This window comes from Vitis riparia, chromosome 7 (assembly GCF_004353265.1).
Source record: "Vitis riparia cultivar Riparia Gloire de Montpellier isolate 1030 chromosome 7, EGFV_Vit.rip_1.0, whole genome shotgun sequence".
Taxonomy (NCBI): domain Eukaryota; kingdom Viridiplantae; phylum Streptophyta; class Magnoliopsida; order Vitales; family Vitaceae; genus Vitis; species Vitis riparia.
In genome coordinates, this window is record NC_048437.1 from 18,549,245 (window position 1) to 18,621,333 (window position 72,089).

Sequence of the window (72,089 nt, forward strand, 5' to 3'; positions counted from 1 at the left end):
CTCAATTAAAGTACAAACAACTGGATTGTTTCTCCATGTTGTCAAAAAGGATGTTGTCGGTGGAGTCTGACTTGAGGATGAAAGTGTAAACATGAGATAGTTGCTCTGTCTCATAAGGGACATCCTTTTTAATTAAGTCATCTGTTTCATCACGTGAAGAATGGCATGGACCTTTTTGGTGCTATAGCCACATATATCTGGTCCAAACATGATGTTGCAATCATGTTTTATACCAAATCAGCAACTTTGAAAAGGATAAGAAGTTTGGAGTCAAAGACAAAGGAAGTCCAAACAAACAGTAAGGAAAAATAACACGTACCATTGAGCAACTTCCTATAGCCACCACCACACTCAAGCTTCTATTTATGTTTAACAGAAAATTGAAAAACTAAGGTGGTATTTGTTTTTTTTGTTTTTTGCTTAAAGTGATTTATTTTTAGAATTTAGGTTGTTTGTTTTTTTACTTTTTCATGACTTATTATAAACTTTTTACTAAATGGAAAAACCAAAATATATAGTTTTTTTTAAATAGAAAAAATAACATATTGTTTTTTTTTTTTTTAAATTTAATAGTTAATAAAAGTAAAATATTACAAAAACAAACAACTTAATATTTAATACTATTAAGCATTAAGGTTCTATTTAGAATTAAGTAAAAAAACATTCACCACCTAAGTTTTATCTTTGTTGGCTCATATAGCATAGAAGCTATAATGAAGATCATATTCTCATTGTCGTCTTGTTTTCATAGTCGATTATATTCCTTGATTTGAAAGAAAAGAAATTAGCATTTTTCTTTGAAAAAAGAAAATCTCTAGATCCCACCACTTTACTGCCACTAGTCCACTAAAATGACGCCCAAATATCATATCTTTGGACGCCCCATCACCAATGATACCGCCATCACCAACACTTGTATTATTGCAGCAACCAATGCATAACCCAACACCATAACTACAACTAACATAAGCTCCATCAACAACCACAATGACATCAAATTCGTTGTGTATAAATCAAAATTAATAATTAATAAATTGTCTAAAAGGAAGTTAGTTTTTATTCACAACTGTGTAGATGAGACAATTATCCACATAAATCAAACAAATCCCAACCAACCAAATAGTGAAACCTTGAATAACAGAGTCATGCATAACCTTAGAATACAAACATAAATTAAAAAAAAAAAAAAAGATCAAAACTAAAAACAACCCATTATGCAATTCGAATATTCTAAAATGGGTATCATTTTTTCTTGATAATTGCACATAATTTCAACTACATTTCATACTAATCTACAAACGAATTGACACATGAATCAAACAAATATAGAGAGAGCTTTAAAATTTCAACTCCATGTCAACCAATGAATAGAAATCCAAATTCGGGTTGTGTACCCAGTAAATAGTTTGTAAAGAGAATCTGAAAAGCTAGCTAGAAGAACTATATGTATGATGTGCAGTAATGAAGGCAGATCATAACCATTGCATCATGATTTTGGAAAACCAAATAATTGGGGGAATAGGTTAAAAATTAATCACAAAATGTTAATTTGATGTGGGAGAATTAATTGAGATGATTGGGCGAAGCGCACTTGTAATCGTAGTAATCTACACAGAATATGGAGAGTTGAACCATTTTTGGCAGTTTTTTCGTAGTAAGAAAGATTCAGGTGACTCGAGAAATCGACTCGTTTTTCGGATTTGTCGCCATGATTTGGATGGTGCATGCTATTGGGCAATAAAATAAGGTGGGATACAAGCATAGGGGAGCCTCCTGCCGGTAGTTCCATCTCTGTTCTGGAGAAAGTCAGAGCTACGTTGTATTGGATGGGTTGTCATTTGAAGGAGCTAGGGTAACTTACTGGGCTTTGAATGCTTGTTGGGCTGGATGGGTAGCTATTAAGGTATGGTGGAAGCTTCTACTTGGGCTTGGGTGGGTTGTTATCATTTGAAAGACATTTGGGTTTGAAAATATTTGAACTTTCAAAATCGACGTGAGCTATAATAATATCAATTATATGTGCATGTATACCTAATTTTTTGAATAATTAGTTTGGATTTAAATAAGTTTTTCTGTTTGATATTATGAAATTTTGACATATTATATTAATTTAAGCATGCTATCATAAGCATCATTGAAATTTAAGCTCTCTCATACATAAATTTTTATTAGTAGCACTTTCATTAAAAATGCTTTTAAAGAGAATTATTTAATATCAGTTTGAATATTATTCTTAGTTTTTATTTTTAAATTAAAAAATGGTAGTAACTTTCGCATAATATATGATAACTCTTAAAAATTTCAATTAAAAAAATAATAGTAAAAATGATAAAAAACATTAGAGCATCAGAAAATTTCTATTACCCAAAAAGTGTTTTAATAGTATTTTTAACGGTGTATTATAAAATGAAAAAGCGATTTGTGAATATCACATACTTGAAATAATCAGAAAATTTCAAGTGCTTTACCGCCATTTTTAAAAGTTATTTTAAAAAATTTATTAACTAGCCTCTTAAAGCACCTTTCAAGTACCATTAAGAGACACTTTCAACCCCTTTGGCTTTAAGAATTACTACTAAATGACCCTTGGTTAATTAAGGGTATAAAGACCAGTAACTGCTTGCAACTTGTAATTCAAATTAATTAGGAAATAATTAAGGGTATCAAACAGTACCTCCCCCTGCATAAGCATATGTCGACCATTATTGTGAATCACAATTTAAATGAACTATGATTTTCTCCAAAATCTTAGCTGATTCCAACATGCAGACGCCACTGAACTTCTCATTCTCAAGGGATGTTCAGACCATACGCCGAGGGAATGAGAGATGGAGAAGAAATTGTCTAAAATATAAGCTATAGACTTTAAGCTAAAACCTAGTACAAATAAACAAACAACAACACCAACTAACAATGCCATCATCCCAGTTGATATCAATAAACACTGAGAAAAAGGGACAGTAATGACATGGTGGAGATAGAACAGGTGATCAATATGAAATACAAGGAAGCAAGGATTTTCTTTTTCAGTCAAGCTTGCCAGATTTTGGTTTGGCCTTGATCTAAAATTGATTAGTTGATACATATAAAGTCTACTCACCTTTGGCTTGAAAAAATTCAACTGCTAGCAATTGACTCTGGGGATGGTTTCAGCTAGTTGTCGTAGACTCTGAACCGCGTAATGTTGTCCTGAAAGCCTCTGATAGAAAAAGACATTTGGGATATGCTCAACTATATCATAATTTCTTCCTCTGTAGGGTAGCATACTTAGTTCAAATTCTTCCTGCATATCACGAAATGCAAGAGTTCTAAGTTTTCTGAGGTAGTAGATGCCATGGGGCACCTCTTCCAGCTGTGGACTAGGCCCAATTTCAAGCTCTTCAACCTGAGGCAATGCCCCATTCTCTATTTTCACTTTCTTGAGCTCTATCAAATCACAGATACGGAGGACCTTAAGTTTCTGAAATCCTATTGCTTCAAAACACAATTGCTCGACCGCATGCGTTTGGAGGAGCTCGAGCTCCAGCAGATTAGGCAGCTGGGCTCCAAGGACTCCCATTGGATCGTGGCTTAGTCTTGACTTCCATAAACCTAACTTCACTAGACTTTTAAGTTTAGAAATCCAGTCAGGTAGCTTGTCTAAACGTCCATACAACTCAAGACGTGAAAGGCATGGTGGAGGATCCGATACGTGCTGCAAATCAAGAATCTCATCTTCGGTTGATGAAGAGATTGACAAAGATTTAAGGTGGTTCATTTTCATAATGGAGGCACATAAAGGCTGCCCATTTTCTCTAGTGAGTTTTGTAATCCCCAGCTTTCTCAATTGCCTTAGCTTTCCAAGCTCTTTAATTACATCCGTCCCTTGATTCCCCTCCACAAAACACAGCTTCTGCAAGTCTTCCAAGCAGCTAATCCCTTCCTTTACATGAACTCCTTTAACAGAAACCGAGCTGAATTCAACATCAGAGTTATAGTTGTAGGCTAGAATGTGGCGCAGCTTTTGGAGCCTATTGATCTCAACAGGAAGCTCCTCTACGAGGGAATGTTTCAGATCCAAAGTCTGTAGGTTTTGTAGCTTACCTATAGACTTTGGAAGCATCTTGACTTTGGTCTTTCTCAGGCTTAAGTACTTCAAATGAAATAGATTTCCCAAATCTTCAGGAACACTCTCAAGAGGGGCATCTTTAAAATCCAATACCTTCACAAGCTTACATTTTGAACCCAATGTACTAGTGAAAATCATGTCACAATTGAAGAGAAAAATGGAGCGAACATGAGAGTTTTTATCAATGGTGTCTAGAATATTATTTGTGCTGTTATGGACTGATATTCGACGAGATTTTCCGTCAAAACTTGAGCCTTCTCCAGCCAAAACAAGACAAAAACTCATTTCCTCAGCCATTTTGAGAATCATCTCACGCATCAAGTCATGGATATGGCAGCTTCTAATTTTTCCTTCCAAATCTACGTCTGACACTTGAACTAAGCTCCTATTGATCAGCTCAGTCAAGAATTCCTCTGCAAGCTCTTCCATTGTCACACCCTTCTTAGCTTTTACAAACCCCTCAGCTATCCACAGCCAAGTCAGTTTGGTACATTTAATTGTGTAGTCCTCTGGAAAAATGGCCAAGTATAAGAAACAAGACTTAAGGTAGTAAGGTAGATCATGATAACTGAGGGAGAGGATTGTATTTATAGGTTGAAGACGGGAATTGCTTTCTAACTCGGACCCAAGGTTGTCACTAAAATTTTTCCACTCGGACACATTCTGTTTTCTTGACAAAAGACCACCTATTGCCACAATCGCTAGTGGCAATCCTCCACATCTTTTGACAATATCAAGAGACAGTTTCTCCAATTCTGGAGGACATCCACCCTGGAATGTCTTCTTGCAAAAGAGTTCCCAGGAACTCTTTGGGGACAGGGGTTGCAGCTTGTGGATGTAATCAAATGACGACTCTTTGCAAGAAGAGGCGACCTCATCATTACGTGTAGTGATTATTATCCTACTGCCCTTCCCATTTTCTGGTAAAACATATTTAATAAATCCCCAGAAATCTAGTTTCCATACATCATCAAAAACAACCACATACCTTTTATCTTGTAAATACTGCCTGATTAAGGCAATCAGTGACATCTCGTCTATCGTATCGATGCCCTCAGGAACTGCTTCCTTTCTTCCCTGATAGAATTTCTTTGTCATGTTCCGTAGTAGCTCCTCCATCTTGAATGATTGAGACACAGTGACCCAAGCATGGCAATCGAAGTGTCCCACCACTCTCTGGTTGTCGTAAACTTTTTTGGCGAAAGTCGTCTTGCCAAGTCCACCCATGCCGACCACGGAAATTACAGTTCGTTTAGGATTTCCCTCCAGCAGCCGGCTTATCAGTTCATTTCTCAGAGGTTCAATACCAACAATTTCAGTTTCGTCCATGAAAAGAGAAGTCACCCGCTGGTCATGCCATGGAGCACTTGCAGAACTACTGCTTGATCTTGGCTCAATAGAACTAATGAAGACGTAACTCGAACTTGTTTCCTTCAGTTTACCAACCTTTTTGTTGATATCCCGGATCTTGGAGGCGATCTCATGGCGTGGTTTCAGTTTTTGTATGGAGCGAGCAACTTTGCAGAGGAAACCAAAGAATCGATGCCGGTGATTTGGAATTGCAAAGTGAAGCAAGTATTCATCAATGAGATCTTCCATGGAGTATGCAGTCTTCCTCAAGTCTTGGATCCAAGTTTTAAGGCCATGGCTGAAGTCTCCCTTATCGGCCTTTGCATCTGCATCCTTAAGGAAAGCTTGAATATACAGCAGCTCAGTTTTGATGTCTTCAACTTGAGTGTGGACACCTCCCAACAATCTGGCTTCTTCATCTACCAAAGACACCAACTTGTCGATGACTGTGGTGACGGCAATCTCTGCCATTTCTCCCTTCTTTCTCGCTTTCGCTGTGAAAACTTCAAACCCAGAAGGGAAAGTTTACAGGAAATGTGAAACCAATGAGGTCTACAATGTCATTTCATTGGATTGTTGAAGGTCTCCCCTAGGAACACAGCCATTCATGAGCCGAGTTCCCATAGTCTAAAGTCAAAGATTACAAAATCCAAGAAAGTGCGAGGGTGGGACATGAAATTCTTTGGATCCAAGCCAAAAAATTTCAACTTTTACACAATAATTCAACTACGTTGAATGCCTTATAATTTATTTGTCCATTTTCAAAACTTTCTGCAAATCGTGTTCACACAACTATTGTTTTCTATTCGGCATGATATTTTATCCCATTTTAAAACTTTCCAGCAAAATGAAAAAAATTATTTTTAGACTCTAATAAATACAGCAGTACTTTTAACTTCATAGCTTTTGTAAATATATTCTCACTCAATATTGCCCTTATACATAAACAACATCATTTTGATTTTTTTTCTTCACATCTAAAAATCAAAATTTTAATAAACTCTAATCTTGAAAAGTAGAAAAAATAAGGGATTTTTCTCTCCTCACTCTTGTTTTCTTCTTTCTTCTTCTTCCCTCCTTTCTTTCACTTTACTTCTCTTAGAAAACCTCTTTCTCAAAAACCATGATTTCGGAAAAAAGAATGTTTAATGCATATAAAAAGAACTACAAATCAAAGTCATCACAAACATTTAAATACAACATCATATTTCACACCTCATCATTTTAAATTAATCTTCTTTTATTTTTCTTTCTTTTTTTTTTCTCCTTCATTTTCCCCCAAAAACTCATTAATCTTATTCATTTCTTTCTTCTCCCAAAACTTTTTTTTTTCTTACGAAACCGCCTTTCAAATTCAATAGAATCCTAAAATTGTAGAACCATATGGCTTTCGTATGATTTAGAAATTTTGACAAAAAAATATAAGATTTTTAGAAATTATAAATCATTCAAACTCATTTGGAGAGTTTGAATAAATTCATCATCTTGTTGAAACCCATTTGCGATCATTGGTATTTTGTGATTCGATTTCAATTGAGAAAGACAAGAAGAGGAGGAAAATGAAGAATGTTATGTACCTTCCTAGAATGAAGAAATTAAGAGTAGAAAATTGTGAGAGAAGATATAAGAATTAATAGTTATAGTTTGAACATCTTAATTATAGGAAATGATCATTCATTTGTAGAGAAAAAAAAAATGTTGAGATTATGGTTCATTAATAATGCTTTATTTTATTTGGTATTTAATAGTTATTGTAAGTGTAATGGGTCTCATCAGTCTATTGTAATTTTCTCAACTTTCAAAAATATGTTCTAATTTCTCCTTCTTCCTAGTTCATATCATTTGGTAATTGAGATGATCTTGCTTACTTCTAAATAGCAGAGGGAACTAGAGGGCAAGAAATGAAATGAATACAAAAAACATTGAAATAGTTGCATGCATAAAAAATTCAAATTCCCATGATGAAACTATCTAGTAGCAAACTCAAACTTTAAGGAACTACACAATGACTAACTACAATGAGTTTAAAGTATGATTGAATAAGTAGTAATTGTGTTTCTTATCAGGCAAATCATATTGAGAACTCGCACAACAACTACAAGAGGACAAACCCCAACCATAATAGCACTTCCAAGCTTGGTATGATAAGATTAATTTTCCAAAATTTAATGGGAGTAGCCCTCATGGTTGGGTGTTAATATATGAAAGGTTTTTCCACTATCATGGAGTTGCAGAAGATGACAAAGTATATGTGCTCTCTATGTACTTGGAAGTATGACCCTTGGTTGATTTCAAAGTTATAAGATAACTAATGCCAATGTTTCTTAGCAATTTTTTTGGAAGATTGTTATATAACATTTTAGACCTAGCATCTATGAGGATGCCTTCGAGTAACTGACCAAGCTATAACAAACTAATAGTGTAGCAATATCAACTAGAATTTGAGACATTCATGAGTATAACAAAAGGTCTTATCAAGGAGTTTTTTTGTTAACTATTTACTTAATAGATTTCAACTAGAAATCTATAACAAAGTCTCAATGTTCAAACCAACAAATCTTGTGCAAGCAGTGAGTTTGGCCTTACTACAAAAAGAAACTATGGACTCAATGCTCCAAAAGGTGTGTACGTAATCAAATGTAGTGAAACCCAACTTCCTTAACTGTCAACCTGTTCAAGTCAATGACACTAGATTCCCTACCTCCTATCAAGAGAATCTTGTAGGAGTTACGCTACTATTGTGATGAAAAGTACATGTTAAGCCATCAATGTAAAAAGTTTTATAGTTATTTGTTGAAAGGAGAGCAAAAAGAATAAGAGAAGATGAATGAAATTAAGTACCAACAATTTGACATTAGTGAAGATTTAAAAGATTGATAATCTTTATTCATGCACTTTCAAATTTGTTATCTTGCCAAACTATCTTAATTAAAGGGTTTATCAAGAAAATGCTTATTACTATCTTGATTGACTCTCGTAGAACTCATAATTTTTTGGACCCTAATGTCATCAAATGAACAACTTGTCCTATTCTTCAAACTGATTATTTTTCAATGGTTGTTACAAATGGTTCTAAGATTTCAAGTAAAGACATGTGTCAACAATTAGATTGAGCATGAAGGCACCACTTTTACTAATGATTTCACTCATTATGCGTCTCTTAATGGTTGTGGCAAGGCATTTAGGGGTTCCATGGCTCACTACTCTTGGTATTATTGTGTGTGATTTTCATGAACAAAGATTGGAATTTTGATTCAATCATCAACAACATATTCTACATGGTGCTATTGGTAGATCAATCAAATTTATTAGGCTTGCCTAAATGGAAAAAAAAAATCGTGAAATTGGGGTAAGTTATGATTGCGAAACTATTTTATATTCAAATAGAGTTTACATCAATTCCTAACCTTAAAAACCATAATCTAAATCTCCTAAATACTATCCAAGTTTGAAATTGTTTTTATAGAACCTCATGGCTTACCCCTGCAATGATCCCATGACCATACGATTCCAATAAAATTAGAAACCCACTTATAAATGTTCAAACTCATCATTATCCCTATGCCTAAAAAATGAAATTGAGAATATTATGTGGAATGCTACTAGCTGGTACAATTCGACCAACTATGGGACCCTTTTCACCTCCTATATTGTTATTTGACAAGAAAGAAAGATAACACTTGGTGCATGTGCGTTGATTATAGAGTGCTGAACTAGGAAACCTGTAGACCCTCAATTTTGTCCCTTTAGCACATGTCTTTAAATTCGTTTTCAGTGCTCCACAGTAGTTCCTTGGTGGCCCATTGCTACTCATACTACTTACCTTTTCTGTCACCTTGGAGACTTTGGTTAAGGGATTATTTGATCCCTTATTGTGACCCTTGGCAGTCCTAACTTAGACTTAGGCTTTTCTTGTTTTTTTAGGATAGCTTTTAGATACACTTGGCCCATTAGGCACCACCCTAGGCCCACTTAGTCTCTACTTAGGCCCACTTAGGCACCTTAGGCCCACTTAGGCACCCTTGGCCCATTTAGACATTTTTAGTGTGACTTGTATGACTTGCATGGTTATATGGCTTTTAGGCTCGGCTTTTGTTTATTGGTTTATTTTTATTTTTATTTTTATTTTATTTTATTTTATTTTATTTTTAGTTTTAGTTTTATGATTATCATTCACTTTTTATTGGTTATCTTCCTCTTTATATTATTTTCCTTAACTTATTTATTTATTTATTATTCATTTTTGTTTATTTATTTATTTATTTTTTACCGTTTTCTAATTTATTTACTTGCTTATCTATTCATTCAATTATTTAACTTCAAGAATTTCATGATTTTGTAAGGAAACTTACCATTGGAGTTTAAGGAAGGTGGGACTCTCCTTGGAAGGTTTTGGAGGGGAATTTGAAATTGGGAAGATTGCTTTTGATTGGAAGATTTAAAAAAAGAAGAGAAGAAGAAAGGAAAGAGGAGAATTTTCCTTTTTGGGAAACAAATTTAGGTCTTGAGGGGTGATATATATAGGTGAGAAAAGGAAAAGAATGAGAGGGACTGGCAGCACGCATTGGAGGATTGGGAGAAATTATGAGGATTTTTGAGGAGAAAGCACAGAGGAGTTGGAAAGGTACAGAAGGAAGAAAAAAAAAGGAAATTGCAGCCAAGCCTCTGCCAGGTACGCTTCTTGTTTTTTGATCTTTTTATTTTTTATTTTGGTATTCCCGTTTACATTCCACTCTAGATTCTCTGGCTGTTTTTGAGAAGTTATTCTTGCTGATTGGAGTGGACATTGAGGGCCACTTTATTTGCGTTGTTGAATCGAAATTTTCCTTCAAGCTTGCTCTGTTATGATTGTGCTCTTGATTTCTCTGATTTTTTTCTTATATAAATAGCTGAAACAGAGACTTGGCTTATCTGCTTACCCACCTTTATCTCCCTTGTTTTGTTTTTCTTGGATTATTTTTTTCTCTTCTTTGCTTTTGCATCCATATTTCTTCCCTTTCCCCTTTGGTGTTCTGGGCTATGGAGGCCATCATGGCATGAGTATTTCATGAAAGGTAGAAACTTCATAAAGGCCGTGTAGAATGTGGGTTGTTTGTGGGGTTGGCACATGATAACAGATTGTTGAGTCAGATTGGGTATTTCCTCTTTAAGGCAAGAAAGTCGTTAAACCGGGTTCCGAATGTGATTTAGTTGGATGCAGAAGTTGCTTCAATTTTTGGGGCTCTCTGTTCGTGGTATTCTGGGCTGGAATCCTAACGGGATCAGTACAACACCTCTTCTCACTGCTACTGTCGCTTGTGTTCCAACAGAAGTGCACGCTGAAGATATTGATGAAGTTGAGTTTAAAATATCTCCAGGATCACTCTTTTTGTTGCTGCTATTAGATCCTATTATAGTGAACCTTCCTTGCTTCATGGTGTGGGATAGATGCTATCTAAGGGGGCGGTATAACTGAAGAGTAAATGCTAAAATGCACAAGAGTAGTATAACAGGGGCAGTTGCAACTCTGAAACAGAGAATGCTATTTGTCATGAAGCTGAAGCCTTTTCTTATGGAGACCTTTTCTCTGAGGGTGGTTGGTCTGTAAGATTTACAGATGGATGTGTTCAAGCCCCTGTTTCAGTCAATCCGACTTCCAATTACTGCAATATGCTAATTCAAGCTGCTTCAGAAGTATTGGGATTTCTAAAAGACTGTGCCTTTTCTCTAGAATGGCACACCTCAGTTTACGAGGATGGTTGTAAAAAGCTTAGTTGGAAGCACATGGACATTCTGCTTTCCATACTCAATTGTCAGGGTTGCTATTCTGAAGACAGGATTTCTGGCAGCATTACAAGTTTACATGAGCAGAGGAAGAATGGATTTTTGAGGAATACGGTTTGGCTTAAGTTGGTCAATATTTAAGTTATTGAAACTTGACAGCATCATGCTGTGCACTTCCACTGCTTAGGACTTTTTTTTTACCCAACTCAAACGGTTGCAGACTTGCTGGCCTTATGGTTCCGAAGATGAGTGCCTGGGAAAGCCTTTTGATATTGATGGTTTGAACTATGACTGTTCAGTGAGCAGAAAATTTTAAAAGAGCAGTACTGTAAGGCCGACGATCATTATATTCTATTTTGGGGAACTTGTAACTCATTATGGGCAGTCATTGAATACCCCCTTTAGGGATACGTTCATTCAAAGTGAACATGGACCAGAAAAATTTCAAAGTGAGTGTAATGACAAGTATTGTGAGGCACCTCCATGATCAGCAAAAGCTTCTCTTTTGGGAATTATAAGAATTCATTCGATTGTTATAAAAAAATTCTCATGGGAAGACTGAAATTGAGAAACAAGAACATGAATCTGACCTTGAGATTAACAGTTACGAAGCTGTTAGTTTGACCGAAACGGAAATCAAGTGCCTAAATTATGATTGTCTCTTTTAGTGATTTATCACTACAGATGCAAACAATTCAAAGTAACTAAGTTCTGTAGTTTCAATTTCAAGAAGCTCAACAGTTGGGGTTGGAATACACAAAAAAAAAGTGATGCAACAAGAAACTTCTCATGGAATCATTCTTGTGACACTACCGATGAGGAGCTCATATCAGTTGCAATGGAAAACTATCAACATTCAGAGCTTCAGCATGGTTCTGAAAGGCTTTTTTTTTTATATCAGAAAAGCAATTTCTCTAACTTCTCAGGAAAGGCTACGTCGGACTTGTGTGTTAAGATGGAATTATACAAATGTAAAATTAGCTTATGCTTTGCAAAACGGACTGGGGGGCAGAACTTTAATAGTAGAACCAGAATTTGTGAGAGATGAAGGTAGATATTGGTCCAGGAAGGTCTAAGCAAGGCAGTAGAAATGAAGTCATTGTTATTTCTAAGCGTTTATATTGAGAGTCAATATGCAGAGACTGGCTGAATTGGGTCCAGCAAGCATCTAATGCTACTGGAGGTGAGAGTGATGAATGCAGGGTTCCCCCTCAAATGGGTCCTACCATGTACTGCATTGCTGGAATACTCCACCTTATTCTTCACAAGTTTTCTTTTTTATATTCCAAGAGTCTCAAAAGGGAGAAGAAAGTTCGATGCTGATTTGATGCAGCTTCATTTTTTTATGAGCTCCGATTTTAGAAACCTGGTTGTGGATGCCAATCTGATTTATTCATGGTGTTCATCCCGAAAGTGGTTTGGGGAATTTATTCATGGCATAAGAAATGCTATATGAAGACATCAGTGTGAAGGTTCTGAAGCTATTGGCAGTCAAAGGGGTAGTAGAATTAGGTCCTTGGGGATTTTCCTGACAAGCATGGAGAGGAGTTGAATGCAGCTACTGATCTGACAGAGTTCAGTGATAAAAACAGATCTGTATGGTATCCAGATTGGAGAAAGAAAGTAGTTTTTGCCTTGCAAACATTGCAATTGGGAAAGACACCTGAATTTAACATCCCATTTTTGTGTTTTGAGGATGCTCAAGATGTTGAGAATACCACCCAACAGGACTTAGCTTCACCACAATCATGTCTTGTGTACCTGGAACACTGGAGAGAAGTATGGTCTACAGTTGAACATGCATGTAGAACTGTGACAGAGTGTGCTGATCTCTGGAAGGATGTAAGCAAGCAGCTGAAAGATGAGGATTGGACATGGAATAACTTAAATACATTATGCTGAGCAATAGGATCCATATCCAATTCCATGATGGAAGAACAGGAAAACAGATTTCTGGTGATGATCATCCATGATTTACTGAATTTATGAGAAATCACAAAAGGAAAAAAATAATAAGGACGTCATTGCAAGCAATATCATGTATGTTGTTAAACAATACCCAAAATTTTTGAGGGCCCATTGGAAATTCTCGAAAACTGTTGTGAATAAGTTATTTGAGTTCATGCACGAAACACATCCAGATGCTCAGGACATGGCCTGCGATACATTCTTGAAAACTGTCCAGAAGTGCAAACGTAAATTTGTTATTGTACAGGTTGGTGAGAATGAACCATTTGTATCCGAATTACTATCAAGCCTTCCATCAACTATTGCAGATCTTGAGCCTTACCAGATCCATACTTTTTATAGATCTGTTGGTTATATGATCCAAGCAGAATCTGATCCCCAGAAGAAGGATGAGTGTCTACAGAAGTTGATGGAAATCTCAAATCAGAAATGGGCTGAAATTGTTGGACAGGCACGCCAAAGTGTTGATTTCCTGAAGGATCAAGATGTGATCCGGACTATGCTTAATATATTGCAAACAAATGCAAGTGTTGCCACTTCACTTGGAACATATTTCTTATCACAAATTACGCTGATATTTTTGGATATGCTTAACGTATGCAGAATGTACAGTGAGCTTATATCAAATAGCATTGCTGGAGGAGGGCCCTTTGCCTCTAAAACGTCCTACGTAAAGCTTTTGCCGTCAGTTAAGGGAGAGACTCTCAAGCTCACTGAGGTATTTTTGGACAAGGCTGAAGATCAGTCACAAATTGGAAAGCAACTTGTTTCTCCAATGATGGATCCTGTTCTTGGTGACTACACAAGGAATGTACCTGATGCTAGGGAATCAGAAGTTCTGTCGCTCTTTGCGATATTATGCTTGTGTTATTGAAATTCTCTCGGCTTGTGCAGAGCCTAGGTCATTCTCCTGAAGATTCCATAGTTGAGCAGGTTCTATACTAGTCAACACTTCTTGTGAGAATGCAAACTGGCGAAGAATTCGGCCTTGATATCGCAAAGAGGATAGCTATGCAGCTTGAAATGGGGGAAAAGAGGATGGCCTTTGCTGTAGTGCTTTGATAGGTTCAGTTGTAGTAAACATCAATAATAAACAGCTCGTCCAACTTTGCATCTTTCATGTGACTACTCTAGTTAACAGAATATTAGAATGTCATGAAACTTGCTGATTATTTGTGGAAAAATCAGGGACTGAAGTTCTACTCAAGCTATTGCTTAGGCCTAATTTTGCCCAGTTTTCCAGAATGGTGCCTATTGCTCTATATGATACCCTGGTCTACAAAAAGCATCCAGCATCACCTAGACACACTGGTTATTAGTACTCTATGAAACCGAACAGACTTTGTTTACGACTGATTTGTGGCAGAAGCAGAGTAAGAGAAGGGGGAGGGTATTGGCTTGTTTCCATGACCTTTAGCTCGACATACTTTGACAGATATCAGGCTCTTCAAGTAGCTCGGACTTTTTTTTAAAATCTTCGTGAGTGGGAAGAGTAAGACACATGACAAACTGGAGCTTTAAGATTGCATGATTAATTTCTAGAGACACTTGAGAAGCGGATGAATTTTGGCTTCAGCAAAAGAAAACTAAGAACTCGAAAATCGAGTTACAGCCGAATCAAATGCTATCAAGTATATTGACCTCAAAGCAATGGGGTTCAGGATAGCAAAAGGACTCTGTACCTGTGGAGATTGAAACTGATCTAGCTGCCTATCACATCAAGGGTATCCTTAGTTTGCTCTTGATGAATAAATAGGAAGCACATACAGACTTTATTCGTTTGTCCAGCTAAGAGACCAATTGATACAGAATTCTGGAACTGTTATGGAATTGGTAGAGCTTTTAATAGAAATACAGATCAAACACCATCATTAAAGATGAAAACCAAGTTTAATGCAGATTGTTTAAGACAGAAAGAAAATAGTCTCCGTGTGTGACAGAAGTTAAGAATGGTATTTAAACATTCTTGCTTTCTATTGGAATTCCTCAGCAAACAGCAGAATTTGAATCATGTATTCGGAGTAGTCAGGATGTCTCTCCAAGTAATGAAGTCTTCACACAGGAAGCTTAAGTATGCAGAAAATGACCACAGGCCACATGAATCGAACTCTATTATGGCAGATTGGGGTAAAAGTTGAAAGACTTAATCAATTGAAAACTAGCAGAATACAGAAAACCTCTCAATGCATAAAACTGGAAATTCTGAACCTTCTATTCAGTATTTGGCTTATGTTGAGGAGAATCCAGTTGAGCTTACAGATCAAGATGTCTCTTAAGTTGAAGCATTTGACAGTTGAACACTTTTGTAGTGAATTGGTCCCTTCTATCCAGAATCTCCCGGCTTCACTTCATGGCAACCTTGCCACACGCACCTTCTCCTCTATTTGCTTCATTGATTGGGAATTTACTATTTTAAAACTGAATTTTAGAACCGCTGTTCAACTAAACGTTCCTAGCTTTGAAAAATTCATCTTTAGATCCTTTCTAGGCTAAAATCCAGATTCTAACACAATCTTTTGCTGCCATTTTCCTTCTGGCACAAGTTTTCATTATTTCATTTTTATTTTCAACCATTTTCTTGATTTTTTTCGATTTTCTCAAGCATGAACAAACTCCATAATTCCAAGTCATGGAATTTATGGAATCAACTCATGCGAAATTAATTAGGGCTTTGGTGGGGGCCCGACATTCATGACACCTTCTTCAATATTGTTTGCTTGATATGTTGATTTTTGATTCTTCTTGATGAAATATTTGAATTCACTTAATATTTATTGTTGAGATACCCTTGTCCCCATAAGACGTGTGGATGTTCGCTAACCAGGTATGCTCTTCTCACCTTACAACTCTAAAATTCTATGAATGTGTACGTTATCATGAGCTATGATCCTGTTTGATGGCATGATTGATTGCCTTGATGCTCGTTTGATCATCTTTGACAAAACACATATTATGTGTCATGTTTTCAAACTAACTCTTATGTTTCATGATAGCGCTTGAGAAACTGTTCAGGTACGCACTTCGACTCTCTCTTATGGTTTGTTTTCTTGTTAGGCATGCAATATTTGAAATCACCTAGCCTACTTAGGTATCCATAATTAACTGATTAATGATCACACTTCCCTTAACTTTGTTAGTAGAGACCTCTTTAGGGCTTAAAGGGGTACTACCTCCTAGAGGTACCTTCCCAATAAGTAACCTGATCCCCGGACTTAGACTCGGGTTTTTCAAAGACATGCTTTTTTCCAAAAATTATGGAGTCACATTTTAGGGTTTTTCTTTCTTGTTTTATTTTCCCTTTAAAATAAAAATAAAATAAGTGGCGACTCCAACTTTTTTTAAAAAAATTATTTTTTCACAAATAAAAAAGCGAGTCTCGCCGATCGAGTGGGGACGCACGTGAAAAATGCGGGTCCACAAAACCATTAAGGATAAATTTCCTACATTGGTGATTGATGAACTTCTCTATGGATCTACATGGAGCAAAAAAATTTCTAAGTTAGATTTACACTCTAGCTATCACCAAATACAAGTCCATCCATAAGGAATTCACAAAACTTTTTCACTCATGAAGACCATTATGAATTCCTTGTCATACTTTCCAGATTGACAAACAAGCTAGCTACCTTCCAAAATCTATTGGATGAGGTATTTTGACCTTATCTTTACTAATTTATTTTTTTGTTTTTCAATGACATCTTGATTTATAGTCATAGATGAGAAGAGCACTTGGATCATTTGTCTAACACCTTAGAGATTAAAACAACATAAGCTATTTGTCAAAAAATCTAAGTCTAACTTTGGTTAAACAAAAGTGGAGTATCTAGGGCACTTGATTTCTAATCATGAGGCTTCCACATATTTGATAAATACTTGTAGATATAGCTTATTTAATCTCTAATGATAGTGTTTTGGTTTATTTTTATTTTTATTTTTTATGAGTTGAACTGATAGTTGTTTTGTTTGCCTTCGTTTGGTTCTAGAGAAAATGTAGGAAAACGTGTTCTTTGTTGTGTTTGGTTGATAATATTTATTGGCTTTGCCTATTTGTTTGCTTTTTGGTCATTTGATCTCAAAGAAAGTGAGAGCAAAGTCTTCTAGTGTACGCATTGAATCTCAAGCCCAATGAGAAAAGCTATTCTTCCTTGATTTCTTTCTTTAATTTTTTTTTTCTTTTTCCCTTTGTTTTTGCCCATAATCAGCCACCCAGATGGCTATTTTCCATCTAGGTGTACTTTGATTTTATTCTTGATCTTTATAGCTTACTCAGGTTCTATTATAACTTTTTTTTTCTTTTACATTATTGGGAAATCTTGAAATTTTAAGCAATATCCATTTGGCTTTTTAGTGTTCTAGGAAAAGAGATTTGTTTTAGTTGTCTTATTAATTTTCCTATTTTTAACACAATTTTATTTTCAAAAGTAGTACAAAATATTTTTCAAGAGTTGTTCACAAAAACTTTTTTCTCATAATTATTTTTAAAAATATTCTCAAATTGAGCCTATGGGTATGTTTTGAAGCTTTTTCTAAAAATAGTTTTATGTTCTTAAGAAAAAAAAACCTAGAAAAACAAGCATGTTTGATAACCTTTTAACATAAAACAATATTTTTTTTTTTGTTCTTAAACTTAACATAAGAAAAAAAAGCATTTTCTAAAAATGCATTTTATTTATTTTCAAAGAATTATTTTAAATAATAATTATACAAACAGGAAGAATAGTTGAAGTAAAGCCTTATTGATAAAATATAGTTTTAAAAAAATATATTTAAAAACCTAACAATTATATTAAAGAAAAAACCAAGTGTAGACATCAAAATTTTTAGTGAAATAAATTATCACTTAAATTGGTCTTCAAAAGATATGTGGCTCCCTAATTCAACAAAATTTGGGATCAACAAGTGATAGGTCTACACACATGTGACATATGACATGTGTTAAAAAGGTGACACATGATGAAATTTGGAAGATTACAAAATTGTTGTCAAAAGAGAATTAAAATAAAATAAAATATTCTCTTGTTGAGAAATTTCTAAGCAAAACAAACATTTCAATTGAAGTGGAAAGAGAATAAAAAATAAATAAATATTTTCATGTTGGCAAATTTCCTTAAGAAAAAAGATAAATTGCTAAAATCAAGCATTAAATAAATCTTGGGGAATTCTAAAATTTTAATTCCCTAATTTCATCTATAAATAGGGTTGACTTTCTTCAATGAGAAGACTTCTTAGGGTTCTACCAAAACAACTCCACATGGGAAATGAGGCTTCACAAAGAAGAAAAAGCTTTTCAAAATCTCCTTACAAGTTTAATAAACCATGGAAGAACTACACATGTTCGTTGTCTTTCAATAAAGTTATTTAGAAATAAGCCACTCTAGGCCCTCAATCGACTTTGAAAACAAAGAAAACATTGTCATAGTCTATATAGGCGATCTTTGTCACTCAACGAGTTCATTTGGGAACAAGCCCTTTATGGCCCTCGATTGATTTGTGAAATTAAGAAAACGTCTTTTTGTCTTCCAAATTGTGATCAAGGTGAAAGAATCAGAGGGATATATTATTTTTAAAAAGAATATTACCACAAAGCTTGTACCCCACGATTTATTTATCAATTTTAAGTAAAAAAGGTAAAATTGTTTTGCATATTTTCCTCATGTTTTGCTTACATTGTAGGACTTTCAAGAAATTTGTGCATACAAATTTTTTACACGCTTGGTGGGACCTTTTTGCCTCTCATCTCTTTCACCAAGAAAGTGATCACTACCAAGACAATGATATTTAAGAAGGCTCAAGCTACACATGTCGACAAGGGTGATGACAAGATTGTCATTACCCAATTGACATACAACACCTCTATGGATACTATGACTCATAGTAAAGCAAAATCAACTACTGCACTATCAACAAAGTTAGCAAGTGAGAACACTCATTTTTTAAAAACAATAGGGACACATGATAGTTACTAACCAATCATCACTTTGGCCTCTTTGGGGGCAAAAGGACAAAGTTCTCATGGTAAGGAAAAACACCATTCAACACTCAAGGACTCTAGGGATAAGTCCCCTTACTTTGTTAGTAATGCTAACTCACACTCTAGATCACCAACTAGAATGTTAAAGAAGGACGACTCCTCCAACCATTTCAACTCTTTTTACTTCTTCCTTCATGGTGATTATGTCAGTAATGACAACGAGCATTACATCCATAGAGGAACTATTAGTTGAGGCGGCTCATGCTATCTCCAAACTCACCAAGACCATGACAAAAAGACTATTTAGATTCATAGTAAAAAAATCATAGTTAACCACATCATATATTTATGGCAAATTGATTTTCTTAAGATTATAATATGAATTCTATATTCATAGTTAAAAGCATTGTTTTAAAAACCGGATCAGACCGGCCGGTCGGACCGATTGAACTGTTGACTGATAGACTTTCTGGTTCGGTCCATCTCAATGAACCGCTTCATGGTCAAACCGATATTGAACCGTTCAAACCAAGCAAATCATCCAGTTTTTTACAAACCGGTCAGACCTTAATTGCTACAAATATTTGTTTACTATTAAGAGACCCATTATCCATCAAGCTCAATCCACGACCAATACTTTTAAAACTAAAACTAATTATAAGCCCATATTTGGTCCAAGCCACTAGGCCCAATCCATTGACAAGAAATGCTTATAAAACATATTTCTTATGAGCCAATATTTGAACCATACCTCCAAGCCCAATTCGCTGGCAAGGTTGGCTTATAAGGGATGTTGCAAGGTATTTGTAGAGCACTCAGAGTACATAGAATTCATGTATTCTATGTGCTCCCGATGTGGGATTGGGACTGGGACTTATTAAAGGTAAAACACTACTTCTTGGAGGACTGGATGCATGGATCTATTAAAAATTAAAGTTTGAAGTCATTAAACCATTGAATATTGCACCATATTTATTAAATGATGTTAAATATATATATATATATATATATATATATAGTAAGAATCTAAGATTATTGTTTTTATTTCAAATTTTTATCATATAAAATCTTTAAAAAAATGTAAATATTTAAATTCCTGTTTATTTTTATAATAATAATTATAAAAAATAATATAAATTAATTAATATAATAATTTTAAAACAATAAAATACAAATCAAACATTATTAAAATTTGTAATTTTATATATTTTTAATTTTTTATAATTATTTTTAATTTTATATAATATATAAATTATATATTTATTGCATCATTGGTTCGATCGTAGTTTGACCAGTGAATCGTGAACCAGTAATTTTTCCAGTTCAATGATCAATCCAATTCTGAAAACATTGGTTAAAAGTCATATTTAATCCTAATATTTATTTATGGTGAATTTTATTGTAAATTTTTGGCACAAATTTTTCTTTATGGACAAATGTTCCATTTAGCTTTTATTTATCGAAAATCAATCATTTTTAGTACATTTGAAATGAGTTTTTTATTTTATTATAAAAAATATATTTAGCCTATAAAATATAATAGACATGCGTGAAAACTTATAATGCATTTAAAGAAATTCAATAAAATTCCTAATACAAATAGCGCTATAAATAATATGTTAAGTGAAATAATATTAAAAATTTTCTCTTAACAAAAATTTATTTGTAAGTAATTTTAAATCATCTAATTTACTACTTTATTGGAAAAAAAAAAAATTTCATGATCAAATTTATCACTTTATTGAAAATTAAAATTGAATTTAAATAAAATATTTTAAAATGTTATTTTGGAGAAGACACATGGAATCCTCCCATGATTGGGAAGCGACTTGATAATTGAGTATCAAACCATAAATGTTGAGCAACTCAGAAACCTAAGCTCTGATATTTCAACCAACCCATCCTTGAAAACCAAAGATGCCATGGCTTTCGACTATAACTGTTGTGAATTCTATTTGTTGAAAGACGACAAGGCCAATCACTAGAGGATGGATCGATAGTTGTGACCACTACTTCTACTTCATCTTAATCATGGAATTGGCTAAGGTTGAGTTTTGATATCCAATTATGAAAATATAAGTTTTTCTAAATATACTAATAACCTAATTTTATGGATATATTGAGTTATATGGGTGGATATTTTGATATAAAATATTTTTATTTAAAATATTGATAATTTTATTTATGAATTTATATTTAATTAGTATATAAAATAGATAATAATATAATTAAAATTAATTTATTTATAATCATTTTATTTTAATTAATTTATAAAAGATATTATATATATAATTCTAAAGTTCATATTTAACACAAAATAAAGTTTTGTTCAATGGCATAAGCTATATCTATTAATTACATATCCAAGTTTGGCATACTTTTTATTTTTATTTTTTTATGTGTAAATAAAAACACAATGCCACATCGAAAACTTAAAAGAAAACAAAGCACTATAATCTCTATTTAAGATAGTGCCTTGTACAATCATAGCTACCATAAATGGGTTGGTTGAGTTTGATCCAAACAAAATTTAAAAAGTAACAAATATGATATGGTTGGGCTTGATCCACTCTTGGGGCATTGTACAAAACTGAAAAATCATCACGTATAGGTTGGTTGGGCTGATCAAACTTTGGCCCATTAGACAAAACTAAAAAAATTGGGCTTACATAACTTTGGCCCATTAGACAAAACTAAAAAAATTGGGCTTACATATCACTGAAATTTCACTGACAAAATTGAAAAATTGGTTTAAAATTGTTATTTCACCAATTTATCAACGAAAAGTTAAAAAAAAAAAAAAATAACTTTGGTCAATTGACAAATATGATATGGTTGGGCTTGATCCACTCTTGGCCCATTGTACAAAACTGAAAAATCATCATGTATAGGTTGGTGGGGCAGATCAAACTTTGGCCCATTAGATCAAACTATGCCATGTATTGTGATGAGACTGGTCGATGCTAAAAAATGGGTGAAATATCTCCAATATTTCACAACATTTCAATCTTTGTTGTATGCAAGTGCAAGTGCAAGTTCTCCCCCATTCATGACTCAGAGTCTTTGTTGATATCTTTTTTTTTTTTTTCCTTTTTGTTAAGTATAACCACTCAATTACGTGATAGATTAATTTTAAATTGCTATAATATCATTTGCAAGAGTGGAATGAGAGTTACAGCTTTAATGGTAATCGGTTAGTCAATTTTATTTATTAGCATTGGTAACTGTTGATGGTAGCATGAGTACAAGATTGAAAAAAAAAAAATCAAGAGTTCAATGTTCAAGAAGCAGAAGATGTAGCTTCAAGTGAAGTGGAATCCATCTCTTGTGGATGCTTGGCTATGTTTATATAAATGCATTTGGACGGAAGGAGATGTAGCTTCAACAAAAACTGCTTCATACAGGGTAAGTTTGCTAGACTTTGATTTAAACCTGCATGTCATTGTATATTGGTGGCATTTTAATTAAACGATGTCTTGGGATGCAACATATAATTGGTCGAGTTTCAGATTTGGTCCTTTCCTGGGTAATTTAGATTTTAGACAAGACGTGACAAAAATTGTACTTGTGCAATAGATTGTGAAGAGAAATGATACATAAACACAACCTGTGTGGTTTGTTGGAGTAATTGATAATCCCGCATTCATCTTTGTTTTCTGTTTGGAGTTGCTTCGCACACGTACATTACATGAATGCATATCCTCATTGTTTTTTCAACCATCTTTTAGCATTTGTGGTTCGTCTAAATTTGCCAGTAATTGAATGAGTGATAGAACCTCATGGGCATTTCCTTGACTTTTGGTTTACATATAAAGTGGTGTGATGATTAATTTTTGTTTTGGGCATGTGCTCAGAGTTTCATTAGAAACCAATAACTATGCAATACAATAAGTAAACTTGAAGAGTCTTTTGTTTAAAAAGTTTTTACCTGCCAGAAAAGTTAAAGAGAAAGCCAATAGGTTGAGAAGATCTCTCACTGATGATATTTTGTCAAGGGCTACGTCTAAAGACATTCTTGCCATGACATTTAGACAAGTAGTTTCACAACTTTCGAACTTTGAATTACTGTTGTTTATACCTAGAATGGAAAGGTTTGCACTGCTTCCCTATCTCCTATGCTTCCATGTCTTTATGTTCCTGCCTTACTCCCAACTCTGTTAGTAATTTCATATTCCTATAGGTGACTAATGGTATTTATAGGTTGAGTTCTCTTATGCCTTTCCTATCAATAGGATCCCACATCTTTCTCCTTTAAGCTCATCAAATGAATAGGTCGTTTCTGCGCTTGCAGAAGTTTTCTGCATTTTTGCTCTTCAAAGCACTGAAAGACAGGTCCTTGACAACTTGTTGGGCCAAAATTCCAAGAAATTGTTCAAATGGTTTCACAATCCCAAAAGTGTTTCATCAAAAAGATTCCTTAGTTAATAAAAAACGCCAAGAGTTTGCTAGAAAATTTCTGTTCAATGAAGGCAAATTAAAGTGTATTAAAACAAAAATGAAATAGTGTTGGTGGGACATCTTCAGTAATCTCTAAATTGGAGAAGATCAGTGGTCCTGAGTTCAATACTTGGACGAGCGAGTATATACTTTCCTACAGGCTACAAATTAATTAGCCCTCATATACAAAGATAGAGTGTGCCATACAGAATTTTTTTAATTTTTGTCCCAATTAATGAAAAAATATATATAATTATGAAAAAAAAAATGGAATTTAGATACTCTTTTAGTTGCTTCACTACAAGGAAAATGTCAAAAGATGACGTTTTTTAAACATCAAGATAGATATAAGATGACGCTTTTCAAAAGCGTCATATTTTAGACTATCATCTTATAAATTGCCATTTGTTGACGCTTTTCAGAAGTGCCATATTATTTTCAGCTCAACAATGACACTCATAGTGAGTGTCATAATTTTAAACCTTGGCACTTTTTAAGTGTCATCATATGTTTATAATTTCATTCATGTCAATATTGACACTCGATAAAGTGTCATTGTACAGGTAGAAACAATATTGACACTCGTAATAAGTGTCATTGTATAGGTAGGAACAACATTGACACTCGTAATAAGTGTCATTATATGGTGTTCAACGTTGACGCTTAAAAAAAACGTCATTTTCTTGGATCCTCAACGTTGATGTTTATGAAAAACATCTTTTTATTGGTATCCTTAACCTTAACACTTATGAAAAGCGTCATCTTCTGCCTTTATCTAATTTCCATGATACTTTTAAAAAGCATCATATTCTCTCATTTGAAATTGTAATATGCCAGAAAAGGAAATTAATGTCCTAATTATGCCCTATTTTATAAGTTTCCACAAACAATTAATTCAACAATAAAAAATTAATTTAAGAAACTACATAGGCAAAAAGTAGCAATACTAGTAAAATTTACCTATTAACATCATACATAAGTAATTATGAATTTGTTTAGCATTAAATTAAGTTAAAGTTGTCTAATAAACCATAAATTTTACAATTTCTTCAACATTGAGTTGTTCATGGTCCTTTGCTGCATCTAGTTCTACATCATTTTTCTTCAAAGTGCATATAGATGGTTGCAACTCACTTTCTAGATGCTCAACCTGCAAAAATAATTGAAAGGGTTACATATTAGTATTGACAAATAGTTAATAAAAAACAACTTTGTAAATGAAATGTGTCTATGCCAATTTTTTAAATTTCCAATATATATATATATATATATATATATATATATATATATATATATCTTTCATTGCAATACATTTCAAAATATTGGAAGAAGTCAACAAACCCCAATAATATTGTTATGCCAAATTTCGAAATACTTTTGAAACTCTTATTCTAATTTTAAGAAACCAACAACAAACTATTACTGGTGCTTTCCCAAACGCAATATTTAATTTTATTTAACTTGGGCTAAATGCAATAATTAATTTTGTCCAACTCTTGTTATCATTCATGTTCTAACCAAGAGTGAATGATGCCTTGCAGCCACGGTTATCAAAATATGTTGTTAGTATATCAAACTTGGGCTGAATGCAATAATTGATTTTGTATAACTCATGTTATAATTCATGTTGTAAAACTAATAATAACCCAAACATGTTACCTCAAAATTCTTTGGGCAAAATTTTGAACTGCTTCGGGGTGTCCTTCATGTCACTAATCATTTTCAAGTCTGAATAAGCAAAAGCAATAGTGATGTACTGAAGAGAATGACCTATACCTTTCTGTACAACCTGAAGAATATATAATAAACAATTTAGCAACAAATTAGATTCTTACAAGTTTGTTTAACATATTATATTCAAACTACTTATTAATTTCAGAGAAGATTGGTAGCCAAGGGCAATACAATAATTAAGATAAATAAAGTAGGAATGCTACTGAAGAGAAATTAATTTTAGCTATAACATTATTATTAAATTAATTTTTCAATTTGACATGTAATGAATCCATGAAGAATTATACATGGCTAACACTTTATTGATTAAAAGAATAAAATAACATCAAAGATAACAAAAAAAAAAAAAAAAAAGATCATATGGACAAAATGGTTCTTTTTATAAAAGTCATTAATAGGTTAAAAGTAAGATGACCTTGGTTACACTATTATGTCAAAATGACTAGTTCATTTCCTACAATTGTATTCAAGTTAAGGGGCTAGTATTCAAGTTGATATCCTACTCAGACAAGGAAGCTATAGAGGCCCTATTTAGGGAGAAAAAAGTGTTATTTTTTCCATAGGCTAATTTGTAAGAAGTCTTAATCTAACTTCCTATTTATTTTATTTTATTTTTTATGTCAAAGAAAATAGAAGTACATGATATTATAGACTTTAAGCCCATTAGTTTAGTAGGAGGCCTTTACAAGTTTAGATTGAAGAAATTTATAAAGTAAGTGATCTCAAATACCTAAAAAGCTTTTGTAGAGGATAGACATATTCCTAATACATACACACACATGTAATAAGGCTAAAGACTTCACAACAATGAGCTTTAAAATGCAAGAATTTTTGTACCAATGCAATACTAAGATTTCAATAAATCCAACTAACAAGAATGTATAAAGGGAAGGATGAAAGGTTGTGATACCCACCATGTCTACTAAGCTTCATCCATCAATTTGCCAATTACACATCAATCGAAATGGAGCAACCATGGGATGATCCACATTCAAAAAATTGCCAACTAGGAGTACCAAGATATTTTAAAAATTATGACTAAGAATAAATCCATTATATATAGAAATATTATGAATTTGTTTAACATTCACAAAATATTCAATAGATCTTTAAAATAATAGGAAGTTATATTAGACTATAGGTCACAAGGGGTACCTTCAAGCATGAGTAATGATTAATTGAGTCATTAGCATAATCCAATTTGAGCGAACTTCATTAATCTCCATTTCATTGAATGATTTTCTTCCATCAAACTGAATTGGAGTAACATAAACTATTCATTAAGTTTAATTGACCACTCAAATGCCATAGTAAAATGACCAACCAAATGAATTGAATTGAGTACAAACCTTTGCTGTTAGTTGGTTTGGATTAGCAATGATTTCCTTCATGTATCTCATCACGTAATACCCACATTCCACACTACCCGGTTGTCTTGGGCACTATGATAAAAGTATCAACAATTACAACAAACAATAGAATGATATTCTTACTTCTTTAATATCTAGCCAATTATCATATTAATAACCATCCATTTCCTAATTTTGTGTAAAAAAGTAAGTGGTCAAACAATATATTTTAATCTAAATGAATAAGTACTTACAACCACTTTGACCCAAGTTGGCTCCCTTTTTGATGTTTTCTGTTTTTCTGGTGGGTTGATTCTAATTGCCCTATAAAAAAAAATAATGTTCTTCAACCCCTATGCATTGTATTAAAATATGAGAAGATACACACTTACATGTTAACTATCTCCTTAAGATCATCACATGGTTGAGAAGCCATTGGATCAAGGTAATATGCGATCATTCTCTTCATCTCTAGTGCCATTAAGACCCAGTGGAAACTAAATAAAAATGAAAAAAAAAAAAAAAACAGATGTGTTAACATATTATCCATAAATTAATACATCACAAACTAACTTACGTACACCATATTGACATTTGGGGTAAAAGGTTACTCTGGATTGTATGGAATAAACATATATTTAGCATGCTTTGTATTCCTTAGTCGATCCGCAATAACTCTTGACCTGTTTTCCTTGCTTCCCTCTCCCATTCTAGCTTTCAAAACCAATACTGGATTGACAAAAACATATCGTTCAACTTGCTTTGCATCAATCAACTTTCTATGCAAGTGCCTAGTTAAACCTCACATAACAAGTTATCAACAATCAATATAGGTCATTAGTAAATAATTTTTTACCTCAAAAGAGTGTGAAGAGTCATTCAAAAATTATAAAATCCCTCACCAGATGTAGTCTAAGATACAATTGGATGATACTTCTTTTGATGATATAATCATGTCCATATCTTCTTTCATTAGGAAGGTCTTGAAACTCTCACCAAAAACATCATTTGGGAAGTCTATAGGTTGTGCTCTCGAGGGTGCAAGCATAAGGCCAACCAATGCCTCAAAATTCTTGACATCTTGTGGTTTTTCACTTTTGGATTTCACTTCAACTTCATTTACTGTTTCTTTCTTTCCTTTCTTAGATGCCTGTATAATTAAGAACCATGGTATATATATATATATATGTAACCAATTGCAGCCCCAACAGTAGTAGTTTGTCCAGGAATAGGAATGGGAAGTGGTGCACTTGCATCATAAGGAACATCAACAACTACTAGATAGTTGGGACCATATTCAAGTATAATTGTTCCGCCACCCACTTTATTTTCCTTTGTCCCCATGGCCAGCTCACATTTTCTAACCTATAAAATCAAGATATATTATTAGATATGAGCCATTATTTCCCTATTCCATACTTTCAACTCTACATCTTCAAATTAACACTAGTGAAGATTAAAAGCCATCTACAAGGTACATGCAAAAATTTGAAATATGAAGTAAGTGAAATAACATTGAAAATTTTGAAATGATACATGCCAATTATTATGTGGTTATATAAAGAATAGTTATTCTTAAAATAAAAGATGTTAGTAATGCATAATAAATCAAAATAATTATCAAACTATTAAACAGTTTCGTAATATGTGAAATAAAAATCCCATAGGATCCAATATGTAACCAACATAATTATATTATCTTTTTGTGAAAGCAGAAAATGGTAAAATAATATTTTGAGGACTGCTTGATTTTCTTATATTGCAACACAAAAAAAAAGACCATGTATGCTACCACCAACAAGTGAATTCAATTCAAACAACAAAATTTACATAAATTATGTCTCCTATTGGACCAAACTCTATCACCAAATTAACTTTAATTAGATAAATACCTTGCTTTGGGGTTCTATTGGCATTGGTGGTGTTGCATCTTCAACTCTACAAATTGGCTTCTCTACTACTTCTGGGTAGGAAAAGTTGTTTTTGTTTCATGTTCGAACTACTAACATCTGAATGGGGAGTGACAACTCCTACTTGAGAGAGTTTTGCTAGCACTTCTGCCTGAAATCTTCTCTGTTCTTCTTGAGATGGTGCTATAAAATCCCTAACAGCACGATCTGTAGCAGTATTAAAATACTGACGAGGTGTGTGATGCTTCCCTTTAGCCCTAACTCGACCACTATACTTAGGAGTACCTAATGCTTCTACAAGTATATCATTACTCCCATTGACACTTCTACCATTCTCTTCAGACTCTTTCAATAGCTTGTCCTTAAAAACAAATGTTTATTATGAAGTTCAATTACAAATTTGTTATCATAAATAAGCTATTATAAATAAATGAAATTACGGTTTGAAAATGTCTACTTACTATTTTCTCAATCACTGGTATGGCCACTTCATCAAAGGTGCCATCCTTTTTTTCCCTTGCTTTCTTCCACAATATGCTTCGATCAATAGTTTCAGTTAACCCACTTGGAACCATCTTTTAAAAGTGGACAATGTATAATGTAATGAGCATATAACCCTAGTATGTATTATGTATAAAAAAAAATCAGAAACTATAAATTAGTATAAGCGTACCATCTCTTCCTCAAGACCAGCATATCCTTTCCTACTTAGATGGTGATTATAAATGTGTTTTTTTCTTCTTTCTTTTTGAACTTCTCGATAGTCCTATAAATTTAAAAATGTATAATTAATGAATGTAAATAAGAGGTATGCAAAGAGTTGTAATTTTACCTTAAAGTTCTCAGACAATCTATCTTTGACAAACATTGTCCATTCTTCATCCCGAATAAAAGTATATTTAATTAGTGGTCTTTTGAGGAGCTCTGGTTGGTCTTTGAAAGGAAGAATATACTTCACAGTTAGGATGCTCTTAAATGACCGAAAGCACTTTCCAATTGTTAGCATACAATTCCTCCTGCTTTTTTGATTTATTGAAAAAGAAGCCTACACATTAATATCATACTTATTAGCAATTTCATATGGTTAGGAATGATAGATGTTTTGCATAAAGCTAATGTAGTTAAAAAAGGGTTTCCTCAATGCAGTCCCATAACTTATCTTTCAACTCTTTAGGTACAACATGTCAAGTTTTATATGTTATTGGCACCATAGTGCGTGCTAATACGCCTAAGTAGCTTGTTAGATGAACAACTGATTCTCCTATAAAAATGCCATCAAGATTGTACTTAATCGACAACTTGATCCCTTTGCTTCTATTTCTGATAAGCATTGACTTCCGTGTCATTCCTCTGTGCTTACTTTTTGTGGGTTTTTCTTCTTCCTCTGCATTCATTCTTGTAAAAAAAAAAAAAAAAAAAAAAAAACAGTTAGCAAAAAAAAAACTAATCAAGATTAGTTAAAATAATATTAGATATAACCTTCTCATAGAAGAGTTGTAAAAAGAAAATTTCAGACAAAGCAATCCCTAGTCATTGCACAATGAAATACTACCAATGTATAATGCCATTAATAAAAAAATAACATCCAAATAACATCAACTTATACAACTCTAAGGGCCTATATATAAGAGGGTTAATTCTACCATGGGAATTTCCTATAACAATCAACATGAAAGGAGCACGTGGTTTGTATAGGTTCACTTGGTCCACATGAATTGTTGAAGGTTTTTAGACTATTGATTTGTGGATTAAGTTTCGACAACACAACATGCATACTCATTATAAAAATAAAAATAAAAACATGCATACTCAATCCAAATCCCCTCACAGTCACCTCGCATACATATTGCATCTGAGTCATCCATTGCATCAAATGCTTCAACTTGTGGCAATGCCCCTATAAAGGGATGGCGTTCAATAAAATTGTCCACAAGGTCATCACCTCTCTCCCAATCCAAGAAATCTTTTTGAGGAGTTGACAAAACAACTGACCATCTTGGATCATGTTGGTCTTGCACATAAAATACTTGCTTAGCTTGGGATGCCAAAATGAAAGGATCTGATTTATGAGCAGTTTTATTAAAGTCAACTAATGTAAACCCAAGGTCATCAACTTTTATGCCATTCTTATTGTCAACCCAATCACACTTGAAAACTGGTATCCTAAACATGGTATAATCAAGGTCCCAGATCTCGGTAATAATCCCATAAAAACAAAGCTCACCAAACACTAGATTTTGATTCTTAGCACTTGCAATTTGCAATGTTGAAGCTATAATACTAACTCCACTATTTTGGGTAGCTCGTAAGTCATCACGCTCCTTGGTATGGTATCGACACCCATTAATGACATATCCATGATATTTGGAGACATAATGGCTAGGACCATAAGCTATCCACTTAAGGGTTTCGGATATGGGTTCATTGCTACCAATTGCATCTTCAATCTGTAATTATAAATAATTGTTAGTACGTGTGTTCAACATTAATAAAAACAATAGTTCATTTTTTAGGACCACTCCAATACCTTTTTTCGCAACCAATAAGTAAAAGTTCAAAGATGTTCATCTTGAAGCCATTTTTGTCTTTTAGATTGACGAGGATTTTTCGATTTCAACCATTCCATGTGCTCTCTATGTAATTATTTAGAAGAAATTCATAGTTAATGTCAAAAAGTTATTCTAAGTATAACTGGTAAAGATTAAGTGGTATTAGTTCTTACTCAATATAAGGTTGGACGATAGTTGTATTCTCTAAAACATAATGATGTGCATGCAACCACAAATTGGAATCAACTGCCACAAATTGGCCTTTAGGTATGGGTGCCCCAACTTTTTGGTCAATGTTTGCACTAATAGGAATCCCGATTGCATCTATATTTGATAAGTACTCTGTACAAAATTCAATAGCTTCTTTTGTAATATAGCATTCAACGATGCAACCTTCGGGGCGATTACGATTTCACACATAACCTTTCAAAACTTTCATATATCTTTCAAATGGGTACATCCATCTTAAGTAAACAGGTCCACAAAGTCTTACCTCTCTTACAAGATGCACAGTCAGATGAAGCATGATATCAAAGAAGGATGGTGGGAAGTACTTCTCAAGCAAGCATAATGTCACTACTACATCATTTTGTAACTTATCCAATGTAGCCACATCAACCACTTTGTTACAAAGGGCATTGAAGAAAAAACTCAATCTACAAATAGCATGCCTTACGTGTTTCGACAAAACTGATCGTAATGACACTGGTAATAATTGTTGCATTAATGCATGATAGTCATGGGATTTAAGACCATAAAGCTTTAAGTCTTCCATTGACACAAGGTTTCTCATGTTAGAGCAATAACCTTTAGGAACCTTCAATTGGGATAAAGTTTGACAAAAAACCTTCTTCTCCACTTTAGATAGTGTATAACATGTAGGCAGGAGATAAGTTCGATTTGATTCAAACCTTGGCCCTAATTCACACCTTAAGCCCATCTCCACAAGGTCTAAACGAGAATTAACTCCATCCTTTGTCTTACCTGGAATGTTGAGTAAGGTACCGATGATGCTTTCACAAACATTTTTCTCTATGTGCATGACATCCAAGTTATGGCGAACATGTAGGTATTTCCAATACTTAAGATCAAAGAATATGAACTTCTTCTTCCAACAATTTGTAGTCTTTACATTCAACTTACCTCGAGTGATCTTATTTTTTCCCCACGAATTACAAATGACATCAATTTTCCTTAGAATTTCCTCTCCACTCAATGGTTGCGAAGTTGACCTAAACTCTTGCTCACCATTAAATACCTTTTTTTGTTTCCTAAAAGGATGATTGCAAGGAAGAAAACGTCTGTGACCTGTATATGAGTTCTTTTTCCCATGCTTTAATCTATGAGAGTATTTATCTTCCCCACATATAGGACATGCAAAATATCCTTTAACTACGCAACTAGATAAGTTTCCATATGCAGGGAAATCATTGATTGTCCATAGTAGAACAACTCTTAATGTAAAGAGCTCTTGTCGATGCGCATCATAAGATTCAACCCCTTCCTCCCACAACATTTTTAGGTCATCCAATAATGGTGCTAAATAAACATCAATGTCATTTCTAGGTTGTCGAGGACCTGATATTAACAAAGATAGCATCATAAACTTCATTTTCATGCACAACCAAGGAGGAAGGTTATAAATGACCATTATAATAGGCCAACAACTGTGTCTGCTGCTCATTGAACTATGAGGATTTATACCATCTGTTGAAATGGCAAGTCTAAGGTTTCTAGGTTCTGAAGCAAAATCAGGTCATCTGTGATCAACTAGCTTCCATGATGGGGAGTCGGATGGATGACGCATTTTTCCATCAAATTCTCTTTCTTGGGCATGCCATATGAGGTCTTTTGCAATTTTTCGGGACTGAAACAATCTTTTAAATCTAGGAATAGGAGGAAAATACCACATCACTTTTGCAGGGACTCCCTTCCTTTTTTTAGTTCTTGTTCTATCTAACTTCCACCTTGAAGTTCCACAAGTAGGACATGAAGATGCATCATTCAACTCATTCCTATACAGTATGCAATCATTAGGACAAGCATGTATTTTCTCAGATTCCATTCCCAATGTATTCAATGTTTTTTTAGCTTCATACATAGACAAGGGTAACTCATTGTTTAGAGGAAACATATCTCCAAGAATTCTTAAAAGCTCTTAAAAGCTTTTATCAGACCATCCATATCGTGCTTTTAGGTTGTATAATGTGACTAATGCAGACAACTTTGTAAAGTTTCTACAACCAGGATATAAGGGTTTTTGAGCATCTTCAAGTAATGTTTGAAACAATTCTGGGTCATTCTTACAATCATCATGTGCAGCTTGGACCATTTCTATTATACTATCCACATCATTAAATTGTACCTTATCATGACGTTCTGCCCTATTAGTTGGTGGTCCACTAGGAGCAGCTTCTCCATGCCAATACCATGTATGGTAACTTTGATCAATTCCATAGAAAAATAGATGCTCTTTAATTTTTTGAGAAGTATGGAATATCATATTACCACACTGAAGACATGGACATTTAATGGAGTTTTTTTATGAGGAATGTTGTCATGCAAATACGATAAAGCTTTCAACCCCATCCGTATAATCTTTTGATCTTCTATCCTTTGACATCCAAGAACGATCCATTTTATGTCCAAAAAGAAACAAAGCTCCTATATACCACAACAATTAGAGTTATTAATAGCTATCCTATTAATAGCCTCAAAATATATAATCGACCAATTTCAAATTTCAAATAGTGAACTAATGCAGCTAAGATGTCAATCAATAGAAGCAAATGATTTATGCATGATTTATGCATTCTAACATCTCCAACATCCTTAATTAGGTAGTGGTTCCTATCCCATATAGGAATACATAATCCCTATGTGTCAATTGCCAATGTACTTAATTTCATTTTAAAGAAATTTCGGCAGCATTTCCCTATGGTTCTCCAAGTACACAAAATGGAAAAGGCATAATATATCACCTTGTCCAAGTATGTACCCAGAGAACAAGAGGAAAGAGTACCAAAATTTATTTAAAATGAATTAAGAACAAGCAATTAACTTCATAGATATTATGTTTTCCTACACTGTCCAATCAGACAATTCAAGCATCATTTGTAGAGAAAAAATCTTTATCACATGTTAGACAATTTAAAAGTTGTCAACGTGAAACTAGCATAGATAAAACTATTTTCACCTTTTGACAACTAAAATGTCTTTACTATATAATAATAGAAACTTTTGTCTCACAATGATACTTGAACGGGAACTCTAAGATTGCATGCAAGCGTAGTTGAGTACACTTAAAACACAATTACTAATTGAAATATTACAACAAAATAACATAACTCTCATTCTATCAAGTAATTATCCTACAAAAAAAATAATAAGACAATGAACAATGAATAATGAATATTTACATTAAGCAATGGAGTAATAGAAAACCAAAGTTCAACAAGGTTAGTATAGGTTGTATAATCACTTCATGAACAAATAAGTGACTACTAATACCCATCAGTCCAAAATGTGATAATAATAATAATAATAATAATTATATTAGAAATGCTTGGGCTTATTTTTAAATATTGACTAACTCAATTTACATTAAGCAATGGAGTAATAGAAAATCAAAGTTCAATAAAGCTAGTATAGGATCTATAATCACTTCATGAACAAATAAGTGACTGCTAATACCATAATAATAATAATAATAGTAATAATAATAATAATAATAATAATAATAAGGATTTTAATAGACCAATAACATCCAAAACTAGAATACTTTATTTTCCTAATATGGCAACAAATACACTACCTATAACAAAATGGCGGGAAACATATATTCCATGTTAAAAGGGGGTAAACACATTTAACCCCTTGCCTTAGAAGCTTCTTCCCCCAATTCACAACCATTAAAAAAAAAAAGTAATTAATAAATAAATAAATAATAATAATAATAATAATAATAAATAATTAAATAAAAAATAAAAATAATCAGCATAATAATAATAATAATAATAATAATAATAATCATAATAATAATAATAATAATAATAATCATAATAATAATAATATCCGAATTCATGGAATCCAGAAGATGGTTTCAAGTTTAATATCCGACGTGGAGGGCTCAATGCCCAATGCTACAATAAAGTGCAACATTAAGCCCAAGACTAAGGCCCAAAATCCAATAGAAATAAAGCCCAAACCATAATAATAATAACAATAATAAGCCCAAGACTAAGGCCCAAAATCCAATAGAAATAAAGCCCTTACCAAAGCCCAAGACTAAAGCTCAAAATCCAATAGAAATAAAGCCCAAACTATAAGGGTCCATTAATAATATTAATAATAATAAGCCCAAGACTAAGGCCCAAAATCCAATAGAAATAAAGCCCAAACCATAAGGGTCCAATAATAATAATAATAATCTTTAATGATAATAATAATAATAATAATAATAATAATAATAATCATAATCATAATCATAATCATAATCATAATCGTAATCATAATCATAATAATAATAATGATAATAATAATGATAATAATAATAATAATAATAATAATAATCATAATCATAATCATAATCATAATCATAATAATACTCATAACCATAATAATAATTATTATTAAACTCAATTATTATTATTATTATTAAAATCAATTATTATTATTATTATTATTAAAATCAATTATTATTATTATTATTATTATTTTATTTATTTATTTTTAATAGGAGCCTAAATATAATAAGTGCAGAACACCACACCCATTAGAAGTAATAATAGGAAAAGAAGCATACCCATTTAGTTGCTACACCACCCTATTATTGTGCTACTTACGTCTTCTGCAGATTGGTTAAATTGCTTATGCTTGTAGAAACGAAATCTAAGAGAAATGAGCTAAAAATCTAGTCATTGCAATAGGAAAATACTTAAATATAATATTCTAGAAAAAAAAAAAGAATAATAACATTAAGGAAAATTATTAGATATTGTTTTGGTTTAAAGAGTCAAATAACCATAAATTGTTATTTTCCAAGAGGTCTTCTGCAATGTACAAACTATGTGCTAGTTATTTACAATTTACTCACAATTTTGTTGTGTTTTTTCAACTAGAGGAACAAGAGATGGGCAAATATCCTTAAACTAGTTCAATTTTGTGCTCTCATCAATCATTTTTACTTATTTTTGGCTCAACTGACTAGACACTAGACTCATTTTCCTCACTAAACAATGTGCCCAATATTTAATATTTTATCAATAGAGAAAACAGAGTATGAGAACAAATTGTTAATTACTGAAGATTAAACATACAACTCATAAAATCTTTAGAAAGAAATAAAAGCATACCTTTTCTGATCCCTAATTTGTGAAGCAACCAGATGAAGTAGTAGACAAAAGGAAGATTATGTTTTCAGTTTCTCACAAATGGGCTTTGCTGCATAGATTTCAAAAGAAAGAAATCAATACTATTTGAAGGGTAACTTATCACATTTTAGAAGTGAATTTCTAATACACTTAAGGAACAAGAATTACAAGAATTACAAGACACACACTCTTATCACATTTTAGAAGTGGATTTCTCAACAAACGGTGGAGAGAATGTTATATGGGCATCGTGGGAGGGGCAAATATTTTTTAAGAGGATATATATATACCCATAAATCAATGACACTCCAATAAAGCACCAAAATTGAAAAATAAAATTAGGACGCTCTCAATAAGAGCCATTGTCTACTAGTATTACTGATACACGCCATAGAATTAAAAAAATTATACTAAACAAGGACGCTTCTAATAAACGTCATGGTATACACCATTGTAGGCTAAGTAATGACGCTTTATAAAAGTGACATGGAATAAAACGTCATGATTTTAAGTTTTTGTAGTAGTGTGAGAAACCCACGATTTCTAACTACTATGCGAACATCTTTATATTCCTTTCCAAGACCACGAAAAACTTGAAGTTGAAGATCATTATCATCAATATGAATGTTGACAAGAGCCAATTCATTCACTATGCACTTGATCATATACATGTATTCATTGATGGTTTTGTCTCCTTTGGTTGCAGAAGTAAGCTAGCCCACAAGACCCATGATTCAGGTTTTAGACTGATTATCATACCAGGTTGCCAACTTGGTCCATGCTCGATGAGATGTTGTGGAAGCAGAGGTGACAGGTATAACATCAGAAAGTGATGCAAAGATAGCATGTAGTAAGAGACTATCCTGCCATATCCAAAGAGAACAGGCTGGATTCGACACCAAGGTATCTTTGTCGGTGATGGTACTTGGTGGACATGGAAATATTCCCTCAATATACCCTAAGAAATCATCTCCTAGTAGTAAAGAGTGAAATTGTGCATGCCATGACAACTAATTATTCAGAGGAAATTTCAATGGCAATTGTGTGGTGGCATTGATGGATATCAATGTATTGGGATTGGCAATTCCAACATTCACCACAACAGTGCAGGGGTGCTTACAAACATAGGTTTCAATGAGGCTGTTGAATGACATAGGAAAAAAAAATAAAACTCATGAGAGCTCATTGCTCTTATACCATAAGAAAGATGAAACTTCAAGGGAATAAAGTGCTATGTTTTTTCAATGATGGCTTACAATATATATGGAAGGGAATATTTTACAATCCTAATTGATGGAGGTGATTCCATGATGTTGAAATGATTCTTTCATAAGTGAGTTGTTTGTTGATTGAGACTCTTCCCTTGTAAGAGACTTTAAAAAATAAAAGACGGTTATTAATTATAAAAGATAGAAATAATCTTGAAAAAGAAAAGATATGATATCAAAATCTAATGTCTTAAAAGATAAAAGTTTTTAAGTACGTGATGATTATAATGAGTGAATTGAGAAAAAATAAAAGTTATAAATTTAACTAATATTATATTATGAAGTTCTATTTGCTATATTATGAATTTTTGTTTGTGCTCTTTATATTTTCTTTTGACTCCAAACGAGTTCTAAAAATGTTATTATCTTATACATTTAGTAAGATTTTTAATTTAGTATATTCTTGGAGTCCGGGACCAAAAAATCTTATTATATAAACAAGGTTATTAATTTATCAAATATTCATTTATGAGCTTTTAATTCTTTGCAGATAATCATGCAATCAATATGGAAACAGAACTGGAACCCTCATTATTTGGTTAGCATGCACACTGGCTAGCAGACTGGATATGACAGCTTTTGCCATTGGCCTCGTTGCCAATAGAAGTACCAGACAATTGCAGGATTTTATTCACATGATTGGGAGGACACTGGCAAATAACTGTGGAGATTAGATTCTTGCATTTTGAAGCTGCACTTGACCTGAAATGCAAATAGGATGATAAAAAATGGAGAAATTATAGGAAAAGAAACATTTTAATCATGAATTAAGAAAGAACCAAAATATCCATATGATGATGACAACATGGATGGCTACACTCAAATGGTGCTTTATTCTTTCCTTGATCTTCTCATCTTTGATTCTTGATTCTTCTTTTCTTTTCTTTTAGATTTGATATGTACTGTTTCCCTAACCAAGTTAAAATTTAAGGGAAGAGATTTTGGAAGGGTTATCTTTATGAGGACAACTGATTAGGTAATTGATGTTTATGGCATTTTTTGAGGAAAGAACTCTCAAGATTCATCGAAGTGAATTAAGTTGGGGACACTAAATGAGGATTAGGTTTTATATAATATTACTGATGAATTTCAACTGTTTGATGAAAGGAGTTAGAGTGAAAACTTTGTTTCACATTCTGCAGGTTGAATCTTAAAGTGAAAGAACAAAAATAGAGTCTCCTGGGAGAATTACTTTAAACAAGAGCACGCATAGGACTACAGATAGTAAAGGGAAGATAATAGCTTGAAAAGGAGGCAAAGACATACCCAAGTGCAAAATATAAGGAGGTGGAGTGGACGTACGGTCCTCACTGCACTCACTGCAATCACTGCAAAGGGGAACAATTCAAAGCAGGACTGCCAAAGGAGGAGGGTTCAAGATAAGTTTCAATATCAACTCTCCATTTTTGTAAATAGAGAAATCCTATTTCAAGTATATCATGTGGTCAGAATAAATAGCATTCTAACTATAAAGATTTTCACTATTACATCTTAAATGATTAACGACCTCTTTCAAGCTTTCAAAAAAGGTCAAAATCTCAGCCTTGGTAGTAAACCAAAACTAGTCAGCTTAAAGTTCTTCATTATCTCGTGGCTAGAGGTTTTGCTTGTACCTTGGATGCCAGCTTGCATCAGATTGCCCAAATAGTATCCATCAAAATTAAACTTATATTGGCATGTGATAATTTATTTACTCCATGTTCTACATATAACCACATATATTGATATAATGTTAAAGGAAGTTCCACCAAACTCCTTGGTAATGACACTTTTAACCAAGTAAAAAGTTGAATTCTACCCAGCTTGCAAACAGTTATGCCATGATTATCATCAAGAAACTTGTGTTCATTTTAACAAAATTACTCAGATTGTGGCTAAAATAGAATAGTGCCAATTTCTTTATTGCCAGAATTTTCACTTAATGAATCCTTGCTGAGAAAACGCTCTATGCAAAACTGGTGTCTTAGTCGCTCAGGCCCATAGTTTCGTTCGGAACTCATTCTGGGCTCCAAAGGGTTGTGGCCACCCAACATGTACTCCGGAGTCCTGCTAGGACTGCCCTCAGGACTCTATGTTTCAAAATCATCCTCAAACACATTCATTTCGTTCTCGGGAAGGAGCTATCAGCGGGGGATGCTGCAAAGCTCCTCAAACCGGGAAGAAGCAACAAGAATCATTTCATTCCAAAGCACAATAGAAAATTATTCTATAATTGTTTTTTTAGGGAAGAATCACTCACAAAATCGCTGCTTTCCAATTGGAGCACTCCACTTCAAACCACAAACAGAGATGAAGCTCCCATTATCCCAATTCACCAAAGCCCAATCATATCTCTCACCACTCTCTTTCTCTTTGAAATTGGAACAAAGCCAAACCTGTACATACCCAAATAAACATTAAACTAAATTAAAATTCAAAGCCCCAAAATCAATTTTGAAACAAATTTTCTGCATATTTGTAGCCGATTTATCCACTTTCCCTACAACCAAACACTCGAAATGAAAAACCACTTCAATCTTGAGAGACCAACGAAACCCTAAGATTTTGAAACAACAAAGACACCACCACCAATGCTCCTAGCCAAGGCTTTCCCCTCTTCTCCATTTCCAGCCATTGACGTTCTCTACACCACTCTGAATACCAACCAACTACAACCCAAATCAAAATGCACTCAAACAAACCAAAAAATTTAACCTTTCCAACAGAAATACCAGATCTTGAAAACTTTAATAGATTGACTGCGTTCAAGCTTTGAAAATGCATGATTCCAATTCTATTTCTTTTTTATTATTATTATTATTGTTTTTTTTACCCACTGTTAGAAATTACTTGACACAATGAAGTGTTTTTGGGTGTCTCCGGTGAGGTACTCTCATTATCACCGGTCAGTAGTTGATGGTTCGATAGTTGGGTGTCTCCGACGAGTTTGTTGAAGGCAAGAAATTAAGGATGGTTTTGGGTTTAGTTTTCTAGGTTTGTTGAGAGGGGGCGGGATGTTTGTTGAGACGAGGCGGATGATGTCTGAAGGTGATGCTAGTGTTGTTACTGCACTTTCTCGGTGAAAAATCGATTGTAGCTTGCCAATGAAGTCGTCAAACAACTTACCAGTGGAAGTTTCTATGTGGGTATGGGGTTGAGGGTGGAGTTTGTGGCCAGTGGTTATTTTATTTAATGGGTGAAAAAGGGATTAAATATATAATGAAAAGAAGATGACGCTTCCTATAAGCGCCCAGGATGACCAAACATGCTACAATGATGCTTCAAAATGCGCCATTATTTAGAAACACCATCATCTCTCTCCATAAAACGCCAAGAATATGCCTCTTGCCCTAAGCGCCAACATTAACTAGTTATATTGATAAACAATGACACTTTTTAAAAGCGACATGAAATCAAGCGTCATCAATTTGATTTTTTGTACTAGTGCTTTTTCTTTTTCTTTTTATTTAAAAAACCAAACTTCCATAAAAAAAATAAAAAATAAATTTAAAAAACTCAAAAGATTATTAACTTAGTTGTATAAAATGTAAGAGATTGATTTCTCTCTTTTCTAAGATTTTCTTAACAACCAGATGAGCAAATATTGGCCACATCCTAGAATTGTGTAATGGTGTGGGCTTATCATCATTATTATTAGTAGTAGTAGCAGTGAGTGGGGTTTTACTATTATTATTATTATTAATACTGCTGTGGTTGTTAATTTTGTTTTCTTGGTGGTTTTGTATTTGTTGCTTATAAGTAGGCGTATGAGGCATAAAAGCAGTCGATAGGCTAGATGGTATACATTTCTCCTTACCTTTGTTTGGTTTGTTAAATACTGGAATTCTTGCCAAGAATAAAAATCAGTTTCCTGCAAATCAAATTTCTATTTGATTAAGTAGAGCATGTCGAAAATATTTACCTTATTTCTTTTCTAACAAAGATGGTCTTAGTAGTTAATAGTTGCTTTGACAATGCTTCTCACTGGAAGGATTGTTAATATTATTGAAAAGCTAGAGTTGAGTTTGCTAAATACGGGCCAAATGCTAAGTAGATGTGAGTTTCAAATTTACATTTATTGTTGTGCTCTCCATGATTTCAGAATGTATTGAATATTGTTGGAATGTTAAAATTGCATTTCTTTTGTTGAAATAAGCGACTTTATTTGTTTGATGATTTTTTAATTATTTTTTTAATTAATTATTGAAGCATTGACGTTTTGCAAAATATGTTTTTGTGTGGTAATATAAATTAACCTTCATATATCTCTCTCTCTCTTATCTAGCCATAATCAACCCCAGGTGGCAAGTGATTCACAAGCCATAACCTTCATATCGCCACTTATTTTTATCTTTAAAAAGGGAAAATAAAACCCTAAAAAAATGACTCATTTTTAAAAAAATATATCTTTGAAAAACCCAGGTTTAGGTCCAGAGATCAAGTTACCTATCAGAAAGGTACTTTAAAAAAGTAACACTTCTCTAAGCCCTAAAAAAAGTTTCTATTGGCTATGTTGAGGGAAGTGTGACAATTAATCAATAGATCATGGATGCTAAGATAAAGCAAAGGTGATTTTGTCTAACGCCAAACAACATGCTATTCATAACAAAACAATCATATCAAAAGAAATGGCCATATAGGAAAAGAAGATTAGTGTACTTGAGCTACATCCCAAAGTGCTTTCATGAAAACATCAAAGTTAGTTTAACAAACATAGCATACAACATGTAGTCGATCCATTCAAATAATCAAGCGATGATCAAAGCAATCAAAACAATATCATACATTAGAAAGCTCACAAACAAGGTCTGCATATTTATAAAATTAATGAAGTAGGAAGTGCAAGGGACATACCTAAATAGCATGCATAATTGAGCGTTTCATGGGAACAAGGTTAGTATATACAATAACAAGTATAGTAAAATCACATGTATATCATAAAGCAAGACAAAAATCAGTCATTATTCAAGCATATCAATAAGGATTAATTGACAAAAGAAAATAGCATGTATATTGGACCCCATCTCTGCTTGATTTATTTTTGTATGGATTAATTTTATAAATTTCCATTTTCTTAGTGACCATGTGGAAGGATCATAGAAATTAGGATGAATTTCATTATTTTTGGAATTATTGAATTTTATTCATGCATATTAAAAATCAAGGAGTATGGAAATTTATTTAGAATTAAAGAAAACGAGAAAGTGCACATCGAAGTGAAACAAGGTAGCAACAGTTTTATTAAAATTAGGTTTTAGAGACCTAAAGATTTCTATGGAAAAAAAAAAGAAAATTAAATTATTTGAAATATAGATTTTTGAAAACCAACTATTGAAAGCGAGCAAAGGTAAAGAGAAAGAAGTCTCATGTGCTTAAGGGCAGCTATGCATGCATGCAGAAGTGGGAAGGATGGTGGTGGATAGGTGGAACTAGCATTGTGGCAAAAAAGTGGGTCATTCTGATTCTAGAGTAATCTGGGTGAACTCTCTTTTAAAAAAACATGACCAAACCAGTTAACTTAACATTAATGAAATACAGTGATGCATCAAATTCTGCCCCCTTGAATCTTTAGACATAGAGACTTCAAGTAGGAGGAACCCATTATTCTTCTCATTAAAGACGGATCCTACTACTGAAACTTCTCCAGATTGACTCCATGAACCACCAGCTTCAAGGTCTTGGTCCTTGTCTGAGTTGCTCAGATCGGTTTCTCATTTGAGTCAGCTCTAATAGACTAAATATATTCCTATCTGGATAAAACCTGTAGTATTAACATCACCTTCATGTCCATGAAATGTACATGAAAGGTGAATCTCAATAATGGACTACACCTAGAGGGAAGGGGGAGGGGGTTTGAATAGGTGTTGTTACTCTATTAAAACAAAAAAAAAAAAAATCCCAAGAAAGATGACCTAACTTTAGAATTTCTCAATATCAATAAAGTCTTTTCCAATAACTTTTCAACAAACCATAAAATCCATAAGCATGTATGCACTAACACTATCCCAACAATTTATAAATGCAATTCACATGCAAATGCTTTAACACTCCTCAAAGTTAATTCAAAAGAACAATTATCTCCTTAACTTATTTAATTACTACAAGATATCATTAACCAAAATGAATATAAAAATAATTGAATATATTTCATGGATAATCAAACTTATTTTAGTTCATATGTCTTTCATTCAACATATATGCCCAAGTATCCAATATATCAAAAACTGAAAATAAATCAAAGAGTTGAGTGAGAGAAAGAGACAATAGACACTGGATTTTAACGTGGAAAACCTTTTAAGAGATTAAAAAACCATGGGCTTACTACCAATCTAAAACATCCATTGTGAAGAATAAAACTAAAAACAAGGTTATACCTCAAGCCAACCAATCCTTCCTAGACCGCTTGACTAGTACCTTCACTTTCAGTTTCTCACCTTTTTCTTTCGAAGCACACTTGGAATTCATACCAAGCTCGATCTCAATCTTTTCTTTAATTCACACAAGAAGAAAATGGGTTTTTACACAAAACCAAGAGAATGAGATATGAATGTTTCAGAAATCAACCATGTTCATTTTCAGAAAATCCATAAAAAAAATATACATATATTGGAAAACTTGGATGGGATTTTCTTGGAGCAAGCAACCTCAAAGAAAAATGGGAATGAGGAGCACTAGAATGGCTATTATAATCTCTCTTCTCCAAAAATGGGAGAAAATTCATTTTAAATGAAAATGAAACCCTTAATCCAAGGGCTGAAAATTAATCTCAAAAATAGGTTAGTTGGATTCATTACCTCTGTGAAGGGAGAAGCCAAGATCTCTACTTTTCCCAAGTTCAGATTAGGTTAGGAACATGCATAACTATCCTAGGCTTTTTCTAAATCCTATGCACAATGAAGAAAATAACATTTTTATATTTTAAAAGGATTCAAAAACTGCTAACGAAAATCATACCTCAGATCTGGTTGTTCTTGAATCAAATCCACATGGTGAAGATGAAGAACAAAATCGTAGAAGTTTTGTAAACCCACAATCTTGCACCCGATGACTCGAACCTTGATATTGGCACACTTTCGGTGAGGAGGAAAAGAGGGTGAAGGCCATGTCTCTCAATCTCTATGGATGGAGGAAGACAAAAGCTATGGAAACCTTAACTCCTAAGGGGTAATTATAGGGTTCTTAAATGGGCTTAAGTGACTTGAGCCCACATAGGCTTAGGTCACTTAATCTAGCCCAAAACGGATCTTAATTGATTAATTAATCCAATAGGGCTACTAATTAATCAATTAGCTCAATCTAGGCACCTTGTTCACTTAACCCTATGCAACCATACATAATTATCGAAATGCCCTTATGCAGAAAAGTGAACTTAGAGCCAATCCGACCCTTATAATCCATGCCAACAAGGTATATGAGCTTAGAGCGGGGACCATTGGGACCCATAGGAATACTGGCTCCCTCAGAATCTATTTTTAAAGTTGATTCAACATCCCACTACAGAGAATCAACTGAACTCCAATATCTTATGTAAATAACAACGAGACACCAAGTGATCGAGTCTGTGACCTGCTATCCATTGTGTTTAGTCTCCCTATGAATTGGTGTCCGTAGTCTAACAAGGTGAAAGCTATTAGCCTTTCAAGACTACCTTTACCATCCTTAACTTATAGATCCTCTTATTATGTATTCAATCGACATATCTTAGCTTTCAAAGAGCTTATGTCAAGTTCCACTTAAGGAACTACTATGGCCATGGTTTCCATGAATACACCTCTTTAGGATCACCCAAGGGAACACGTTGTCTCAATCCCAAGAGATATCATGGTGCCTCTATTGAGAATACCTATTGCTACCAGCTTTCATCAATAATGACTCAATCTATAGGGAATATACGATCATCTTACAATCTCACCCATAGGTCAAAGTCATTGCTAATTTTAGCACAAACTCAATATTCTCTCAAGGTTGAGAGACAACACAATGAAGCAGCTTGGTCAGTTCATGACTACTTGATAGCCTTAAGTCATGACTCACTGTAGGTCCTGCCCAATGTGAAACCATATACACACTAGTGCACTCACCATGGGAAACCCATCTCGATAGCTAATACTAGTCATCCTTCCAATTAGGAGATGGTGCATTACAACCTCTAATGGGTTGCCTAGACCCATGAACTGGTTGTGAAAAAGTCATCTATTTTCAAGGAACCCATGACTTAGATCTTTTGTGCAACTCCTAATGCACCTAAGTCACATACATTGCAAAAGATGTAGGCAAGAATGCTCATAAAGTATAATACATGCAATAAGGATAGATAAAAGTGAAATTGGAACATCATTAAATAAATAATGAATTGCAAATTTATTACATCATGTCATTCTTTTAAGGGCTCTATCCTAACAATCTCCCACTAAAGCATCATTCCTATAAAGCATGCCAAATACTCATTTGAAACCTATGTTATCCCTGTGACCAAAAAATACTCTCCCTGTCAATGTCTTGGTGAAGGGATCCACTAGGTTCTCCATAGAAGGTATCTTGCCAACCATCTGTCATCCTCCAAACTATCTCAACACTTTGGAGCACAAAAACATAATTCCTCATTCTCCTAAGATACTTTAGTATATGCTTGATAGTTGTCCAATGTTTTGGACCTAGATTAAACTGATATCTACTCACCATACCCACTTCAAAGAAAATATATGGCTTAGTACATAATATCGCATACATAAGACTACCCACTGCAGAGGCATATGGCGTTGATTGCATGTGCTCTTTTTCTTCAAGCGTTTTAGGACACTGATCATGAGAAACTAGAATTCCATGCCTAAAAGGTAACAAACCTTTCTTGGAATCCTGCATCACATACTTAACCAAAAGCTTATCTATGTAGGTAGCTTGAGATAGCACTAGTTTCTTATTCTTGTGGTCCCTAAAGACCTTAATCCGAAGAATATACTACGCTTACCCCAGATCTTACAATTGGAACTGAGTAGACAACCCGATCTTAACTAATGACAATAGCCCTACATCATTACCAATGAGTAGAATGTCATCAACATACAAGATCATAATGACCACCATGCTTTCCTGCACCTTCTTGTAGCCCTTTTCTATGAAAATATCTAGTTACATCATATGCTATTAATATCAAGACAATCATTTAAGAACACTATCTTGACATCCTATTGTAATATCTCATAAATAAGATACACCGCAATAGGTATTAGTAGTCTAATGGATCTGAATATGGCTACTAGTGAAAAGGTTTCCTATATTTGAAATAATGTTTCGAACTATAACCTTTAGCTACAACCTAGCCACATAAATCTCAACTTTTTCCATATGCTCCTTTGTTCCTCTTGTAAACCAACTTACACCTATGGGTTTTATCCCTTTAGGTGCTTTTATAGGAACCTAGACTACATTAGAATCACAAGGATTCTAACTCTGCCTCCATAGATTTTTGCTAAAGATGTGCATCCACATTTCTCATTGCTTTATTGTAATCTATGGGATTGATCTCATGTTCCTTTAGAATGGCCTCGAAAGACTTTAACAAATACATGAATCGGTTTGGTTGTTTAACAACCCTCCTACTAGGATAAGACATTAGTGTATTAGAAATTGGAATGGTTGGTACTAGATCCATAGTATCTTGTGTATAGTGGGACTATCTTCTAGTATTCTTCAATCTATATCATTGTTTGCCTTATTACATATCATATAGTCTTCATCAGAAATCTAATTGTAGACCCCCGTTTGGGGCCTCATTTCATACAACCTGTTTTGCCAAATGTCCATATTTCAGGGAGCCACGTGGAGCTTGAAGACTGGTCACCAGGTAACCCACCTTGCCATTGAGAGAGACTGGTAGAAGCAATGAAAAGAGGACACCTGTCAAGAGGATATTCGAAAATCCTCAGGCCGTTATGGAGGAGTGTCTGGCAGCTGCAGGAGGCAAGTTGCTTTTCTGGACGTGTTGGTTGGAGGGGCAAATGGGGTAGAGGTGCTTTTCGGGACGTGTTGGTTGGAATGGCAAAGGAGATATTTCTGGAGAGAGTGAGGTGCGGGGAGGGCGGCCGTGAGAGAGATGGAGAAAGAGTTTTTTTTGGGAGAGAGCTTTGGGGTTTTGGTTTTCAGGAAGTGAGGGAAGAGATTTCTGGAGAATGTGATTGGGATTGCCGTGGAAGGATATTTTTGGAGTGGATTCTGGCAGAGAGCAGGAGCAGGGGGGGGATTATTAGTTGCAGAGAGAGAGACAACAGATGAGGCGAAGCTGAGAGAACCAGAGGGACTTTTTTTAGAGAGAAAACAGTTTGAGAGTTTTTCAACGAAAGAAAACTGGGAAAGAGAATAAGGAACCATCATCGCTTGAAAAGCTCAGGTATGGCTATTTCGAGTATTTTCGCTTTGTGTTTCTGGGTTTTCTTTCTTTGTGTTTGTTGTTCATAAACTGTTTGTTGGGTTTCGTTGAATTTAAGCTCACATCACACTTGCTCTGTTTTGTACCCTCTCATATTTTTATTTTCCCCTGTAAATGTTCGGATTCATCTTCGGGTTTGGTATTTGGTAACCATATTGTTGTTCTCAGTTTGTACCACTAGTTCTCAGCACGTTTACCTTTCATGAAACGAGGCTTTGTCTAAAAAGAAAGATCCTCGAGTCCTTCGTTTTGTCTCTGTTTTTTTAAAATAATTTCTTTCTTCATGCTTCTCGGCTTCTGGGCATCTAGTTGAGGGATGTTTTGATTTAAGTATCACCATTTGGGAGTCTAGCCTAAGGAATGAAAGCTGTGTTTGCAAAATCTTTGCCTCCAAAAGGGTCTTTAATGAATACGTTGAGCAATTGTGGCTCTGCACGTCCTATCTGGAGGTAATGTCTCTAGATGAGGGTTTTTGCTGCTCCTGAGCTCTTGAGTTCCCAAGAAACCCCTGATGGCCTTGAAGATTCTGCAACTATTGAGGTTGAGGGTTCTAAAACTCCTGGAGCTTCTGCGCTTAGTATGGGTGTGGAAGCGGATAAGATGGCACCGAAGCAGAAAATTAGAATTAAATTGAGGTCTTACTGGGTCCCCCTGATAGAGGACTCATGCAAGCAAATAATGGAAGCTGCGAGAACAACCAACGCAAAGACCATGGATCCTGTGCCATTACCAACCAAGAAGAAAATTTTTTGTGTACTTAAATCGCCACATGTGCATAAGGATGCCAAGTTCCATTTTGAGATCCGAACCCACCAGCGCCTAATCGACATTTTATACCCAACTCTCCCCGGATTTTAATTGGCTGCCTCTCCGCCACTGAAATGGAGCTTTCTAAAGATTACACTTGCGATATATCCCATAGACCCATTCTCTCTCTAGCATGGCCACTCTTAAGACCCACGTGTCATTCCCCTATATTCCCATGCATGGATTTCAAAAATTGATTTTCTAATAAAATCTTTTTTCCAATGTTTAAATCCTTCGGGTTTTCTGTCTTTACCTTAAATAAATCTTTTTTTTTAATAAACCAATTTTCACCAGTTTCCATTTGTCATGCATCTTTTAATTTTAATTTTTATTCACTTATTTATTTATCTATTATTATTATTATTATTATTATTATTATTATTATTACTTATCTAATTCTTTTTTTTTCCTTTATTTCATTTTGAATAAATCCAATTTTGACAAATCAATCCTTCATTTTGTTTACCCGTAGTATTTATTTATTTATCTATTATTATTATTATTATTATTACTTATCTAATTCTTTTTCTTTATTTCATTTTGAATAAATCCAATTTTAACAAATCAATCCTTCATTTTGTCTACTCATAGTATTTATTTATTTATTTATTTATTATTATTATTATTATTATTTCTCATGTATTTTTCTATCCTCTTTTAAAAATCTCATTCCTTAAAGCCCAAGTCCTCAAAAATCCAATGTCCTAATTAAATTTTCAATCTCAAAATTTCTACTATTCTTTTTTTTATTCGTTTAAACATTATTTTTGCTAATTAGTATCATTATTCCATACTTATTTACTTATTTATTTCAATCATTAAAATTCAATTCTTCAAAACCGGATTTCCAAATTTAACCTTGAGACTCAAAAATTCCACCATTCACTTTTATTCAAATATCATCTTTGTGATCATTGTTATAAATTCCACGTTTACTTATTTCTTTCTTCTACAAATTCCAATAATTAGAGTCCTATTATTCAAAGATCCGACTTTCAAAATTAATTTTCAAAATCCCACTACTCACTTTCATCCGTTCAAATATCACTTTCGTCAAAATCCGATTTTCCAATTTAATTTTTAATCTCACAAACCCCACTATTCACTATTCATCCGTCCAAAATATCGTTTTGATTAATTAATAACATTATTCCATATTTACCCATTTATTTCTCTTAAAAATCTCAATCATTAAAGTCTAATTCTTCAAAATTCCGATTTCTAAATTTAGCTATCTAAAATTCTAAGTGTCCTATCTCCGAATTTAATTTTCAGTTCCTAATGTTCCGATTATCGTATTTACCCAGTTACTCATTTGTTATCATCATTATTTTTATTACCATTTTGTTTGTTCATTTCTAAAAAGTCCGCCTTCAAATGATCTTCGAGATTCCGATTTTGCAATTAAAATTTCAGATCTAATTTTCTCCCGAATAGTTTTAATTCCGCTCTGGCTTTCAAACAATCTTCCGCTCATCTGGACTTTAATAAGCAAGAATTAATTCTGTAATTTTGACTAATGGAATTTATGGAATTAATTCATGCTAAAATAAACGGGCTTTGGTGGGAGCCCGACATATATGATTTTTTTTTTTTGATTGATTGATTGATGGATTGATTTGATTATCACACATGACTGATTCATTCTGCTCTATGACATGCTTGAAATTATTCTTTAATTGTGTGCTAACCCTCGTTCTTGATAGCGCATTGATCGTTTGACACCAAGGTATGCTCCATCCTCACTTCGGTCGTTCTTTATTAAGTGTTTTGATTCTCCTATGTGCATGATCGCTCTGAGTATTCATTGATTTCCTCATCATTGCCACATCAGCTTCATTTTATTAGTAGAGACCCGACTTTAGGGACTTAGAGGGGTGCTACGGTCTTTACCGTACCTTCCCGATAAGTAACCTGACCCCCGAACCCGATCCGGTTTTTCGTAGACCAACCTTTTCCAAAACAAGGAGTCACATTTAGGGTTTTTCTTTCTTATTTTGTTTACCCTTTTAAAAATAAAACAAAAATAAGTGGCGACTCCAAATCATTTTTCAAACAATAAATAAAATCAATTTTTTTAAAATAAAAATCGAGCTCGCCATCGAGTGGGAAACGCATGAGCACGAAATGCGGGGTCCACACTAATATTTGTAACAACAAACACCTTCTGATAACCCTGACTATAAAGTAATAATCCCCAAATCCTCTTGGATATCTTATAAAGTGATACACCTCTTTAGAAAAAAGAGGTATTATACATCCTTTAAGATATATTCCCAAAGAATATGGGAAATAATGAGAAACCAATCATCGATCTCACTATGTCTTTCAAAGTTCAATATCTTCTTTCCATTACTCTATTTTGCAATGGAGTCTTTGGTGCACACAACTAGAATATCATCTCATACTCCATATAGAAAGGATCGAACCTACTAGACACATTTCCTTGATCTAATCGAAGTGTCTTGATATGTTTACCCAATAGGTTATTTGATTCCACCTTAAATTCCATGAATTTATCAAAGGCATCAAATTTCCTATTTACATATCCAAACCTAGAGTATTTATCAATAAAATGATCAAATACCCATACTTTCCATATATAAACACGAAAAGGTTCATACACGTGAGTATGCACTAACTCCAAACATTCCTTGGTTCAATGCCCTTTAAAAATAAAGGGGTCTCTTGGTCATTTTACCATTTATATAAGATTCATAGACTGAAAAATCTTATAGATTAAGAAAGTCCAAACTTAATTTGTCTTTGAATCCTATCTAGATTAATATAACTTAGACACTAGAAGCCAAATGTTTGATTAGTGCTAGATTCTTTCTTTTAGTGAGATTTGACTATTCTCATTTCTTGGCAAAGTGATAATGGAGTCTCACAAAAAAAAAAAGGTAATACCTTCCTCTAACTTGCATAACTAATTTTGCAATTGAAGCTAAGGTAAGTACTATCCCATCATATGACCTTCTCACTTGTTGAAAACCCTGTAAAGAACTATAGATAGTGGGCCTGGAATCTATCCACCACAATTGGTGAAATCCACCACTATTTATTTAATAATTAGAATATGATGTGTACTTGCCTATCATTTGAAACTCTTGAGCATTCCTTTTCTTGTGTCCTAAAAGGTCACAAAGGAATCATTGTCCATGAGTGATTACTACTCAAAAGTGCTATTTGATAGCTTGTAATTAACTCTTTTAAACATTTTTGAGTAGTAGTTATCACCTTTTAACCCAATTAACATGTTAAGGACCCTTGCAATCAATTCTACTCAAATTGTGTTAAGTTTTGGTGTTTTGATAGCTTTTTGATCACCAAAGCAATCCGAGATTGAGGAGAGTTCTTTGGAATCCATGGCAAAGCAATGGAAAGCTCAGAAACATGAAAACCCGAAGCTTTGAAGTCCTTTGCCATAAGCAAATCTGGAATGCAAGGAGTGTGGGATCCTCCCTAAAAATGCCACGTGGCTCTCTCTCCCTTGCACACGCAGACGGTCCCCCTTGTGACGTGCGGCATAGCTCATTCCACCCGGGGAAGAATTCTTCCCGCCGACGTTCCACCTTCTCCGGATATCTCACATCCGGAATTCTGTCCGGCCCACGTTCCACCTTCTCCGAATATCTTACATCCGGAATTCTGTCCGGTCGACGTTCCACCTTCTCCGGATGTCTCACATCTGGAATTCTGTCCGGCCGACGTTCCCCCTTCTCCGGATATCTCACATCCGGAATTTTGTCCGGCCGACGTTCCCCCTTCTCTGGATATTTCACATCCGGCGCCTGACGCCGGACGGGAGAGGAGAGCGTTTCAACTTCCCCGGTCAAACATGTCTGGATCCTTTAATAGCGCTTACCCGGAGAGTTTTTTTTCGAAGCTCAGGAAGTCAACAATCCAATGCTTCAAACGGTGCACAATTCGGAGTTGAAATGAAGGAGTTACAGCCATTGGAAGCCAATCACTCCAAGCTGAAGGCAGAATGTTGCACGGCTGTGAAATCAGCCTTTGGCTGCGAAAATGTTGTCCTTTTGCTGCGAAAATTTTGCAGCCATTTTGCACAGTGCCGCGGTGTTCTCCTGAAGCTTCCCGATATGTGCGACCGACATTTTGAGATTTTTTGCTTTAGATATTTGATGTCTAAATCCTCAAAGTCTCCTTGTACCCCACCTATCATAGGATTCCTTAGTCTTTAAGTAAAAACAAAGGGTAAATAAACCCATATTTAAAGGTTGTAAGTTTCCTCAGAGAAGAACGGACGGAAGACAAGGCTTGTACACAGACGCTTTGTATAGTTTTTGGAAAGAAGTAAAATTGAGAGTTTTTTGCTCTACCTTACCTACTTGTTTTGATTGTTTATATTCTTCTAATTTTTCTTACTAGCCAAACAAGCTCTGAGGAAGTTTCCTCAGAGAATGAGTGGCTAGACTTTTAGTTCCTTGGAGCTAAGGTTGCAGGGAAAGGTTCCAAGTGCAAGAATTTATAGCTTTGTGGTTTCGGCCATTAATGAAGAGAAAGTGTGATCCTTTAATGATTTCTATGTTTTTAGTTAACTTAAAACACCTTCAATTCACTTGAGCCAACACTTGGTAAGGCAAGTGATCTCCGTCCATGGAGATGCACTAGTTTACCTCTTGCGAGCTTTTGGGAAGTGACTTGAAGGTAGGATTTTCTAGAATTGCCAACACTTGGTAAGCTTTTGGACTCCAAGGAGACATCCATTAGTTATCTCTTGCGAGCTTGAGAAGGGAAGTCCAAAGTTAAAGATCACCTTGAATGGCAAATGCTAGGTGAGAGGCACGAGCCATTGCAAGTTGCATCAGTGAGAGGGAATTAGAGCTGAAATCCATTTAAAGGATACATCTGTACAACACCGGTTAGAGAATTGACTATATGTTAATTCTCTAATGCGAGGAAATGAACCAAATGACCGGAGCTCTGTTTTTGCATAAAGAACCTCCCCTGTGAACCCAAACCTCCAAGGAATGTTTTTCTTCATAAGTAATTTCCATTAATTTCTTTTTAGTTAGCTTGAAACAAAACCTCGTTCAACCAAAGTTGGTGTTTTATTTCTTAAGCTAACCTTGAAATGAAAAGCACCAATTTAACTTTGAATTGGTATCAGTTGTGAGTTGAAAACCCTTCCCAGAGAACGATCCTAGAGCCACTATGCTATATTAGCTAAAGCTATCCTAATGCATGGTGATATAGGTTATAAATTTTGTTGATTACTCCCTCAATCAAAGAGCACCAGCTGGACATGAATCAGCTGAGACACCAATTGGGCATGAATCAAATGGCGCCGCTGCGGGGAAGGTGCCAACTTCATAGTGATATTATTTCAGTATACTTGTGGTTTTCATCACAAGTTTGGTGAGTTTTCTGTCATTTTACTAACTCTTTTAGTTGTTTCCTTTACTCGTTTATATTCTAGCATAGCTTTTAATTTAGTTTTAGTTAAGCGAACTCTTTTTGGTAGTTTTGTTTTTTTTGTTTTCCTCTGTTTTCGTTTTTTTTTTTTTTTTTTGTTACAGTTGATACTAGTTGTGTATGCCAAAGTGGATATGAGATAGTGGAGGAAGGCTTGTTAAACTTGAAACACCTCATAACAAGGAGTTGGAATTGAGCTTGAACATCATGGAAACTACACCTGAGGATCAGCATAGTCACCATGGTCATCAGGACAACCCTAATGAATTCAGATCAATGAGGGACCGTATGCATCCACCTCGTATGAGTGCACCATCATGTATAGTGCCCCCTACAGAGCAGCTAGTGATCAGACCCCATATTGTGCCACTTCTACCAACTTTCCATGGAATGAAAAGTGAGAATCCCTATGCCCATATCAAGGAATTTGAAGATGTTTGTAATACATTCCGAGAGGGAGGAGATTCTATCGACCTGATGAGGCTTAAACTATTTCCTTTTACTTTAAAGGATAAGTCCAAGATTTGGCTTAATTCTTTAAGGCCAAGGAGTATCCGTACTTGGACTGATTTACAAGCTGAATTCCTCAAGAAGTTCTTTCCTACTCACAGAACAAATGGCTTGAAAAGGCAAATTTCAAACTTCTCAGCTAAAGAGAATGATAAATTCTATGAGTGTTGGGAAAGATACATGGAAGCCATTAATGCTTGTCCTCACCATGGCTTTGATTCATGGCTGTTGGTGAGTTATTTCTATGATGGGATGTCTTCCTCAATGAAGCAACTCCTCGAAACAATGTGTGGAGGGGATTTCATGAGTAAGAATCCTGAGGAAGCTATGGATTTCTTGAGTTATGTAGCTGAAGTCTCAAGGGGATGGGATGAACCGCATAGAGGAGAAGTGGGAAAGATGAAGTCTCAACCAAATGCTCTTCATGCTAAGGCTGGGATGTACACCTTGAATGAAGATGTTGATATGAAAGCAAAATTTGCAGCTATGACAAGAAGAGTGGAAGAGCTAGAACTGAAAAAGATGCATGAAGTGCAAGCTGTTGCTGAAACACCAGTGCAAGTAAAGCCATGTTCTATTTGTCAATCTTATGAACACTTGGTGGAGGAGTGCCCTACAATTCCAGTTGTTAGAGAAATGTTTGGAGAACAAGCAAATGTCATTGGACAATTCAAGCCCAATAGCAATGCTTCTTATGGCAATACTTACAACTCAAGTTGGAGGAATCATCCAAATTTTTCATGGAAGCCAAGAGCACCTCAGTACCAACAGCCGGCTCAACCATCTCAACCATCCTAACAAGCTTCAAGTCTTGAACAAGCAATAGTAAATCTCAGCAAGGTTGTGGGAGACCAAAAATCCATCAACTCTCAACTCAGTCAAAGAATTGACGTGTAGAGAATACTTTGAATAAAAGGATGGATGGGATGCAAAATGACTTGTCTCAGAAGATAGATAATCTCCAATACTCAATCTCAAGGCTCACTAATTTGAACACAGTGCAAGAGAAGGGTAGATTTCCTTCTCAACCTCACCAAAACCCCAAGGGTATCCATGAAGTGGAAACTCATGAGGGAGAATCTTCACAAGTGAGAGATGTTAAAGCCTTGATCACTCTAAGGAGTGGTAAAAAGATTGAGTTGCCAACACCCAAGCCATATGTTGAAGAGAAGAAATAAGAAGAGACAAAGAAGAGGGAGGAAATGAAAGGAAAGAAGAAAGATATCAGTAAAGGGAAGGAGGACCATGATTCAACAGTGAATGCAAATCCGGAGAAAGAGCTTATTAAGGAAGAATTGATGAAGAAACGCACATCTCCACCTTTTCCTCAAGCTTTGCATGGGAAAAAGGGGATAAAAAATGCATCAGAAATCCTTGAAGTATTGAGGCAAGTGAAGGTCAACATTCCATTGCTGGACATGATTAAGCAAGTTCAACATATGCAAAGTTCCTAAGGACCTGTGTACTATCAAAAGAGGGTTGAATGTGAATAAGAAAGCCTTATTGATTGAGCAAGTGAGTGCCATCATACAATGCAAATCTCATTTGAAGTACAAAGATCCGGGATGTCCTACCATTTCAGTTATGATTGGAGGAAAGGTAGTGGAAAAAGCTTTGTTAGATTTGAGAGCAAGTGTGAATTTGTTACCATACTTTGTTTATAAGCATTGGGACTTGGTGAATTAAAGCCAACATCAATCACTCTATCTTTAGTGATAGGTCAGTGAAAATTCCAAGGGGGATAATTGAGGATGTTTTAGTTCAAGTTGATAATTTCTACTATCCAGTAGATTTTGTTGTTCTTGATACTGATCCTTTAGTTAAGGAAGCTAATTATGTTCCTATCATCCTTGGAAGGCATTTCTTGCTACTTCAAATGCAATCATAAATTGTAGGAATGGACTTATGCAACTCACTTTTGGCAACAAGACACTTGAGCTTAATATCTTTCATATGTCAAAGAAGCTAATTACTCCGAAGAAGAAGAAGGTCTAGAAGAGGTATGCATTATTGACACTCTAGTGAAGGAGCATTGTGATCAGAATATGCAAGACGAGTTGAATGAAAGTCTTGAGGATCTTGAAGAAGGGTTGTCTGAACCCGCTGATGTCCTTGCTACTCTACAAGGTTGGAGGAGGAAAGAAGAGATCTACCTTTATTCAATAAAGAGGAGGGACAAGATGATGTAACAGAAAAAATTCCCGAAGCCCAATTTGAAACCTCTGCCCATGGAGTTAAAATATACATACCTGGAAGAAAATAACCAATGTCCTGTTGTTATATCTTCATCTCTTATCGGTCATCAAGAGATTTCTCTACTTGAAGTTCTTAAGAGGTGCAAGAAAGCAATAGGATGGCAAATATCTGACTTGAAAGGAATCAGTCCTTTGGTTTGTACACATCACATATATATGGAGGAAGAAGCTAAACCAATTCGTCAACCTCAAGAAGATTGAATCCTCATTTACAAGAAGTGGTGCGAACTGAGGTACTGAAGCTACTCCAAGCGGGTATTATTTATCCCATATCTGACAGCCCTTGCGTGAGTCCTACTCAAGTGGTACCAAAGAAGTCAGGGATTACTGTGGTTCAGAATGAAAAAGGAGAAGAAATTGCTATACGCCTCACTTCAGGTTGGAGGGTGTGTATTGACTATAGGAAATTGAATGCTGTTACAAGGAAAGATCATTTTCCATTCCCGTTTATTGATCAGGTGCTGGAGAGAGTCTCTGGCCATCCTTTCTATTGTTTCTTGGACGGGTAATCAGGGTATTTCCAAATTGAAATTGATGTTGAAGATCAGGAGAAGACCACTTTCACATGTCCGTTTGGAACATACGCCTACAGAAGAATGCCTTTTGGTTTATGCAATGCACCTGCAACATTCCAAAGATGTATGCTTAGCATTTTCAGTGATATGGTGGAGCGAATTATGGAGGTTTTCATGGATGATATCACCATATATGGAGGTACATTTGAAGAATGCTTAGTAAATTTGGAAGCGGTTCTTAAAAGATGCATTGAAAAAGACTTGGTGCTCAACTGGGAGAAATGCCATTTTATGGTACATCAAGGAATTGTCCTTGGCCATATCATCTCCGAGAAAGGCATTGAAGTTGATAAAGCAAAGGTGGAACTTATTGCCAAATTGCCATCCCAACCACTATAAAAGGAGCAAGGCAATTTCTTGGCCATGTAGGGTTCTACAGGAGATTTATACAAGACTTCTTAAGCTTTCAAGGCCTCTTTGTGAACTTTTAGCTAAGGATGCTAAGTTTGTCTGGGATGAGAGATGTCAAAAGAGTTTTGATCAATTGAAGCAATTTTTGACAACCGCTCCAATAGTAAGGGCTCCTAACTGGCAATTACCCTTTGAAGTAATGTGTGATGCCAGTGACTTTGCTATAGGAGCTGTACTTGGCCAAAGAGAAGATGGGAAGCCCTATGTGATCTACTATGCAAGCAAAACATTGAACGAGGCTCAAAGAAACTACACAACTATAGAAAAAGAATTGTTAGCTGTGGTGTTTGCTTTAGACAAGTTTCGTGCTTATTTGGTAGGGTCTTTCATCATTGTTTTCACTGACCATTCGACCTTGAAGTATTTCTTGACAAAGCAAGATGCAAAAGCAAGGTTGATTAGATGGATTCTTTTGTCACAAGAGTTTGATCTCCAAATCAGAGACAAGAAAGGGGTGGAGAATGTGGTAGCTGACCGCCTTTCAAGGTTGGCTATAACACAGAATTCCCATGTATTACCTATTAATGATGACTTTCCTGAGGAATCACTTATGTTGCTAGAGAAAGCTCCTTGGTATGCTCATATTGCTAACTATTTGGTTACTGGTGAAGTTCCAAGAGAGTGGAAAGCGCAAGACAAGAAACACTTCTTTGCAAAGATTCATGCTTATTATTGGGAAGAGCCCTTCCTTTTCAAGTATTGTGCAGATCAGATCATAAGGAAGTGTGTCCCTGAAGAAGAGCAACAAGGGATTCTCAGCCATTGCCATGAGAATGCCTGTGGAGGCCACTTTGCCTCTCAGAAAACAGCCATGAAGGTCTTGCAATCAGGGTTTACTTGGCCATCGCTTTTCAAAGATTCCCACATCATGTGTATGAGTTGTGATAGATGCCAAAGACTCAGGAAGCTTACAAAAAGAAACCAAATGCCCATGAACCCCATCCTTATAGTTGATCTTTTTGATGTTTGGGGTATTGACTTCATGGGACCTTTCCCAATGTCTTTTGGTAACTTTTATATATTGGTGGGGGTGGACTATGTTTCCAAATGGGTGGAGGCAATCCCCTGTAAACATAATGATCACAGGGTGGTTCTCAAATTTCTTAAGGAGAACATCTTCTCAAGATTTGGGATGCCCAAGGCTATAATCAGTGATGGAGGTACTCATTTTTGCAACAACCTTTTGAAACCCTATTAACCAAGTATGGAGTGAAGCATAAGGTTATCATTCTCAAACTTCCAGGCAAGTGGAGCTAGCAAACAGGGAAATAAAGAACATACTGAGGAAAGTGGTGATTACAAGCAGAAAAGATTGGTCTATTAAGCTACATGATTCATTATGGGCATATAAAACAACTTATAAGACTATTCTTGGCATGTCCCCCTATCGTCTCATCTATGGCAAAGCATGCCACCTCCCTATGGAAGTTGAATATAAGGCTTGGTGGGCAATCAAGAGGTTGAACATGGACTTGATCAGAGCTGGGGCAAAGAGGTGTTTAGACCTTAATGAGATGGAGGAATTAAGAAATGATGCTTACATCAATTCCAAAGTTCCAAAACAGAGGATGAAGAAGTGGCATGATCAACTAATCTCCAACAAAGAATTGCGGAAAGGACAAAGAGTCCTACTCTATGACTCAAGGCTCCATATCTTTCCAGGGAAGCTCAAGTCAAGGTGGATAGGTCTTTTCATTATTCACCAAGTACATCTCAATGGAGTGATGGAATTACTAAATTCCAATGGCATAGACACCTTTAGAGTCAATGGTCATCGCCTCAAGCCATTCATTGAGCCGTTCAAGCCAGAAAAGGAGGAAATCAACCTCCTTGAGCCACAAAAAGCCTGATCAGAGAAGGGTTAGATGGACTTGGTTTCACCAAAGTCCATAATTTTGTTAAATATGTTAATTTTTAAGTTTTGTAAATTATTTGATTGTAATTTTGGTCTTAAATTATGTTAATTGTAACTAACTTATTATTATCATTTTTTTGAATGATTAAAATCAGGAGGAATTGCAAGAAAATCGAAAGAAGCTGCTCCGAGCTGATGCCATTCCACTCCTTTTCCCCAGGCTGTTATGCCAGATATTGGAGCACCGGGGATACCTAGCAGAGCCTCAGCATGAGCGTAAATGTTTTTGTCGAGAGATTTTCACTCTCGACAAATGGACTAGTATGACAGCTTATGGTGGTGCAGACCAGGGAGCACCAGCTGGACCAGAGCAGCCAGAGGAGCCAGTTGAACCACCTGCTGACACTCAACCGCCTGCCCTTGCAGTGGCCCCTAGTGAGCCTCCACTAGAGATTCCATCCTCTACTCCTCAGGCCACACCATAGCCTCCCCCTGTCATTCCACCTCCATCAGCACCATCTCCTTCAGCTAAGCCAAGGGTAGCTATTCCCATCCTCGAGTATAGAGGCCTTTCCCACACTTACTAGGCATTGGCCACTTCTCAGAGCATTCTCACTCAGCAGATCACAGCCCTTCATTCTTAGCAGGAGCAGATTCTTACCACTCAGGCCCAGCACACTGCCATCCTGAGGCAGATCCAGCATCATCTCAGCATTACATGAGCTCCTGAGCATGCCATTCCCAGCTCATCAGAGCCATCACAAGCCCCTCTTTTTGTTGATCAACCTATGCCTCATCAGGAGCCTCCTACAGGAGAGGCAGCTGAGCCATCATTTCCACAGCATCACTCCACGTCACTCAGGAGGTACCACTTCCTCCCTATTTTTCAATCGCTTTTATCACATTGAGGACAATGTTCAGCGTGGTTGGGGGGAGAGTTGAGGAAGGAAGTTTTTGTTATTAATGCTAAGTTATTTTGGTAATTTAGTTGCTTTTTGCTTAATTTTAAAATTTTTTTCTACTCTCCATGGTTATGAAGGAAAAATTTTCAAAATGAAAAGGGAGAAATTGAATTTTTGTCTTTTCACTTGACTTAGAGTTTGTATTATGCTTACTAAAGTTGATTAATTATTCAAACTTCTATTGAATTCAACCTTAGTTCTTCCACTTTAAGCTATTCACACACTGTGCACAATAGGTTCCGATTATAAGATGAAAAACTATTTCCCTCTTGACTTAGGAAAATTTTAGACTTGGTACCTTTGACCTTGTTTAATAGTGTTGGGACACCTTATAAAAGGCCAATGAGCCTTTGAAAAAAAGAATAAAAGAAAGAAAGAAAAAAATGTTTGCTTGCCTTGAAACCCGAGTAAGGTCTGAGGGGTATATGGTGAAAATCTTTAAAACCTGGTGCCCTAAGCCTTCATTGGTTGGGAGTCACCGACCTTAATGCTCGTTACAAAGGTTAATAGGTGGAGTTTAACATACTGTAGGTGCTTGGGTATTAAAATTCATTCTCAAAAGTCCGGGGTAAAATTCGAGGAGTTAGTGGTTGAAAGATCCTTAAAGCTTGATGCCTAAACCTTAATTGGTTGGGAGTCATCGATGAACCCCCGTTACATGGACAAGTTAGAAAAGAATACCTTTAGCCTTATACTCCTACAATGAAATTTTTTTTTTGAGAAAAGAGGTGCGTTCTTAGCCTATTAGAGGTTGATTAGTTTGCTAAGCTTTGAAAAAGAACTAGGTTTGGGGGAGAGATTAATTCAACATACTATATTCGGAAACTAATAAATAACATTTAGATTTTTGTGGAAGAGTAAGGTTTGACCCTTTGGGAGTGGAAACTCTTTTAAAGCTTAAATTTGCATAATGCCTTCTCTTTAAGAATTGTGATTAGACAAGTTATTTGATAACTCTTGTTGAAGTTTGAGTTTTATTTCTTTAATGTTCCATGTGAGAGTTAGATCATCATGCCACTTGAAAATTGTTTTTTTTATCAGCATGATGTGGTAAATTATAATACTTTTTATTTTTATTTTTCTCTCCTTCATTGCTAAGGGACTAGCAATATGTCAGTTGGGGGGAGTGATTACTACTCAAAAAGTGCTATTTGATAGCTTGTAATTAACTCTTTTAAACACTTTTGAGTAATAGTTATCACCTTTTAACCCAATTAACATGTTAAGGACCCTTGCAATCAATTCTAATCAAATTATGTTAAGTTTTGGTGTTTTGATAGCTTTTTGATCACCAAAGCAATCCGAGATTGAGGAGAGTTCTTTGGAATCCATGGCAAAGCAATGGAAAGCTCAAAAACATGAAAAACCGAAGCTTTGAAGTCCTTTGCTATAAGCAAATCCGGAATGCAAGGAGTGTGGGATCCTCCCTAAAAAATGCCACGTGGCTCTCTCTCCCTTGCACACGCAGATGGTCCCCCTTGCGACGCGCGACATAGCTCATTCCACCCGGGGAAGAATTCTGTCCGGCCGACGTTCCACCTTCTCCGGATATCTCACATCCGGAATTCTGTCCGGCCGACGTTCCACCTTCTCCAGATGTCTCACATCCGGAATTCTGTCCGGCTGACGTTCCACCTTCTCCGGATATCTCACATCCAGAATTCTATCCGGCCGACGTTCCACCTTCTCCGGATGTCTCACATTCGGAATTCTGTCCTGCCGACGTTCCCCCTTCTCCGGATATCTCACATTCGGAATTTTGTCCGGCCGACGTTCCCCCTTCTCCGGATATTTCACATCCGGCGCCTGACGCCGGATGGGAGAGGAGGGCGTTTCAACTTCCCCGGTCAAACATGTCTGGATCCTCTAATAGCGCTTACTCGGAGAGTTTTTTTTCGAAGCTCAGGAAGTCAACAATCCAATGCTTCAAACGGTGCACAATTCGGAGTTGAAATGAGGGAGTTACAGCCATTGGAAGCCAATCACTCCAAGCTGAAGGCAGAATGTTGCACGGCTGCGAAATCAGCCTTTGGCTGCGAAAATGTTGTCGTTTTGCTGCGAAAATTTCGCAGCCATTTTGCACAGTGCCGCGGTGTTCTCCTGAAGCTTCCCGATATGTGCGACCGACATTTTGAGATTTTTTGCTTTAGATATTTGATGTCTAAATCCCCAAAGTCTCCTTGTACCCCACCTATCATAGGATTCCTTAGTCTTTAAGTAAAAACAAAGGGTAAATAAACCCATATTTAAAGGTTGTAAGTTTCCTCAGAGAAGAACGGACGGAAGACAAGGCTTGTACACAGACGCTTTGTATAGTTTTTGGAAAGAAGTAAAATTGAGAGTTTTTTGCTCTACCTTACCTACTTGTTTTGATTGTTTATATTCTTCTAATTTTTCTTACTAGCCAAACAAGCTCTGAGGAAGTTTCCTCAGAGAATGAGTGGCTAGACTTTTAGTTCCTTGGAGCTAAGGTTGCCGGGAAAGGTTCCAAGTGCAAGAATTTATAGCTTTGTGGTTTCGGCCATTAATGAAGAGAAAGTGTGATCCTTTAATGATTTCTATGTTTTTAGTTAACTTAAAACACCTTCAATTCACTTGAGCCAACACTTGGTAAGGCAAGTGATCTCCGTCCATGGAGATGCACTAGTTTACCTCTTGCGAGCTTTTGGGAAGTGACTTGAAGGTAGGATTTTCTAGAATTGCCAACACTTGTAAGATTTTGGACTCCAAGGAGACATCCATTAGTTATCTCTTGCGAGCTGGAGAAGGGAAGTCCAAAGTTAAAGATCACCTTGAATGGCAAATGTAGGTGAGAGGCACGAGCCATTGCAAGTTGCATCAGTGAGAGGGAATTAGAGCTGAAATCCATTTAAAGGATACATCTATACAACACCGGTTAGAGAATTGACTATATGTTAATTCTCTAATGCGAGGAAATGAACCAAATGACCGGAGCTCTGTTTTTGCATAAAGAACCTCCCCTGTGAACCCAAACCTCCAAGGAATGTTTTTCTTCATAAGTAATTTCCATTACTTTCTTTTTAGTTAGCTTGAAACAAAACCTCGTTCAACCAAAGTTGGTGTTTTATTTCTTAAGCTAACCTTGAAATGAAAAAGCACCAATTTAACTTTGAATTGGTATCAGTTGTGAGTTGAAAACCCTTCCCAGAGAACGATCCTAGAGCCACTATGCTATATTAGCTAAAGCTATCCTAATGCATGGTGATATAGGTTATAAATTTTGTTGATTACTCCCTCAATCAAAGAGCACCAACTGGACATGAATCAGCTGAGACACCAATTGGGCATGAATCAATGAGTTTGTTCTTTCATTCATTTTCTTAAACTTCCCTTATTTGGTGGTGTTGTTTTTTTTTTTTCTTTTTGTTAGAAAAACCTAAAGAACCTTGACTTCCATATGTACACACTTTTACTCTTTGAGAATCTTCTTAAGATAACTAGAATCCTGGTGTTCATAATAATTTTAAGTGCAACTTGTCTAGTTGACTTGCCTTTATCACCAAATAACCCTTGCAACTTTAAAGAGAATATCATAGACTATGACAATAGACATGTGTTACTTTTGTAACACATTATCTAAAGGTCTAAGTTTGAGAGACTTAGTCTTTTGATCCATCTTATGCTACCTTTGATATGCTTATCTTACTTTATGATAGGATTGTTCAAAGGAAATAACAAACTTTACCAAAATCAGCTTCTATGCAATTAATACTTTATCCAGATAATTTTCAATACATAATTAAGTCCAATTTAAACAAAAGATAATAAGTGACAGGTTAAAGACATGATATCTGTAACAAATATAATAATTCCAAGCGTTAATAAAAAAAAAACTGAGAATTCAAGGCAAGTTGGTAATTAATTTAGTAAAAATATAATGTTCTCAAACTACATATATCCATGCAAGGTATCTTAGTATCATAAGAATCAAGCCTACTTTAAGCAGGCTATGACTCTCATTACTAGGTAGAGACCCTCTCTAATTAATTAACTTGCCTTAAACCTCCTAAGGTTATCCTAAGGCATTGATCAACATACCTTTGTGTTTAGTCTTTAGCCTATGCAAGTGGGACCACTTTAGGTGATTCTACCACTTCATGTCTAAGTTAAGTGTGTAACCAAGATCCTTGACATCAATGTTACCAAGTGAAGAGTTCCATCTTTAGGATTGGCCACTCCCACTATAAACATATATAGTCTTATCCATAAAGGATAGTTCATATCCCTTGATTCCTTGGGCCACCCCATCTTTAGGATGGTGATGGACCCAAAATCAAGTTGGACTCGATATTGGAGGCTATGGGCTTGCCTATGGCCCACTCCCACTTAATATTTTGGAAGTGAGACTTTAAGATAATTTTGATAACTATCTTAATATAAATTATCTATCATAAGAATTTCCAAAACTTTTATTTATCACTTGAATTGGGACCCTTGTGCCAAATAGGGATATCTTTCATATTCCTTGTCCTTGAACTTTTCTTTTCAAACTAAACGGTTTCCTCATTCTCTTAGGGGGGAAGAGTCTGGAGGACCAATTTAGGTGTCATTCTCCTTCTCTTTGAGGGGTGAGAGAGCATGGAGAACCACCTAACTCAAATAAAGGAAAGTCTCAAAAGGAATTTGAAATTCCAAATGACAACAACCAATTCCTTAAATAAATAATAATGGAAATAAAACTCATGAAAATTTATTCTTTTAAGAAAATTCAAAATTACCATTTTAATTTATTTTATTTGAAACAATATCTTGGTAAACTATCTTAATGATGAATTATCTATCATATATTTTTCCAAAAATAATTTATTTCTTTATATTAGAATCTTGTTCTAAATAGGAAAAAATTTATTTCATAAAGACTTGGAAAGATAAATCTTCTTCCTTAAAGTAAAAAGATTCTTGGAGATTTAAAATCTAAAAAGATTTATTTAAAAAAAATCTCTAAAAGTTTAATTTTGGAAAGGAAGTAAGTTCCTTATTTCTTTCCAGATTATCTTTACCTAAAATAAAAAATTTCCTTATTCCTAGCACATTCCAATTTAATAAATTATCTTAAATAAGGAAAAAAAAAGAAAATTTATTAACTTAAGAATACCAAAATATATTCTATGCCAAAAATAAAAAAGCATAAAAGACATAAAAGAAAATTAAATAAATAATTCTCATGGCCTTAGGGATCCTATTGCAAATTTGATAACTAAAACTTGGATAAAATCCAAATTACCAAAAAAGCCCTGCAATTAAAAATGGGGTTGGTGAAAAAAAAAAAAAAAACCCAACGGGCCCAAAATGCCACAAAAAGAGCATAAAAAGAGGCCCAAAAATTAAGCCCAAACAACCAAACACAATTTGGCCTGAACTCAATCCCGTAATTGCATGCCCTTTGCAGAGCCTTGCTTCAATCAACCATATATCCCTTGTTTCAACTCCAAATTGAAATTCATTTGAAGCACTAGATTTCTAACTTCCTAAGCTTCAAAATCATATGTGGTTTTCTCCAAAAAGCTCACAGGAGGTAGCCCCAATTTTGAGTTGAAATCAGTGTCATTGTGTTACCATGCTCTTTGCGCAACCTTGATTTAATTGGATATAACTCTCTTGTTTCAACTTTAAATTGTGATATGTTTGAAGCCTTGGATTTCTTAACCTTCAAAATCATAGGTGACTTGCTCTAAGAAACTCATAGGAATTCATCTTGGTTTTAAGTTAAAAATGATGAAATTGTGCTGCCAAGGATCTCAAATCAAGAACTTCCAAAATTCTTTATTTTCCCTTAAATCACCATAGGAACTCATGAAAGAAACTTCAAGAAGCCTTTTTTTCTCTTTTCCAACAAGGAAATATGTGCGAATACTTTGTGATGCTTCATATTGCTTCCATACTCTCCATAGATTACAAAGAATGATAAATAAATATATATATGGATTTTTACAACAAAATCCTATACTCCAAATATTTAGAGTTTACATATCATTTTAAGATAAAATAGGGATTTTTACAAAAGAAAAAAAATTCTATGCCTCTTATGAGGCTTACAACCCATTTAGGAAAGGTAAAAACTAATCAAAGTAATTATTATATCCCCAATTAAAAGCAATCACAATTATAACCATCATACTACAACAAGATCATAATAAAGAACACACATTAATTATCCCTAGGGCCATGAGATAAATAAAAACCCTAAAAAAACAAGTTAGCACACCCTAGAATGGTTCTAACAAGATTACTAACCTATGGCTCTAATACCAGTTATAGGGAAAAACCAAGATCTTTTTGTTTCCCAAGTTTGGATCAAGTTAGGAATGTGCATAACTATCTTAGGATTTTTCTAAATCTTATGCACAATGGAAAAATACAATTTTTATATTTTAAAAGGATTCATAAAGTGCTAATGAAAACCACACCATAGATTCAGTTGCTCCCGAATCAAATCCATATGGTGAAGATGAAGAACAAAATCGTAGAAGTTTCGTAAACCCACGATTTTTTACTTGATAACTGGAACCTTGATCCTGGCACACTTTTGGCGAGGAGGAAAAGAGGGTGAAGGCCATGAATCTCATCTCTCTGGATTGTGGAAAACAAAAGCTATGAAAACCTTAACCCCTAGGGGGGGTATTTATAGGGTTCCTACGTGGGCTTAAATGACTTGAGCCCACATGGGCTTGGGTCACTTAATCTAGCCTAAAATGGGTCTTAATTAATTAATTAACCTAATAGGGCTACTAATTAATCAATTAGCCCAATTCAAAGACCTTGTTCATTTACCCTTGTGCAACCTTACATAATTACCAAAATGCCCTTATGCACAAAAGTGAACCTAAAGCCAATCCGACCCTCATAATTTGTGCCAACAAGGTATATAAGCTTAGAGTAGGGACCATTGGGACCCATAGGAATATTGGCTCTCTCAAAATCCATTTTTAAAGTTGATTCAACATCCCACTACAGAGAATCAATTGAACTCCAGTATCCTATATAAATAACAATGAGACACCAAGTGCTCGGGTCTGTGACCTGCTATCCATTGTGTTCAGTCTTTCCATGAATTGGTGTCCGTAGTCTAACAAGGTGAAAGCTATTAGCCTTTCAAGACTACCTCTACCATCCTTGACTTATAAATCCTCCTATTGTGTAGTCAATTGACATATCTTAGCTCTCAAAGAGCTTATGTCAAGTTTCACTTAATGAACTACTATGGCCATGGTTTCCATGAACACACCTCTTTAGGATCACCCAAGGGAACACGTTGTCTCAATCCCAAGAGATATCATGGTACATCTATTGAGAATACCTATTGCTACCGCTTCCATCAATAATGACCCAATTCATACGGAATATATGATTAGCTTACAATCTCACACGTAACTCAAAGTCATTGCTAAATTTAGCACAAACTCAATATTGTCTTAAGGTTGAGAGACAACATAATGAAGCAGCTTGGTAATTAATGTCATGACTACTTGATAGCCTTAAATCATGACTCATAGGTCATGTCTAATGTGTAATCATACACACACTAGTGTACTCACCATGGGAAACCCATCCTGATAGCCAAGACCAGTCATCTCTCCAATTAGGAGGTGGTGGACTACAACCTCTGATGGGTTGCCTAGACCCATGAACCGGTTGTAAACAAGTCATTTATTAGCAAGGAACCCATGACTTAGAACTTCTATGCAACTCCTAATGCACCTAAGTCACATACAATGCGAAAGATGCAGGCAAGAATGCTCATAAAGTATAATACATGGAATAAGGATAGATAAAAGTGAAACTCGAACATCATTAAATAAATAATGAATTTCAAATTTATTACATCATATCATGCTTTTAAGGGCTCTATCTTAACACCCTGCACCTAGATCAATCCAGAAATAGAGGAACAAAAGTCTTTCAACAAAAATATTTCTCTTAGCTTTCTTAACTCTTTTAAAGATGAAAAACAAGGTTGATTCACTTCATTCAACACACAATCGACTACAAATCTCGATCTCTTAGCAAAGTCTTAATCTTCAAGGGTCAAGTAATCGAAAAAAGAATTGGAAAACCGAGTTAGGAGACACTTGAGATTTTTTTCCGGAATTGCCAATCTAGCTAAACACTCACAATCTTCCATTTTGGCAAATTTGGAACAAAACCCTTTACAACATGAATGAGTAAAAGTAAGGAAGCCCCACCCACTCTCATACAAGGCCACTCACTTACCTACTCAAACTCACAACCTAGGTACTAAAAAACCTACAATTGAAGCTCACAAATAAAATAATTAGTAGCACCTCTATAAAGCAATTGAATATACATAATATATTAACAAGCATATCCAAAAAGTCCAATATATATTCAAATCCAAATGAGACAAGATCACATATCAACATGTATCTCAAAATATCCAATATCCAAAATAATCATCAACCAAAATAATAATTGTAATGTTTCTCCCCCTTTTTGTCCTAGAAATAGACAAAGGGCCACAATCTTCCTTTTATATCCAAGAAAAAAGACAAAGGGATGACAATTCAATAGCTGAATATCTAATATACTAATCAACAAACATTCACATTTTAGAAAAATGTCAAATACTCAAATATCAAGCATCCACATGTCACCAAGTTTCCATATCAACATCCAAAAAAAAAAAAAATTAATAAGATACAAGAATCTTCCCCTAACTCCCATCACAAAATATAAGAATCTCCTCCTAAATCTCATGACATGGTTTCATTTAAAAACTTCCAAAAAATGCTCTGTCACCATGAAAATAGATTCCAAGCATGAAAATGTAAAGAGAACACTCACAATGAGCAAACAAAGCCTAGGATTAACATTGCTACAAACCAAGAACAATCCAAGCCAAAAATGAAACTCCAAAAAGAAAATCTCTTGTGTGAGAATTCCACAAAAAGAAATTAAGCATCCAGATGAAGCTAGGGTAGAGAGAAAAATTGACAAACCGAATACCTAAGGTTGCTGAAGAAGATAGCTTAAGCTAAGAAACCCATGGATGAGCCACACCGAAAACAATGATGCCAAATGAAACATTAATGTAGAGATTTTCGACGTTGAAAAGAATGATGATACAGGAGGACTTTATTGGAGATGAATTTTGGCAACCATGGTGGTGGAAGCTTGTGAAATGAAGGAGGGAAAATGAAAATGAGGAGAACCCTCTTTGCAAGATTTTGAAATTAGGGCTCAATTGAGAATATAAGAGGGGTTTTTAAAGATTAGGGATTCTGACTTTTTCAATTTTTTTACACAGAATGACAATTTTACTCCTCAGACCCTCTTTTAAAAAACACACAAAACTAGAGACAAAATGGGATTTTTTTTTTCACTAAGAGATAAGTGGTATCGATCTTGGTGGACCAATCTAGGTTTCGTTCAAGAGCTCTCAATGGAAAAAATTATGCAACTTAATTGCAGGAAACTTTTCACAAAAATTTCTAAGTGTTGGAGCCAAATGGTATTGAATTTGTTGGATTGATCCACAAATTCAGCGAATCAATCAACACCCTACTAAAAAGCAATTTAGGCAAAAATCTGATGAAAAATCACAAGAAACACATTAAAGAGCTTTCCATAGATCAAAATGTGATTCAACAAAACTGAGAAACATGAGGATGACACACTTATCTTCCCATCAATAAGTTAGTATTGAATCATATTGATAAAAAATGCTACCAAGAGCATAACTTTAAATAAAATTAATAAACATAAAGATTGAGGAACCTTCCAAATTTATCATATGAATAGGTAAGCAACAAATGATTATCAACACTCTAACAAATAAGATTAAGCTCAAAGAAGAATTACTCATGACACCATAAAATAGTGAGAATGTTAATTTCTTTTCACTTATGAACACATGAGGCAAAAATCATTTTCAAGACACTCTTCCTTTCTAGAGAAATTTAAGATAATGTTCCAAGAAGTCAATTTGCACCTCTCTTGGTTAGATTTCTATTTAACACGACCCATTCACATTCCTTTAACAAAGTTCATACCTCATTTGCTTTTCATATTTAGTATTGAAATGATTACAAAGATATAGACTTTACCCTTAGGATCATTTTTTTTACTTGAGGAACATTAAGGAAGCCTTTACAACACAACAACATAAGGGATGTCCCACTCTTGAAATTAAGGCTTTTCACACTTGAAACATTGCCAAGGAGCCATAACCACTCACATGAACTTAACAATTGTGATGAAAAACAAATGAAAAATAGATAAAAATTGAACCAAGACAAAAATAACACTACTGATTACTACCAAAAAGTGCTATTTTGTAGACCTAATTATAATGGTTTTAAGCACCTTTGTGTAGTAATCATATTCATTTAACCCAATTAATTCATTAAGGTCCTTAGTAATTGGTTTTAACCATTTTGTGGCAAGTTTACATATTTTTATCAGCTTATGAATCAATTCAAGCATGCCAAATGATGGAGGAGCTACTTGGACAAGTTAAAGCAAGGATTTTGGAAGCTCAAATTCATAAAAAACCAAGCTTTGGAGCTCCATAGCCCTTTGCCAAAGTCGTTCAAAGTATGCAAGGAAAGAACAATGGAGAAGAGGAAAACAGAGGACAGCAGCTACAGTCTTATTTCGCACTTTTGGGGCACTTAACGAAGTCCATTTTCTACATGCTATATACCATTTCAAAGCTCAGGAAGTCAAGAATCCAACGCTTCAAACCGTGTACGATTTGGAGCTGAAATGAGGAAGATATGGCCTTCGGAAGACAACTGCATCAAACCTTGCGAAAATTTCGCAAGGTGAATTTCTCCTTGCGAAATTTCGCAAGGGGATTTTCCTCATGGTGCGAAATTTTGCCATTTCGCAAGCTGAATTTCTCCTTGCGAAATTTCGCAAGGAGGATTTAGGCACCTTGCAAAAATGCCAAATTTCCTCTGTTTCTCCACACACGCACCACCGACTTCCCATATATTTTTAGCTTGATATTTTCTCATGTAAATTCCTTTTGTAACCTTGTAATCAACCAATGAAAAGGTTGCTTTTGTAATAGCTCTTGTAATTTAGCTTGTTATTGTCTTTAAATAG

The 72,089-nt window shown here is 34.8% G+C and overlaps 1 protein-coding gene and 1 long non-coding RNA gene across 2 annotated transcripts; both read right to left on the reverse strand.

Moving 5' to 3' along the window:
* Positions 1 to 2,864: 2,864 nt before the first annotated feature.
* On the reverse strand, positions 2,865 to 5,948 carry LOC117917984 (disease resistance protein RPM1-like). The gene has a single exon (XM_034834486.1). It carries the CDS (start codon positions 5,927 to 5,929, stop codon positions 3,125 to 3,127), a length of 2,805 nt encoding a protein of 934 aa, XP_034690377.1. The 5' UTR covers positions 5,930 to 5,948; the 3' UTR covers positions 2,865 to 3,124.
* Positions 5,949 to 39,050: 33,102 nt separating this feature from the next.
* LOC117917710 lies at positions 39,051 to 40,691 on the reverse strand. The gene is made up of 4 exons (XR_004651747.1): positions 40,609 to 40,691; positions 40,290 to 40,412; positions 40,019 to 40,154; positions 39,051 to 39,135 (listed from the first exon to the last, which is right to left on the reverse strand). It is a non-coding gene; the product is annotated as an uncharacterized LOC117917710 (long non-coding RNA).
* Between the last annotated feature and the right edge of the window lie 31,398 nt (positions 40,692 to 72,089).

Excerpts from the sequence above, each read along its gene's own strand:
- LOC117917984 (XM_034834486.1), bottom strand. The coding sequence starts at position 5,929 with ATGGCAGAGATTGCCGTCACCACAGTCATCGACAAGTTGGTGTCTTTG.